This window comes from Aythya ferina (assembly GCF_964211825.1).
Source record: "Aythya ferina genome assembly, chromosome: 3".
NCBI lineage: Eukaryota > Metazoa > Chordata > Aves > Anseriformes > Anatidae > Aythya > Aythya ferina.
The window spans coordinates 105,331,589-105,403,677 of record NC_140298.1 but is presented as its reverse complement, the minus strand read 5'-3'; the positions used below and the strand labels follow the sequence as shown (position 1 = coordinate 105,403,677).

Sequence of the window (72,089 nt, the reverse complement as noted above, 5' to 3'; positions counted from 1 at the left end):
CTGGAGTCACAGCTGAGCTACTTTGGTGGGTGGAAGAAAGATCAAATATTAACCTTAAATTTTTCCACCAAACACTAAACTGGAATAGGCTGTGTTTTTCCACCAAACAGAAATGTTTGTCAACAATATTTTCTTCTTTTTTTGTGTGTTGGAAAAAAATAAATAAAAGAAAAGCAATATACATAATTTGATAAAATGTAGACTGTAAGGTGGAGTTATCCAGTTACCCACATGTAAGACAAGTGCCTATCCTATCTGTATGGTCAATGGTGAGAACTGGAAGTTGTGAAGTTCATCTCATCTCATCTCATCTCATCTCATCTCATCTCATCTCATCTCATCTCATCTCATCTCATCTCATCTCATCTCATCTCATCTCATCTCATCTCATCTCATCTGTAGTAAAGGTATTTTACAGATTAGATCAACAGCATGCCAGAAATTCTTCTTTCTCTTCATTCTCTGCAAAGGAGATCCGGATCCCCAGGTCAGATGTCTATACCGCAGACACATGAAGTTCAACATGAGTTCAATGCTACCATTTTATTGTTAGTTCAGTTGATAGAGTTAATCAAGACTCTTTATATCACTGTGCCTTTTTAAGTTTTACCATTGCTTACATATCTCTTGTTTTTGCATTCTTCACTTGTGATTTACCCCTGCCTCAGAATGTCCTTTTCTAGTTTTGTTCTATTATTAGTAAGTCTAGCTGCATTAGTAACAAAAATTCTTAGAAATACTTTTTTTTTTTTTTACTTGCATGAGTAGACAAAAATATTTACACAAAACTTCTGTGGCAATTTGTAAAAGATGTAAATAAGGGAATATCTTGAAAGAAACAGAAAACCATTTAACATTTAACTGTAAAAATGGATGAAACCATGATAAATATACATATACATATGAAAAAAAACCAACCAACCAACCAAACAAAAAAAAACACAGAACCAATTAATTTCATAATGATCTGCTGAACAGTCTGTCCCCCTTCTTACTATAAGTGGAAACAGATTCCTACTGTTCTACAATTGCAGCAACACGGTAGCAATTTTTTCAGTCTCTTCTCTATCTAAGGGCTGATTGGCTTTTCAAGCTGTGCCCAGTCATTGATCCCAGCTCTGAAACATGCCAAAAAATATAAATTCCTGGTCAAAACATTTCTTTTGACGAGTAACTTATTCACTTCAAGGGAAATTATTTTCAAGCACCATGTTCCGAAGAAGAGTACCCCAAACGTGATCAGACTTCGGAATAGGAATGAAACTTTTCTACCTGAAAGGTTCATTGGTTTATGCACAGTTATACCAACTGTAACAGTTTGTTACAATGTTCCACCTACCTAACACTGTTTTGAAAAACAGTTTTTGAATTGCTTTGGGGGATGAATCAAGAAAGTTTGTCCAGTGCTATTATTGCAAGCCAATTTAGACCTTGCTTGTTTTCCTGGGGAGGAACACATCCTAAAAGCAATGGTTGTGCTCAAATCCATGCAGAAACAGGGAACTATTCCTAAACTAGGATAAGAGATTGTAGAAACCTGTCATTCAACAACTTACAGATCCAGCCTGGCTGTTCTGGATGCTGCTTCAGGAGGCCTATATGTACATGATTTCTACACATTTACAACAGGTAATTCCATAAATGCAGTCAAACATTTAATATGTTAAATTATTGACACAGTTTGGGAATACGTTGCAAGTCAGAATGTTTTTTCCCCTCAGCTGGACAGAGGCCTTCTTCATTGATAAGCCTGTTTTCCATAGACTTCAAAGTGTGAATAGATAATGAAACACTTCTTGTGGAGATATCTTATGGATGGAGACGATTTTGCTAAGTTCTTTTGGTGCACAGTCCCACAACAGAAATTTTTTAAACCTTGAAAAATTTTTGTTAGATGTAATGATATTGCTATGCTAGCAGAAGACAAATGAACCATATTCAAGTAGCAGTACATTCATTACACTATACTTTTACACTAGATGAGCCATGTAACTTCAAGAGAAGATATTCTCATTTCTCTGATATGGTTTATTGTGATTATACATTTGGCTATGTCAATTTCAAGAATTTTCAAGCCATCAGAAGGTATAATTGAGGATGATACGTATTACTCAAAAGTGCTACATATAAAACATCAAGCAATACAGAAAGTCCAAGGGTCAGTTGCTGAGATATTACTGGTATTGGTGGGAAGCTTCCTGGACTCAGATCCAAAGTCAGAACAGCGCTTGCTTAGTGCTGCTAAACAAGCTGCTAAACTTTCAAAGAGCATTCTGTGTCCTAACAAAGATCATCAGCTGCACTGAAAATCACTCCTCCTTAGAAAAGAACTAAAGATTTTCTTTAATCCCATACTCCCCTATATTTCATTTTCATATAATTATAGATAACAGGTTGAAACAGACTGTAAAGATCATCTAGTTCCAAACCCCCTGCCATGGGCAGGAATGCCACCCAGATGATCAGGTTGCCTGGGGCCTCATCCAACCTGGTCTTGAACACGTCCAGGGCTGAGGCATCTACAGCTTCTCTGGGCAACCTGTTCCAGTGAGCAGTTTTTTTTGAAGATAGGATTTTTATCTTCAGAGTAGCTTTACCTTCTTTGTTGTTATTTGTTTTTTGTTTCGTTTTTCCTCATTTTGTCAGTATGAACAAAAAAACACTTTTTTTTTTTTTTTTTCTGTGCATATATATTTTTATAATACTTATGCTTTGTTTGTATTTCTACATTTCTAATTTATTGTATATTTTAATTTCTAATGTGAGGTACAAATGAGCTGACTTTTATCATTTGTATCATTTTCTATTACTTTCTCAACTCCATGATACAGATTTGTTGTTGATCATTCTCTGTTTCTACTCCGTTAGACTCTTAGTTTGTTCCAAGTATATTTATGATGTTCATTAATCCAGGTTAACAGCACAGTCAATGAATTCATTATATTCTACAAGTGTCATAAATTTAATAATAATAAATAATAGCTGAAGCTAGTATTCTATTTGAAATACATCTAGGACTAGATGACTAACAGAGTAACTGTAAGTTACTCTCTAACAGATGGACCTTTTTTGAGGTCCTTATGCCTTCCCTCTAATAAAAGAATCTATGCTTAAATTAATACCTTTAACAAGAATCTTAGTTTTTTTGGCCAAGACACAGCTACTTGTCATGCATTCACTCAGTGGCAGTATCCCTTTGAAGTTCTCCCTGCTACTCCAAGGCTGGAAGTTTTACTTCCTAAGAATTGCAGGATCAAACACAAAATGGCTGCATTCATTAAAGAATCAAAAGTGCCCAATCCTAAGTATTTAAAAGGACCTCTGCTGCACATATTGACATCGAAGAACAAAACAGGGAAATCGATGAACAACAATTGAGCAATATAAATGCAGGGCAAACAAATCTGAAATTCTATCTGCAGGTCTCAGTTTCGCAACCCTTTTGACTGCAATGATGTTGCACAAGTATAATGCAAGGCAGAACACAGTCTTCTGCAGTGAATAATCAAGAGCCAAGAAGTGCCTTCTGATCCATGTGTAATGACAGTTTTTGCTAGCCTCCACAATCATCAAAGGCACTGTGTGAAGATCTTTATAACTGTTGTGTTTTTAAGGGTGGGATTCACTGCAATCATTTTAGGAAACACTGTTTCTGACAACATCTTCTAAAGGGATCTTTATTGCAATACTTCTGGTTATAAAATTATTTTAGGAATTCAGGAAGCATCATGACATCCTGCTCCACTATATAGGGGAAAACAGATAAAGTCAGATCGACTCCCTAGAAATCAATATCACAGCAGCCAAAAATTTGGTCCAGGGTGTTATAATGCCTGGAAAAGACACAAAAATTTTCCACTTTTCTGCATTAAGGATGAATCATTTTTCTTTGTTTTAGCAGCAAAGCTAAAACAAAGAATAGAGAAGGTGTATGCCAGAGGCAAGGAGGAGAAGGAGGACTCGAATCATTTTGAATTGTTGAAGAGCTAACTTTAATATGAAAAAAATATTTCAACAATCTGCAAATGAATGAGCCATAGAGGAGGGAAAGCCATACTTTTTGTATTAAATCAGTCCATTCATTTAACAGTTGGATGTGTTGATAGCTGAATTGCCATCTGCCATATAACCAGATGTTTTCCATCCATGTTTTAATGAATCTTATTTTTCTAATCAACTTTGTACAGAGTAAAAATCTGCTTTTATGAAGCTCTACATTTTCTTTACACTGCACTACTTTGGCCTGTCAAAATTACAGATTATCTTATCAAATTAAAGTGTTTATGTGACTGGATTTCCTTTTATGGTATGAAATACACCCTCACTTAAGAAACGATTCTTTCCCATCCTTTTAAAAATGACATAGTGAAAATGACATAGTGAAACTACAGACTTTCCTAAAGCAAGGCTGTGGCAATCCATCTGCAATTTGAGGTAGAGAATGCAGATATTGAAATAATTACCTCCTGCTATTACCCAGGGGCTCTCAAGTAATTACCTGTTTCCATTACCATTTTATTTGATTCACTAATTACCTTCAGAAAATCTGGTTGGATGTCCACTACCTGAAAGGACTACATCCAAATTAACAGATTTCTCTAAAGTTACCAGCATGAAATTATAATGTAATCTGATGCATATGAATAGTAAAGCAGTAAAAACTTCTGTGTGAGTTCTTTATCTTTGATTTGTCGAAAGCCACAGAAAGTTGTATGCATTTACAAGAAGGAAAGAGAAGAGACGTTTGTCCTCACATGGTTGTTGATCATGCAAGAAGTTTTTTGTGGAAGTACATCTATTTCATTTTGGTCTGATTCATCACACAGAGGGTTACATGCCCACACTGGTACAGAATTTATTGAAGGACTGACCTCTGTGATGTTTGATAGTTTCTATTTTATTATATACTAGATGTACTATAATTTGGTATATAATGACATTGATTGATTGATTGATAGGAATTATCTAAATCTGCTACTCCCCTAATTTGTGGTTTCATCAAAACACATAAATTTCAGTTGATGTGTAATATCTAAATGTGCATAATGTACTTTCAGGAAGTCTATGCTAGTAATACAAATAACCAAAAGAAATTTTGTAATGTATTAGATTGTAAAGTAGATTTATTCACAAGTTTAATAATGATAATATGCTGCAAGAGTAAAGCATCTACCTTATTAACAGGCAATAGAAACATGACATCATCATCATCATCATCATCATCATCATCATCATTATTATTATTATTATTATTAATGTCCCATTATTATTAATAATAATAATAATAATAATAATAATAATAATAATAATAATAATAATAATAATAATGTCCCAAAGAAGAGAAGCTAGTTTTTCACCATGTTTTTATTTCACCATGGAAATATTTTCCACAAGAAAGCTCAATGTAGTCCATCTTTTCCACAAGAAAGCTCAATGTAGTCCATCTGTTACTTTTGTATGGGCTTGGTGTGTTTTTTGTTTTTGTTTTCTTTTCCTGTTTTTTTTTTTTTGTTTGTTTGTTTGTTTGTTTTTGTTTATTATTATTATTATTATTTTTATCTTGTAATAACTGTATACCTACTTGCACTTCCTCCTGCACATCCTCCTTTTTTTTTGCCTGTGGGTGGAGTCTCCCAATGCTTACCCTCCAGCACATATTTATTATACATATTTATACACAGTTATTCATACATAGGTAAAATACTGGGCCTCATGAAGAGTGTCAGCAGCTTCATATTCTGTAGAACATTCTTGGTGTGAGCACCTCAGGACACTCCCTTTGGGAAAAGTTAACCACTTGGGGTTCACCAAAAAAAAAAAAAATGTTGAGCAAATATATGCAAAAAGAAAACCTGATTTGAAGTATGCAAAACATTGGAAAACCCAGTGACTTTGGTGAAAGTTGATGGTGATACTGTCACAAACACATAGAAGATCAACATAAATATAAAAAAGGTCAGAAAGTTCATTACAATGTTCCTGAAAGTACTTTTTTTTTTCCTTTTTTTTTTTTTTTTTTTTTTTTTTTTCCCCAGACTACCCAAATGAAACTTAAATTTAAGAAAAACAGGTTGAAGCAATTACATGGGATATGACACTTTTCAGTGATGTGGAAGAATTCCCTCAGTTAGGATGCCTCCTGATTTAGATCATGGTTTTTAATTTGAAGCTTCCATCTCTTTTTCAGCTAAATGCGATATGGTCAGTACTATAGACTATGTGGGAACTGGACTCTTCTCCCTTCTTAAGTAATTCAGTATTCATCAGAATAGAGAAAGAGCACTTTAAGTTACGTTATCAAGTAGTGGTCATGTCATTTGGTGAAGGAGAAACAAAGACTACCTTAAGATTTAGTTCTAAATAAATATTTAGGCTAAACAGAAAGCTTTAGATACAAGAATGAGAACTTGAGTTTTGAAAAAATCCTTAAAGCAGTGAAATAGAGGAGTTACTGACAAAGTCTGAAATCCAGGTCAAATCCCATTGCCTGAATTAGAGGATAACCAGGGCTTTTTCTCCTGGATGAATACCATAACCCTATAATGTAAGTAATATGTCATCTACTCTTTGATCTTGTAAACACTGCCCATGTAAATCTATTTACAAGAAGTTTAATCCTTGATCATAAAACAAAACATATCGTTTTGCTCAAAAAAAAATAACAACAACAACAAAAACCTTTTAAAGTTGAAAATAGCTGTTTGAATGACTAAAGAGATAGGAAGATTTCTGATTGATTTCCTACCCTCATTTCTATTTTATTTTTTAATTCAAACTCCAGAATGATCCAAAAGCTCATTCCAATAAAAGCAGTCAGCAAAACCAACCTAAAATTTAAGATGTGACTGTGTTGCTTCTATCTCTTCCCCATGTAACAATACTGTTCCATCTCCATTTTGATTCTTTTGTCTTCTTTTCATCTAGAGGACAGAAGAAGCCTCTTTTCTAGGGCAAAACTCTCACCCTTTTTCTAGGGCAAAACTCAACTCACCAGAGGTTTAAAAGGTGATAATGCTGTTTGAGACATTTGATTTCAGGGGAAGGTTTCCAGGGCCTCTGACTAGGTATCAGGGTTGTATTCATCGCAGAGGAAAGCATCAGAATGTAGACGGATGTTTTCCAGAGGCAAAGGAGTAAAGTCTGGGTCTAATAATGGCAATTACATTGCATGCTATGCTCCTGGTCTTCTAGAACAGGAAATACCACTTAGAGATAGAAGCTGTCATTTCCAGTATTCTGACATTTTTCTTTCTCCCCTTTGCATTGCTGCTTTGCTCATTACCATTTTGCATAATCTTAGTTTTTTTATGAAGAATCTCTAAAATTTAAAATTGAATTTAATGGCACATGCTCCACTTCTAATGTTTAAACTAAGCTCACTTACTAGTTATACACTAACTAGTGCATTATGAACAGTTTGGAAACTGGGAGATAATCTAACCTTATCAAAATGATGTAACAACCCCCCAAAAAAATGTAACTAATAGCACCTTATACCAGTAAAGCAAAATTTATGATGTCCTGGTCCTTGCATTTTCTTCAGGTATAAATTCAAGCAATGATATCAGAAAAGTATAATCTTATTCATATATGTTAGTAAAGATATCAACATAGCAGACCTACTTAGGGAGATTGGACATGATTACACTGAGTAATAGCATTCCATTCAAAAAGGACTCCTATGAAGGGTGCATGTAGTGTTAAAATTAAATTGTGTACCAGTGATGCTTCAAGTAAAAGAAAATTGAATTTACTATAGATGTATTTTTACTCCAGATCAAACTTCTACTCATCATAGGCCACTTTTGAATGACTCCCTTTAAATTTAAACAACTTATTTGACTGAAAAGAGGTTCATACATGTCTATATATATGGATAGATAGATATATTTCTCCATATGTTGTTAGAAAGTTTAGATACTTTTATTGAAGTAGGTGCCTAGGGAGGACAAAAGCACCAAAAATTTTGGTGTTAATCAAGCAAAAGGCAGAGCAATTCCTGCTGTATCAGAATAAAACTTTCTGCAGGAACATAAGTAAGTAGGTAAGGGTATTGTTAAAAAATGGGTAAATATTTGATAATAAAAATAAAATATTTCAGCTCTTTACCTTAAAAGAGTAGAGCTGTTCTGTGTAGTCATGTTTTCAGTCACACCTCACTCTGCCTTATCAACTCTGAGTTGAGGTAGAGCCATACATGTAAGTTTTAACACATTGTTATTGTATTCATACACATAAGTATTTCATTTTATTACAATAAAAATCATTAAATTGAAACAAACAAATAAACAACAACAACAAAAAAAACACTGTAATTTGCAAGCAGAAAAAAATCTTTATTTAAAAATTCATTTAATCTTTTTATATGCCAGTCTAATAGCTTTCTCCTACTGGCAGGTTTTTTCAAATGTAGCTCTTTCATCTCTCTCTGTGGTATGTCTTTACATGGTCAAGATGCTAGTTCCACATTTAATAAGTTGCTTCATTGTTTAGAAAACGAGTAGCTTTCTTTATGCAGTTATGGCAAGATGATCAGAATTGTCCCTTCCAGTAACAAAATCTATGAATGAGCATCTTGCTTCTTCCCAAGAACACCTTTTCCTCCTCAAACTTATGTTCCATGAAATTTCATGCAGGCTACAAAAACAAGAAGTTTCCTGTGCTATATGTGGGAAATACCTATTCACATCACAGAATCACTTTGTTTCCCCAGTGCCTGGTCTGCAATATAGTCTGTGGAGTTGCTGTGAACCTGTTCTGAACAAATAGATTAACATGGAAATGGGATAGTGTCATTTCCATTCTTCTGTCTAGAACAGGTGATTCAGCAAAGTCCTCCCTCTAAAAATTCTCTCTCTGATATACTTTAGATTTAAAATGGTAGATATATTGCCCCATTGTATGGTAGTAGTTACAAATCATAGAAACTCTCTTGGCTGAGATAGCTGGGGTTGTTCAGCCTGGAGAAGAGAAGGCTCTGGGGAGACATTGTAGAGGCCTTCCAGTACCTAAAGAGGACCTACAAGAAAGCTGGGGAGGGACTCTTTGTCAGGTAGTGTACTGATAGGACAAGGAACAATGGTCTTAAGTCCTGAACTAATGATCTAAAAGTCTTAAACTAAAAGAGAGAAGATTTAAATTTGATATGTGGAAGAAATTTTTTACTCTGAAGGTGGTGAGGCACTGGAACAGGAACAGGTTGCCCAGAGATGTTGTGGATGCCCCATCCCTGTAAGTGTTTAAGTGTTCAAGGCCAGGTTGAATGAGGATTTGGGCATCCTGGTTTGGTGGCAAGTGTCTCTGCCCATTGGGGGGGGAGGATGATTAGGTGACCTTTAAGGTCCCTTCTAAACAAAATCATTCTGTGCTTTTGTAATTCTGTGAAATCAGCAGGTTTGCCATTTGGTTCTTCACAACACTAGCAACACTAGAGAGACTTTTGAAGTTGCAAAACTGTGAGACCAAAAGAGCAAATGAGACGGATTTACCCTCCCATGGATACAAAGGAGCTAACACATGAGTGGGAAGTAGGTTTTGGAGCTTTCCAAATAGCTTGACCCAGATTTGGTTTGCATTCCTGAACATCTGCTACTGTTTAACATCTAAGTAGAACCCTACACCAAATCTAAGTGAGGAAAACCAAAGACGCAAAAGAGTCTCTTCATGCAGCCTTCCTGTATTTTTATCACTATTCACTATATGCATATATTTCATTAATATGTATCAGTCAAGCAAAAATCTAGGATCTAATTTTCTATTTTCTGATGGAAATCTTGAGACCTTTAATATAATTTGATGCTGATAGTTCATTTCCTTTGCATCAAGTTTTCCTATATTTTGCTATATTTGACAGTCCAAAATGAAGTGAATTATTAGTTTCAAATAATATTCCATCACTGATAATACAGACTAATAATACTGAAAACAGCTTTCTGCAAAAACAAGTAGAGATTAGCTGCAGATAGCACTGTCCATATTGTTTGATGTGATCTGCTGATTTTGCTATAGCTCTATAAGTATTCAGGGCACTAGGGCTGAAGCTGATAGAAAGTTTTAAAAAACTAATGCAAAACTCTGGTAGATATTTAGGGGTCTAAGTCTCCCTGTATGACTCTCAAAACACACATATGTTCTGATAGTCATCTGAAAAACAGTAAGTACCTCATTTCTTACCAGAAAGATTTCTTGACTCTGATTCTTTCCAGAACAGTGACTATCCCAGGAAGGCTGACTGCTTCTGACCCAGTTTCATATCTAATCTTTTTTTGTCCACCAGTGGCATTAAAGTCATCAAGAAATTTCTTGTATATAACAACGTCCACTTGAAAACATGGCTGGAGCTAGTGATTTGAAAATACCAAAGGAAGGAAGGAGAAATAACATAGCCATGCATTTTAAGTACTGGAATCCAGCACTGTTCACTGTAGTCATGAAGTAAGACAGCAGTGGGTAGCTTTTAGACATAAGGCCCACAATAAAAATATAATTATTATAACCTGTTTGAACTGTGATATAATTTCAATGTATAGTAGTTGGTGATCCAGGATTTTAGATAAAATGCTGTGAAAAAGCTAACTTTATTTCCAGTACATTTAATTGCATTGTACATGGACTTTTACCAAGAATGGTGTGATAATTAAATCTTATTTGAGATAGACTGTGAGATGTAAATTTTAGCCTAGTTTCTTACACTTGCAGAAAATTATATCCAGTGAGGCCACTAGTGATCTTTACTTACTGGAAATACATTTGAATGGAGTGAATGCAAGATGATTCTTCTCTTTAATGCTGACTGTTGGAAGAGATAACCACTTAGGACCCAGGCAGAATATGAGCAGTGACCTTAGAAGTAAATAAACTGACAATAACAACTTTATGAAGACTCTGGGTCTCCTGGTTCTGAGTGAGGTAGGTTGTACTGGTAGCTTTTTTCCAGTTCCAGGAAATTTCTCCATGATCTAAGAGCAGCTTTGGTAATGTAATGTGGTAAATGTTTTGTGAAGTTAGAAAGTTTGGGTTCAACCAAAGCATAGCAGCATCTGCCATATCGACATACTAGAATGGATATGGGTAAATTCTATTCCCCTTTTATGTTTTTCCTAAGTGTGTGGTCTATTTAATTGAGAGAGGAGATTTGACTTTATATTTTTCTATAAATACTGCAGATGTCACACAAGAGAGCCAATGGCACTGATAATGAAAATGACATATTGTGCTTTGGGATGGATATGTGAAACACCTAGCCTACTGGCAGAATGACACTCTCAAGTCTTAAAAGTTCATTCAATTGTTTCAGGCAATCTTCAGAGGACATATTGTTTTGTAACTAAGCAAACACAATTTTCCATTATTTCCCAGAGCCTTCAATAAATTTGAAAGGTATGCTTATTACTTTGACCTACTGACCTAGGATTGCCTGAAAGGAGAAGCCTGCTGATTCATGTCAATTTCTTATGGTTGTTGTATGACATGAAGAGAGCTCTTTTCCACTAAAAATTACAAATAAAAACAAATAAGCTTTGTTCTCAATGACCCTAAACAGAGAATCAGCAAAAGGTGAGGAATCCTTGGATCAATCTACTTAAATGTCTAAAAATAATTGGGAAAAAAAATAAATAAATAATTGTGACACATAATAGTTTGACTTAAAAAATAATTAAAAAAAAGGATTTATTTTGCCATAAGCATTAATAAAAATGTAAATAAATAAAATAAAACTCTTTTAAAACAATAGAATGCATCCTTTGTTTCATTTTCAGATAATTAAAAAAGTGGATTTTGTTGGCTCTATAAAACATAGCATCTTATTTTTACCAATATTATAGGAAATATTAACTCAGTAGAAACTATGTGTGTATGAATAAAAAAGCAGCTCTCTTGCTAATAATGTTTGCTAGTAAAAAGAGATCTTGGTATTTTTGCTGTGTTGAAGGAGACAGTACCACTTACTGGACAATACCAATTGATTAATGCTTGTTTTATAACAACTAGTAATTTGCATTCTATTTTGGTAATTTTTTGAAAAGTTAAATCCTCAAAGAGATTTCTAACAACTGAATTATAAATTAATTCTATTTAAATATTATTCTGACTTCAAGGGGCTTTACTGTAATTGCTTGTTTCAATTCACAATTACATCATCCTTAACTTTCTTCTCAATTTCTACATCAAAGCAATAGAAAAAAGCACATGCATTCTACTTTCATAAAATTCAGGGAAAGCAGCCTTTGTATATGCTAATATATGGAAAATATAGTGGGCCTTCAAGGCAGTCAATGAACATGATTAATTTTTATCCAGCTGGAATAAAACCATAGCATCTAGACACATTTTTTTCTGTCAATACAGCAAGGGTTCCTCATACTTGATTTTAAACATTTAATCAAAGTGCCTAAGTGCCAAGGTGCCTAAGCTGATCAAAGTGTACAGAGACTACAGCCAATGGAAACAGATTGGGGACTTTCTGTGTTTTAGTTGCATATCTATGTTGCCTGCATAGGAATACAAGAATGACTGAGTTACACTGAGAAAATTATGGATAGTACATCTAATTTAAATAATAGATTACATGTCCAATAATATATTGGAAAAAAATAGAAAATATTCAAGTCATCAGTGAGAACACTATATATTTTAGCTCAACCACATCAACCTTAATAGAAGTAATACTTTCTAGAGAAAATGGATGTTTGGATTGCTTTATTTTATACTTCCAGGTTTATTAGGGAGCAGAGGAGAGGGAGAATTTGGAGAATATAATTTGTCTTTGACAGGAATGATAGTGGTTCCAACAAGCATGTTTAAGAGAGAGGTCCATATGGAAAATGTTCTTTGTTATATTCATACTTTTTTTTTTTTTGTCTCCAAGAAAAATACCTTTGCAAACCCATTGAAGACTAATCAGTGAAAACATTCTTCTTCCACACTCTTCATTCTTTAACTGAATGTAATACACCTTTTTGTTGTTGCCGTTTAAGAAAAAAAAAAAAAAAAAAAAAAAAGAGAGAGAGAGAGAGAAATAAAAACTGTCATTAATAACATATTTTTTGAAAAACATGAATGGAAACTGAAGTGAAAAGATCCTTATCAGGATCGAGGCAGCAGCAGTTTTTAGTCTTGAAATCAAGCTTGGCTGAGTCAGTAAGTTAGAGCTCCTTCACAGATCATTGAGTTTGATGATGAAATTCATGTATAAAGCTTTACGACCTGCAAAATAAGTAGTCCAGACACTGCAAAAGCTGTCCTGTGTGTCAAGGATAAGCAGATGTGGAATACAGAGCTTAAAAACAAAACAAAAGAGCTTTCCTGTTCTTCCCACTGATACTTAGTGCCTGGTGTGGCTCAAGTAGACCTTCATGTTGACAAAGCCTTGCAAATATAATAATTTATTCAGGATTCTGTACCCTTGCACAGGTGTACAGGATATAGCCACCAAGAGGGAGTCCATTATTTACATTTTTATTCTCACTTTTTTCCTTTTTTTTTTTTTGGTCAAATGAAAATTAGAAGCAGGAAAGAAATATGTGCCTTTGTAGGACAAAAAAAGATATAGGTGTTACTATATTTTTCCCAGGGAAAAAAAAAATGAAAAAGACAGATTCTGGTATTTTAAAAAACAACTATGTGCATCAAGGAAAACATTTTAATTATTCAAGCTAAAACAATATTTTTTGTGATGAAAGTGAAATAGAGAGGTAACACTTTTCAAATGAAAGTGTTACTGCCTAATATTGGAAGAAGTGTTCTAATCATTTCTGTACCTTACAAAAGCACCCAGTGTGTTCCAAACTCCCACTGGAGTCTGTCTAAAATTGCAACACAGAGAATGCAGGAAGGAATATGCAAAATGTGGAACACAGCCAAATAAAGCTCAATTGCTTTACTCTTCACTTGCAGTACAAAAGAATCCAGTCAAAAAAATCTACCACATTCCTGCACAGAGTTGCACAGATATTAATAAATTGAGAAATATATTCTTATACAAAAATGAAAATCAAACAAATATGCTATGCGTTTCTAACTTAAGAGACCTCTGAATGATCCAAAACCTTGAAGCAGTATCATACATGCAAATCTAGAATTGTTTTGTAGAAGCACAAAAATAAAAGAGATCATAAATTTAGAATTATAATTATTATTTTGGAAATTCTGAACATATTTCTTATAAGGGTTAGCCCAGGAAAGAAATACTAACAGAAATGCTTTTTGTCTAACTTGGGCAGAGTTATTAATATGATCCAAAGTACATTGCTACAGATGCAAAAACTATCAAACAGTCTGGGAAAGTTTTTCTTTAAATATGGGTTCGCAGATGTTCAATCACTTGGCTCTTGCAAACAGAATAAATATGAATCCTATAGCATATATTCCCATTGGTCTTCTGTGACCCAGGTCAGTTTTTCCTTAAAGAAAACATAAAGCATTGATGCACTATTCCTTTCCTTTGCTATGAAATGTAATAAAATAATGGCAAAAACATTTGCTACTGTATATCCAACAGTAAATTCTTGGGTCTTCAGCAGCGTAAGATCACAGCTGAAAACTGCTTATAGAGTTTTCCTTTTTTCCTTTGTTTGCTTGTTTGTTTTCTTTTATTTTCTCCTACAAATTGCAATTATGAAAGCTTGCTAGTAATTCAAAGGGAAAGCACATCTCCATGCTGGAATAAAGCTATGAAAAGAAAGGTGTTTTTATAATGATGAGTACTCAGAAACATCTGCAAGATTATTTGTTGCCTGTTACACACTCAAAAAATAAGGCGTATTTATTCTAAAATAATTATTAGAATGGAACAAAAATCCAAGGTCAATGTCAGCATCATTCTGAGTTCACACTTGGTTGTCATCTTCAAATAGCTAGTCCTTGTTCATTCAGTGGTATCTGAAATACAATGTGTGTTTTTGTTTAGTTTTGTTTTTCATTTTTGCAGTATGAAAGAAACATGGTTCTTATGAAGGTTTTCAATGTTAGCTGGTGACATGTGACAAAAGAAGTTGTTTTTTTTTTTTTTTTTTTTTTTTTTTTACATAGTGTGTTATGCAAGGATAGTTATTCTAGAATAGCTCTTCTTTAGTAACACTACAGCTATTTAAATAGGGTAAAAGCCTCTAATTCTGTTCAGTTTCATCTGTTTTTCACAGTGAGAAGAAGGGTGAGCAACAATGCTTTTATAATCACACTTTACTTACATGTGAATTAACTTCTGCGTGTATAATGCACCATCATAGCAAAGCAATTTATAAATCCAAGTATCTAGTTTGGAAATTCAGGTGTTGATTTTGGATGAAATTGTTCTCTCTCCTGTCAGAAATCTAGGGGAATAACTATGAATTAATCCTGTTGTTAGAAATATAAATGTGTTTAATGATTCTCTCTGCTGCAAAGCAGACATGACTATATTTTAAGATGAGAAGCATATCTGGTTGAATAACTCAGAGTAACTCAAAAAGACAAAAGAGCAGGGAAATGCTTCTGTGCAGGTGAAATAACTCCCATTCTTCCCTTCAAAAATGTGGGGGATAGATTATTTTTATTCTAACCCAGTTTTACTGCAGATATACCTCTGCTGTATATTATAGAGTTGCATCAGTGGCAGGAAGACCATATGGTATGTTGTAGAAAATATGCTTTATGACAAAAAAGAATATCAGGTGCTTAGTTTTATTTCCTCATTTTGTTCACTGGCAAATGCATTAAAACAAAACAAAACAAAACAAAAAAAATCCTCTTTCTCTTTCCAGTGAATTATGGTATTACATAATATATCTATACATTGTTAGCATGTGAAAGAATCCTAGAGTACATGTTGATCTAGCTTCCTCATTTACACAGATATAAGGAAGGGGCAAAATCTGGAGTACCATTCTCCCATGAATAAAACACATTAAATTTATGTTAGGTCAATAGCATAGTATAAACTAGACTGCTTTTTTTCCTCCATATATTTGCTTGCCTTCCAGAGCAAGGGTGTGCCTTGTAAAACAAAGTTAAAATCCTAGGATTTTACTCAATAATAGTTGAAGATCTATTTAATAATTGAAAAATCAATATAATATCATTAAAAAATCTGCAAATTCTGCAACACTAATTACTTTCAATAAATGGAAAAAGAACACTATACTTCCCTCTCCTTGCTCTTTCTTTTTATTTTTTTATTTTATTTTTTTTTTATGAATACACCTTTCCCAACAATCTTAGTGCTTGTTTTTCCATGTTTTCTCTTTTTTAAGTAAAATTGCAGATAATTTGTCTTGTCAAAGTCAAAGCAAAATGAACAACAACAACAACAAACTATATAAGACACTTCACTATTCTGCAGAGTCAATATGAATACGTAGAAAGACATTAACTGTAGATGGAAATAAGCATGCAAGGAAATGAACTTCTTGTTTCATGATATTGAATCTATTTGAGTTTTATACAGAAAATTCTGCAATAGCTAAGCACAGAAGTCCACTAATGCTAGTTGATGTAGTTAATTGAAGGCCTTTAGCTGAGCTGTTCACTCAAATATGGAACCATATTTTCTTGCCTGTGTGACTCAATAACCTTATACTTACAACTTCAGTTTGCTCCCTTGATTGCAACTTGTATTTAATTGTCTTGTCTCAACTTAGAATGTACTTTCTTTAGGTCATTGTTTATGACCTTTTGCTTGCACAATGAGGTTTCTGTGTTCTAAAATAAAACCAAAAGATAATAATTAAGAGAATGTTAAGGTTAATATGAGAGAGAAACAGACTTATTTGAAATTCTCTTCTGTGCTGATTTATTTTTTGTCATATTATCATATATCATTATTCTATGGTGTCTTCTTCCTTCCATTGTCATTTCTAGTGGTTTTCCAAAGTAAGACTTATGGTCAATTTCTAGGTGTAATGGCTTTTTTGTGTTCAGTGACATTGAAACACCTCTCCAGAAGAATACCAGTTTCAGTGAAACTTTTAGTGCTCAGTATTTGTGAGGATTTTTTTTTATATAACACTGATGAAGATGAGCTCACCAACAATACAGAAGACATTCAAGTCCTGCTCATCTTGGTTTAAAGCAGGACTAGAAATATGATGTCTCACATTGTGGGTGATTACCCTAAATTATACTCTCCAAGCTATTCTGGAGTGAGTCAAAATTTCAGATTGGGGGGAGATGATGGAAAGAGAAGTAATAGTTTTCTTTTTCCACAGCATTGAAAGAACTTAGATATTGCAGTGTAATAGGGAAAGAAATCTTCACTTCTCTGAATCCAGACAATATTTGTATTAATTATGTGGGAACCAATATGAACTCAGGTATGAGGATAAAAAACAAAATTGCAGTAGGTATCTGGTCAGTGCTTTAATATGACCTTCAGATTGAATATAAGTCCTATGGGGAAAAAAAAAAATCACATAGGATGATCAGACATCTGTTCTTTTTATGTTTCCCAGTCTCCACAGGGAAAATAACCCTCTATTTCCTGTACATATTACAGACATTTGCTAGACAATAAAAGAATGTGAAGTACCATTCTGGGTTGTGGAAGACATTTATCCTAGCAGTGATAACCTTGTTCATTCTGCTTCCGTCATACTTTTCATCAATTCCCTTGCCAATATCCCTTCCTTCATCTTTGTCACTCCTGTAACACTCTTCTGTGCCTTCTCCAAACTCTCTTCTCTCCCAAAACACGACTTCTAATCTTCCTTACTGTGCCTGTCTTTGGCAACAATGACAAAAAATTCCTCAAGGAAATAAACTAGCATATTTTTGGCCTTCAATCCTTAAAGTTTGTGAACTCCAATTTTCTGAACCCCCCGTCTAACCAGCTGGCCATGTTTAAGCAATTTTAAAAACATGGCAGAAAACAATTTTCTGAAATTAGGTTGGTCATGTCCTTTCTCCCCCAAGAAAGATTCCAAGTTCCTATCTAAATACACATTAAGACAGTAGAGCTTCACCTTGAAGCAGCCATAAGGATAATCTTTAGATGAGCAAGACAAGGCATTTTCAGAAAGGGTAGAACTGTTTTAGGTGGGAAGGCTAAAAATATTCAATCTGATACATAGTTTCTGCTTCATAATGAGTTTTCAGAATATTAAGGAACACCAAACCACTCTTCACACAGTAAAGTTTTGTATAATATCATCTACCAGAACAGTTAATAGGTACTGATACATCATGAATCAAAGCCAAATGTGAACACAATGCATCCTCTTTAATGGGGTAAGTTCAGCTTGCACATTTTAACAGATCCAGATATGTAAGATTAAATCAAGACGTGCAGTATCTCTGTAAAAACAATCAAGATAAAACAATCTCAGAACAGTGTGACTGATCTGATTTTGCCCTTAGATCTGGGAGAATATCTTCAGAAAGACAGCTTAAAGAGGCTACATCACAATGAAATAATGAATGCTGTACATAAAAATGATCAGTCAAAGGTGATCTGTACCATTGCTTTTTGTGCAAGAGATATAGAAAGGAAGATAAAGAAAGATTGTAGAAAAATATTAGTAGTAACTATAAATTATTAATAAATACTTTTTCTAAAAATAATAAAAATAATAAATGATAATGATCATCATAATAATCATTATAATGTGACTACAAGTATAGAATTACATTTCGTTAAATTGTAGATTTTGATTAGAATATTTCATCTATCTGTATTGCATCTGTTACTTAGCAGGCCAGAGGTAATTACTATCGAGTTTCTCTTTACCCATTCAGGTATGCTACATTAGACATAGATAAAAATATGTAATATGAGTCATCCTGTCCTATTGTAAAGCAAATACTTATATTCTTTACAGTGGAACCTAATAAACTAATGAAACAGTCAGAACTACATTAGAGAAAAAAACTGCTAAAGAAATATTGTAATCTAACCTTGGGGCTGTCATTTGCTCAACAATCTTATATTCAGCTAAACAAGGTCTTAGTCATTTCCACCTGATGAAGGTTTCGCATGGTGACATATTAGGGAGAAAAGCAGAGTCCTATAAACAGAAAAATAAAATTCCATAAAAATGCATATTTCTGTTAAGTTTCCTTTTACTTTTTTTCTGAACCACTGGAAGAAAAATACAAACTGGAATCTCAATAGAATTATATGTCTTGGCATCAGAAAAATGAAAGCTAAATTGACAGGCAGGTAAATACTGAAGGCAAAACTTTATGGAAAATATATACTTTCCCAGCAGTTCAGGAGTCATAAGGCAATCATAACCACTACTGACATGAATAAGAATGCTGCCTATTTACGTCTAATCTGAAGTGCCTGGGGAGAATGAGGGAGAAGGAGCTGGAATTTTAAGAAGTATCAGCAAAAATCAAGACTTCAAAACAGTGCTGAACCCACACTGAACCTATTTGTCAATTTGAAAAATTCCATGAGCCAGAAATGTTAGATGGGAAACAAGTGACCCTAGCTGCTTTTAACAGCACTGAATATGAAATAACTGTATCGTGTAACCAAGCAAGAAGTGCATTATGAGTCTGAAACTTACAGCTGTGTTCAGCATTCTTGTAAAAATAGCTGGACAATATCACACATGCCAAATAAAATTATTGTTTCTCATCTCATATGTGAAGTCTAGATGAAAAGAGATAACAGGGATAGGTTGCATTTAAAAATGCAAGAGGGCATGGACTAGCATTTTATCTCCAATTTTATCCTATGGATAGCAACACTAGGGAGAAGGAAAAAGATGAAGAATCATAAATGATTTTTACTACCAAATGTATGTAATTTTACATTCCCTTTCTTCTGAAGATTGCCATTTATGAATTTTAAGCCTGATTCCACATCACTTTATTCTTGGATAGTAATAGATATTAGTATAAAACTATATATAAATGTATTATTATGATTTTTGGACAATAATTTATATTGGTTTTGTGTAACTGCTGACTACTTCGTGACTTCCAAAAAGTCAATGTAGACCAGTGACAAATAAACAACATTATGCTCTCTTAATTCTTTTGTTGCCTTTCCCTGTCCTAAGTGAGAAGTTACCATGAATAACGTCCATGTCTGCTAAACACCTTAGCATTTATTATGGGAAACCTCTGCTTCAGCAATAAAACCATTTTCCTTGGATCTAGGAGCCTTCTCCCTGATGCACAGAATATCTTCCTAATTTTTCTTTATGAAACCCTTTTTATTAACTTTACTTTTTTATTTTATTATTTTATTTTTATGTATTGCATTATATTTTATTTTGTTTTATATTGTTTTATTTTATTTATTATAATTTACTATAATTTATATTTTTACTTATTTATTTTTTATTATATTTTGAACTTTACTTTTTTTTATTAACTTTGCTTCTTTTCCTGTACATTCCCTACATGATTATCTTAAGATTCACACATGAGTTCAATATATATATTTTTTTCCTTTACAGAATCACAGAATAGTTAAGATTGGAAAGGACCTCTGGAAGTCACCTGGTCCAGCCCCGTGCTCAAGCAGGGCAACTCAGAGTGCTCAGGACCATGGCCAGGCAGCTTTTGAAGATCTCCAAGGATGGAATCTTTGCAACTTCTCTGAGCAACCTGTGTCAGTGCTCCATCACCTTTACAGTAAAGGAAGTGCTTTCTGGTGTTCAGACAGAACCTCCTGTGTCCCAGTTTATGCCCATTGCCTCTTGTCCTGTCATTGGGCACCATATATGAGTTACGTCTTGTTGACTGAATACTCACAACAGGATTTATGCATTTGCTCAGCAAATGGGGGTAACATTGTCACATTTCAGCCTTCACATCTGTCCTTGGTTAAGTTGGGTGAATTTGGTTTTGATGAGCACATGTAGGCAGGTACTGCAGCTTAGTTGAGCTGCCTGTTCTTGAGATGGCAATTTGCCCATGTAAGTAATTTATACCATTCAGGAGCTCAATCTAATTTCAAGCTTCTCTTGTTACTCTGGTAGAATAAGGAAACCAATGTCCAGTTGAGAATCAGACTCTTCTTAATAATAGATGCATCTGTTATCATTTGTTAACTATATGACCTAAGCATTATAGTGAGCCTTTCTTATTCTACTGCTTTTGAGGTGGCTTGTTTCCTTTTCCTTGTAGAACAGTGCCTGCAATTACCCTGTAAGTGCTTTACACCAAGGAGTTGCTCATGCAGTTTTATTTGCTGTGTAATAGCTATTGAGATGGATTTGTTCTTCCTTGGCCAAAGTTATCCAAGTCACTCTATAAATATTGGAAAATAAACATGTCATTCTCTGTGTTTCCTTGTTTGTTCTGGACTATTGTAACAGTTATCCAGGATGCTGTCTTGACTGATGTTGAAAAAAAAATTAACAAATCTTGTAGGCTTTATGGAATATTTACATGGTACCTAAATTTTCTTGTCATTTAATATACTTGGAATGAAGGATTTGTCTATTCTCAACCCACTGTCTTTCCCTCAATTGTGTGTGTGTGTGTTTGTGTATGTTTTATTTATGTGTGTGTGTTTTTTTTTAAGCTTTCTTACATGAGCAATGAGCCTCTGATATCTAAACCACAGAGGAGATATTTGGTTTATGCATATTCATAGGTGATTAAAGGAAATTATACTTGTTTATTTTGCCCATCTGAACTGTAATATTATCCATATTGATTCCTGCCTCGGAAAATGCTGCTTAAAACTCATATGAAAAAGGGCAGGAATTCCCTGTAGAACTCTTCATGGTTAATTCTATTTTGAAATAAATCTTATGCACAAAAGGCCAGTTTTATTTGATGCCATAAGAATACAGATTCATACTTGCTATTATTTTACTGAAATGATTTTGTAATGCAAATTGAGCAGCTTTAGTATTCAGTTACTTTTGTGCTAATATAAATGGTAGGATTAACATAGTCATACTATAGCTTCAGCAGTTGGTATTGTAAAAATTCAGCCAATTTCAACAGCTGCAGTTAAATGGTATACTGTGGCCCAAATACTGAGACTGAGGTACTGGTAACAGAAATGCTTCTTTTGGACACAATTGTGATAATTAGAATACTGCATAATTTCTGAGCCACTGTCATGAATAAACAACAAAATAAAAAATAGTATAAACATACAGAAGATATAAGCCTTTCTTTGCTTTACAGAAAGTAACTGTGTTTTCACTGCATTAGTGAGTCATATAGAAGTGACCACAGGCAAAGAGATTACTGTACATAATCAGATGCCCACAGTACTTCAGGTACCTGAGCTATTTTGGCATCACCTTGTGATGAAGAAATGTATAGTGGAATATAAATCAGCTAAAAGCTCAATCCCATTCTGAACAGGTACTTATATACTGCATAAGCACAAAATACTCCACCACATGGATAATCCACAGGTTATGCTATTTTATTATTTAATTTTATTTATTTTCATGTTTAATGGTGGGGAAGAAGCAAGAGAGAAGTAGAAATGGACTTTTATTTGAACACATTCTTTCTAAACAAAGACTACAGATCATCTCAGCTAAAAAGGTCAAGAAGTATCCCGAGTTAATGTGATAGCTACTGAGACTGCCCTTTATCACATTCTGAGGCTGTCTGAGAAAAGACCATGGTTGAAAAAAAATAAAAATAATAATATTAAAAATAAAAATAAAAATTATTAAAATAAATCCCTTATTGTCCCATTTGCAAAAGTCTGACTATATTGGGGCTGGACAAAAACAATAAGTGAACAGATGTTCATGATAAAAATAGACCCTGTGCAGTCTTTACTTAGTTATGGTATCCCCTGTTAGTGGCTGGATCTCTATCCTTTTCCTTCTACTGATACAGTTGCATGCTCTTTAATGAAATAGTAGTCTTAGAAAACAAGTTTTATGGATGCATGATGAAGCTGAGAGGGAAATAGTACCCACCCTTTTAACTTTGACAGTCCTATAGCATTTGGGTATAGCTTTTAGAACCTGTTTTAACCTGAGACAATGCCTCAATTAAAGAGCTAACAGAGCCAGATCATAATGACATTGGCTAAGGATCAAACTATGACTCCTCCTATGCCACTGCCCTAGTGTGTGGCATTTGGAATGTCTTTGGAATGCCCATGGGTCTGCTTTGAGGATCCCCAATTCTTATGGGAAAATGCAAAATTACATATTGTTTTCTGTGTTTCTACAACGTTTTTCACTCATCTTCCACCACCCCCAACTGAATATGCACACAACTCAAAAGAGCTTTTGTAGTTCAAAGCAAGAAAAATCTCCATCATGTAATTCAATTGTTGTCTGTACATTACAAGAAATTTAAATTCATTTTAAAAACTTGATCAGGAATAGCTGCATATTGTAGTTTGTACCCACATGGCTGGTCTTGCTGTTTTAATGAGTTACTGAACACCATTGCCATCTAATTTCACAAAGTGTAAACTCTTTTTGTTTTAATTTTATATGAAATTTTGACAAGATTAAAATACAAAGAATAACATTATCTTTTCCATCATATTTTCTACATGACTATGATGATATGGAAATGGTTATGAATCTGCAAATTCATAGAAACTTAATCTGATTCCCTATTACTATGTTTAAATGATTTATTCAACTTAAACTATTTAATTAGACAGCCTTTGCCTTTTTTTTTTGTTTGTTTGATATATAAAATCTTTTGTGAAATATGGTCCCTAAAGCTGTCACTTTCTGTGGTGCCAGCTCATTTTAGTTTGTCTATGAGCAATCGGAAAATTTTGCATATGCATGATATACACTGCCAAGTAATTTAAATGTAATCAAAGTTCTGGTGAAGTTACTGGAATAACATAAGCAACTAAAGCATTGACTGATGAGGCAATAACAATAACAGAAGCTGGATATATGGTTATCTCACAACACTGATGGCACCAAAAATGAAAAGTGTGAACCAAATTCTATATATGCACCATGCTGGACTTTCTCCATTTATCTAAAGAAGCCAGTGAGCTGAGGTTTTGTCTGCTTTGCATTATTGAAAGGAAACTGATGTGTCATCTTATTTTGTTGCAAAGTTAGAGGAACTCTATCATGGAACAGAAACCTTTGTCCTTTTTAATGATGAATGTACAGTACAGTTTTCTTCTTTCCAGGGAGGTCATCAGGTCTGTGGCCAATCATTATCACTGCTTCCTATCATCAGAGACTAATACATAAAAGTCATGAGGCAGCTGCCAGTTCAACAGTTGAGTTAACACCAGTCTGCTTTCACACTTTGAATGCATAACTGAGTTGCTTCACTGGCTCTGTCAGATGGACAACTATAGCTAGTGGCTCTTGTTATTACATGGGAAACAGCATACACCTGTCAAATTGTTGATCTGGACCAAATTAGTGCCTTCATCACAGCTATCCAACAGCTTCCAAAACTAAATTGCAGGAAATACCTCAGTTTTTACTTCTGTGGAGGAAAATTACCCAATATCTGCTTAATTTCAGAGCCAGTGCTGAAGGATGCTAAAGAAATATGTCTATTTGCTTAGAAGCTTTTGCCACAATGCTTCATTCCCTTTAGTTTCCCTGGAGACAATATGACATGAAACAAAGTTGTGGATCAGTCAGGTCACTGTAAGAACAATTTTGCTGCATATCCATGAAACACAGACACCAATAAGAAGCCCGACACTGGAAGGTTTAACATCTTGCTGGTTGTCCTCAACAGTAGGATCAAAATAAGATCAAAATAAGATCGAAATAGGATCAAAATAAGATCAGCATACACTGGTACTTGAGAAGACCCTCTACTTCAGTCTGGTTCCAATTTTACAGCTCTTTTGGTAGGAGTTTACAAGGGTGGAAACACAGGAATTGCAAACAATGTTGACGAAGAAAAAACAATACATACAGTGGTTGTAGGCTTCGATGCCTTAGGTGACATGGCAAGATTACAGTGACAGACTTGGTCTATCAATAAGACAGCTCATTATAATAACTCAGTCAAAATTTGTTATAGCTGACATTCAGTCTTCACATTAGGCTCCCACACTTTGGGATTTATCTCCTCAGCAGGTGGCAGTTGGATAAAATCACAAACTCTCTCCCACTGTGTTCCTTCTTTGACAGTGTACTTAACAATAGTTATGACCTCTACTGTGAGATTTATGTGTTGACCATGACAAAAGGATTATAACCAATGACATTAGCTTCTGATACTTCCTTTTGATAATTTCCTAAACTGGCAATGCTTGCAAGTCCTCTTGATTTATTGTCCATGTTCCTGAGACACTGCACCAGTCTGCTACATTACAGAACCACAGAATCACAGAATTTCTAGGTTGGAAGAGACCTCAAGATCATCGAGTCCAACCTCTGACCTAACACTAACAGTCCCCACTAAACCATATCCCTAAGCTCTACATCTAAACGTCTTTTGAAGACTTCCAGGGATGGTGACTCCACCACTTCCCTGGGCAGCCTGTTCCAATGCCTAACAACCCTTTCAGTAAAGAAGTTCTTCCTAACATCTAACCTAAAACTCCCCTGGCGCAACTTAAGCCCATTCCCCCTCGTCCTGTCACCAGGCACGTGGGAGAACAGACCAACCCCCACCTCGCTACAGCCTCCCTTGAGGTACCTATAGAGAGCGATAAGGTCGCCCCTGAGCCTCCTCTTCTCCAGGCTGAACAAGCCCAGCTCCCTCAGCCGCTCCTCGTAGGACTTGTTCTCCAGGCCCCTCACCAGCTTCGTCGCCCTTCTCTGGACTCGCTCAAGCACCTCGATGTCCTTCTTGTAGCGAGGGGCCCAAAACTGAACACAGTACTCGAGGTGCAGCCTCACCAGAGCTGAGTACAGGGGGACGATCACCTCCCTAGCCCTGCTGGTCACACTGTTTCTGATACAAGCCAGGATGCCGTTGGCCTTCTTGGCCACCTGAGCACACTGCTGGCTCATATTCAGCCTACTATCCACCATCACTCCCAGGTCCTTCTCTGCCTGGCAGCTCTCCAACCATTCCTATCCCAGCCTGTAGCTCTGCTTGGGGTTATTGCGCCCCAGGTGCAGGACCTGGCACTTGGCCTTGTTGACCTCAGCCCATCAGTGCAGCCTATCCAGATCCTCCTGCAGAGCTTTCCTACCCTCAAGCAGATCGACACACGCACCTAACTTGGTGTCATCTGCGAACTTACTGAGGGTGCACTCAATGCCCTCGTCCAGATCAAACATACTTCTTTTAGTAAACATACTTCTTAAAGAAGTGGAATGCTTACTGCCCACAGGTAAAAGAAAGAGCCCATTTTACTGGATCATGCCAAAAAGGGAAGATTTCATGAAGCAACTTTTATCTGCTAACAGAGATCAGGAGTCTGTTGCAGTGCTGCTGCACATCTTCAACCCACGTAGTTATCTTCCTTGGAGTAGTTCTGTCTGACATGCTTTTTAGGATGACAAAAATATGTATGTTTTTATTCTGTAACTTGGGAATTGTGTAGATCATCTGTGTGTTCTTGTACATTCCTCTGGGACTCATAAAAGTTGGTATGGGGGTGTGATACAAGTGAGTGTTCTGTATCCTAGAGCTTAGCTTTACACCTGGAACAGTGCAATCATTCAGCAGCACCTCTCCTCTCCCATATCTGAGATTGGCTCTTCCTTAAAGCATACAAAAATGTCTTTTTCTCTGAAGTAAAGGAAATGATGCTTCAAGTAGCTCTAGACTAAATTTTTCAAAGTTTAATGTATTATTTATAACGAAAAAGAGATTTATTCAAAGCAGTGCAGAAACCAAGGCCATAAGCAGCCTGAATGCTTTACATATGTAACTTCACCAGATAGGTGCTTAGCTCCGGCACGACAAAAGAAAAAGCTGAGACGAGTGATCTAAACTCCCTGTGTAATCAGTGCAGAAAACGAAGCCCTCCTGAGCAATGCAGAGAATGTTAGGCTTTGGGCTGCACAGTGAATCTAAGCTTCTCTGAAGTTAGCCAGTATCTCTGCTCTGTGTACTAGGAATTGTGTAGAGCCTAAGGATAGGAAACACCAGGTACAGAGATGTGCTAGAAGAGGAAGTTAGTGGGAATTTCCATTCATACACTCTTCAGGACACTAAACCCACTGGGGAAGATAAGCACTTTCAGACAGAACATGAGGCTGCTGCAATGGACGTTCTGTGAAATTCAACTAGTACTCTTCCCCCTCTTCCACCTGTCTTCTTCTGTTTCTGTAGCTAACAAAAATACATCTGACATGGCCACCCCAACATTGCTTACATACAAAGTAGGGCCCAGTTCCTCAGCCCTTTACAGTGACAACTCTGAAGCACAGCACAAGCAGTAGCTTTGCCCTTAATTTCCTAAATTCATGTAAAGTCCCTGGATTTCCACAGCCCTCCAACCTGTTCCTACATTTCAATGAGAATCTGAAGGAAATACACGGTTTTAGATTTAGTTATTCATGCTTTCCAGGCCATTTCAGGAATGGGAAAGATGAAGTAAGGTTCTCTGCAATTCATATGAGCCTATTTAACTGTCTATCTGTCATTGCTAAATGCATTGCACTTTGTCTGAATATTCACTATATTTTGTATAATTTAGAAGTATGAAAATTGGATTCAAGTAGCAAGAATGCTTTCAGGGAAGAGCTTGCGGTGTGGACTGCAGATCACTTTAGAGCCTGTTACATTGCTCAGAAATTACCACTGAGCCCAGGATGTTCCCCCAACATTACCCTCATAAATCCATATACTATATTCCTATCTCAAGCCTTAAATTTGGGTTGTTTCCATTAGTATTTTTACATACAAAATAACATAATTAGCCTACTTCCTAATATAAAATGACAACTTCCGTTCTGAATTAAATTTCAAATTGAAATTGCAGGTAGTATACATACAGTTGACCTTGATTAAGTTTATAACAAGGTTTAGAAATCTTGGATTTTGATCAAATGTATCCTATAAGATTTTGATTTTATTCTGGTACACAATATCATCTGACTATTTCCCAGTTTTGAGTCACCCATTCAGCAGAAAAGGAGTAGCACTTAATACAAAGATGCTAAATTATTGAGAGATTTGATTTATAACCAAACTGTTGATTTACAGCATGGTGAAGGATCTGAGTCTGAATTTCTTATCTGGATTATTCTCTCATGTAGGGAAGTTGAGAGCAATTAATATAATTCTTATAGGGACATTTTAAATCTCAGTCTAGCTCTGAATTTTGTAACGATAAGAGTGGATTTTTGTATGGAAGTGTTTTAACTGGGTGTTTGTATCTGGCTTCCTCTTGTGAAGTGTACATGGCTACTTAGATAGGAGTCATATTGGTCTCAATGGGATCAGTCTTATGCTTGGGGCAACAAGAAACGGTGCTACTCCTGAATGAATGGTGAAGGGATCATGTGCCTCTCAGGAAGATCATTTCTTCAGGGAGCTGCTCTGCCTTACAGGGCTAGTCAAGGAGATTAATCTAAGCCATCTCTATCATGCACTTCTAGTGTTTTGCAGTGAATAAAGACTTTAGCACTAGCCAGCAACATCAAATGGAAGCCTTTTAATATCTCTCATCTGCTTCACAGACAAGAATGAGCCTCACAAAATGTGGTCCATTGCATATGCATCTGCCTCTTTTATCAATAATTACATTATATACATCTAGGTTTCACAGATTTCTAGCACAAATGGGTAACTGGAACAAGATGATGGCATTACCGTCCAAATAAATGATTCTTGTGGGGAAAAGTGTTATAAATGGCAATCAGCATATTGCACCTGCAAGCAAAGAGCATATTACCTGCTGTCCAATGCCAGTAGTAATTGCAATTTTAGTAAGAGACTGGGGAATTCAATGGACAGCACTCATTCATGTGACTGAATAAAATTTTGAGCTATAGAAATATAAGTGTGTTTGCACTCTGGTCTTGGAGTCTGTGTTATCCATTTGTTCAAGCAAAATAGGAAAAATGATTATCCTTTCATCAGGAATACTAGAGCTGTAAAAATTTCCATTGATTATTCCAGAAATTACCCAAGAACTTGAAGCATTTGCTCACCACAACCTGTAATTTTGCTGACGGGCTACAGCAAGGCTCTCAGAGCCAAAAGGGTTCAGCTGAGGTGACACAGTAAATGTAGAGACATGCTGCACTGAAGCTGCATAGAATTTCAACTCACATCGTTAGCTTCAAGGATAATAACTGAACTCCAGGGCAAACTTTCCTTATAGAGAACTAATGAGTTTTTGCAATACCTCAGAACATCGTGTACCTGCTCTTGAGCTCCGAGTTAAACAAGCAGGAGAGAAAGTATCTGTCATTGCTACTGTCTTCTCCCAGTTCTATGGTTCTACGCTACTTTATGCTAAGTTGTTTTACCTCCAAATGTCTATTCAGAGTTATGGATGAAATAGTTCCTCTTCACAGATCTAAAAAAGAACAAATTGGTTGAGATATTGTAAAGAATGTTTTATATTCTATAGATTCTTACTAGTTCATTTCAAATCCATTATATTTGTGATAAGAATGGGAAAAAATAATAGAACAATTTACTATCAAGCTACAGTTTTATCAGAATCACAAATTTGAATAACAACATCCAACTTTTGTAAAAATTCATTAAAATATTTTGTATTTAATTTGAATTTATCTTTTTTTTTTTGCTTACCATTGTGAATTACATATCATAGCTAACTATTAAAGTCAGCCAGCTGCATCATAATTAAAACAAAGCACAGTACACGGAAATGAGATTACATTATGAAAACACAACATTTTGACAAAATGAAAGAAAACTGTATTAGTGATTGAACAAAAATTAATTCCTCCTCTCTAGGAAACATCAACAATTTGGCATTTTTTAAAAAGAAAACCTAATTACATATTTAATTACAAATTCATGTACAATGTCTCAATACTTTCAATACTGAACCAAACCTTATATAACCTGATCTGTAGTTTCCCAACTTTGCTTGGGTGAAAATATACGCTGCACATTCCTATTGCCACAGTTTTCAGTTGGTATTTTTCACATACAGATTAAATGCATAGAGAAAGCTGCCTCATGACTACAGCACCCATGCAAGCAAGGCTTTCTTGCTTGCCCTGATATGTTTAGTAGGTGTTTTGCCTCCACAGGATGCTGTCCCATGTCTTTTAATCCAGGGATGTGGAGCTATTAACACCCCTACAAAGAGAGTCTCTTTCTCCAGACCCACAACAATGTGAGACCTGTTTAAATCTCCCAGCTGTAGTTAATGATATGCACCTCAGCACTGTAGTAAGTCACCACACCCTGTTTCTCAGGCCTCCTGCAGACCTCTGTTTCCCCTGCTGCAGGCAAGATCCACATCTCCCTCTGGCACACACCTGAGAGTCCTGTAAAGCTCAGGCAGTATAAACAGAGACTGCACAAACCGCCAAAGCCTGTCTTTGGAGCACCTAATTCACTATAATGTAAAGGACATGTCCAAGACTTCCCCTTGAAAATCTCATCCAGACTGTTCTGAAAATAGTCCTAAGCACCCTGGACAACTGTTAAATGTACAGTGCTGAAGTCATTTGCTCCACACAGTGATGCCTAGTGTCCATTCCTGTTGGCTCAGGGTGTCTTGTGTGCACATGGCTTCTCTGGATCAGAACAGACCTTTGACCAAGGCCTTCTGTGCATCTCAAGTTGCACGTCTGGATACAGTTCAGTAACTTAAACAGTCCCAAAGTCCATTCCTTAACCCCGAGGGATAACCAAATCTCTCATTTTTAAAGCTTTTCTGCTATAAAACACTGTGAGATCATCCAGACTAGGTACTGGGAATTGAGCCTGAATAGCACTACCTGGCCTAAATGAAATTGTGAAGTTTACTAATTCTGCTACTTTAACAGTGTAGATTATATCTGGATATGTGGATGATATCTCTATTATTGACTTTACTAGCACAAAATTAAATCTGTAGCCCTGAGACAGAACTACTAATTTGTTTTCTTACATTTAATTTCAAAATGCCTACAACAATGTGAGGGCTGTGTCACAACTAACCAGAGTGGGTTTTGTATACTGTGATAACATCCTGGGATGGGGCTAAAGAATGTGTGAAGTTGGCCACAGATATGTTGTGGTCCTGAAGGAATACTGATGTGCTGGAGGGGTGAAAGTGTTTGAAGGAGCAAACCTGGTGTTTAGGTGGTTTGGGCTACCCATCAGAAGCAACTTATGGACAAAAACATTGCTGAAACCACATGCATGTTTCATCATAGAGCTAATATTCCATTCACTGCACAAAGAGAATCAAAGTGAACTCATGCACAATGAGGGTCTCCATAGCCCAAAACTCTACCTAGGAGCAAAAGGAGAGACAAATAGTTTTCCAGTACTCACCTTGGCACAGCTCACTCAGTGCAGTTCCAGGCTAAATTATAATAAAAAGTTTAAAGAATCTGTGTCTTTGCCACAGTGGACAATGGGGATCTTTGTTTCCACTCAGAGCTTTAGAATGGTGACAGTGACATTAAAGTCACATTCATCCACACAGTGGTTTTGTGTGACCCTGTATGTACACTTCTGCCATTCCTCATAAAACCATTCCTAGATTACGCAAGTCTGGAGAAATGCTGATTAAGCTCTACAGTAAATCTGAGCCTGAAACATGGGTAATTAACCACTGCTGCAGCTGCCAATAACTGCAGGGCAAGAGCTTCTTTTAATTTTCCTTCAAAAGCTTAAGGAAGTTATGTTTGATTGTGAAGCTTCAGCCAACAAGAGAAGAAAATAGGATCTTGTATTTCCTTGCCTTTGAAATAACAAGGAAAATTACCAGCACCTCCTTTGTGAAACAACTCTAAATCAGGATTCAAAATATGAAGAACAAATAAGCATGCTTTACATATATGTGTTAGAATAAGAAACAATATTTTGAAGACAAGAAGTAAGAAGTCATCAGTTGAGAGAAGACAGGGTTGGCTCTGAGGAGGAATTCCAACTTTGGTTTAGGCAAAGAGCTACTGGGGGACCTTGGGAAAGTCACATCTCCAAAAAGTGCCTCAGTTTCTCCATTATAGATTATTCTGAAAGCTAACAAAAACAATTACATAAAAGAATTATACAATATACATAAATATATAATATTCTGTTAGTGACTCAGCTACATTATTCTCTACATGTATCTGTTATTAAGTACAATAACAGAGGAAGACAGCAAGATTTCTTCAGGTTATGCTGTATTTGTGCCTGCAAGAGACATACTCTCAACAGATAACCATCCCTTTCCACCTCCTTTCCTGCCATGTGACCAGAATCAAGAGGTAATTAAAAATACATAACTAAATAAAAATAAATATCTTGCAATGAGAGGAGGTGATAAAGTAACAAAAGGGGACAGATTTTTCAAAGGATGGTATAGATAACAGTCCTTCTAGATTTTTCATATATAAAGAGAATTTCGTTTACTTTCTAGAATTCAAAAAATGGCAACAGGTATTATTTCAGATTTTTGTAACACTATCTCCAGATTTCTAGAAAGTCTGAAAGGCTTATCTGAATACCTTTATAGGGAAAACATATGGATGGAGACTGAAAGCACTGACAATATATTCTCCTTCCTCTGTTGAATGAATTTATGTGATAACTTCCTATATTGAATAGTTTATAAACAGAGATTTGATCTCTTCTCATAAAAAAAAAAAAAAAAAAAAAACAATAATTTTCAGTAACTTTTTCAAATTTCAGTAGTCCTTCCAATTTATTGTCTTAAATTCTCCATTTAAAATGTTGTATATTTACTGTATATATTATATATATATAAAAATACATATATGGAGTAAGGTAGAGTTTCAAGAGTGATATACCCTACTCAGTATCAGATTTAAAACTAAAGCATGTTGAAGAACACTAAACAGTTTCTTCTTATGCAAAATCCTCAGTTATAATTACATTCAGTTATGTTAAAAATGTGTATACTGGGGGGCTGAGTAGATCATGACTTGCTCATGAAGGGACTCTAAGTTGTCATTTCATACTCAGTCCTGGTGGTTAAATAACTGAAAGATGTTAATTGTTCAATATCCCACATGAAATGAAATGCGTGGTCTCAGATCACTGGAGAAGTGTTTAACATTACAAGAACACCAACTCACTTGGCACTAACTGGAAACTTTATTGTCAGCCTCAGCATTTATGCAAATGCAAGGATGCATCACACTGACCGAACAACTATTAGGATGATGATGGCATGTACACAAAGAGACCCCGAAAAAGCAATAAGCGGACAAGAATTAAATTGCTACTGTTTATTTTATATCTAGTTCATGAATTAATAAAAGGTTTAGTAGGGCTGGAAATCCACCATCTTTGACTAAAGCTTAATTCACTTCAGAAAGAAAATCACATTTAGGAAGAAAAAAAAAAAAAAAAAGAATTCAAAATGTTTAGGGAGATTCACCCCTGGGATTTGTCACAGAATTCAAAGATGAAAATTCCTTTGCATTGACAAGAGAATTCACCTGAGAAATTAGACCTTATAGATTGCATTTATCCTGTCTAACTTTAGCTATATAAAATGCTGTGAACCAGTTATAAACTAATTATTTATGATCTTTCTATAATCAACACAGGAAAAGAACCAAACCACTCTACCTAACCTTAACACATTTGTCTCTTTGTCAGCTACAGAAAGAGCCTAAATGGTTATTTTCTGTAGGTTATAACTAAGTGTTGGACTAGCCACATAAGTTTCATTGGCTAATCTTAGTAATTGATACTATAGTTTCTTTTCATGAAATGCCATTCTTCCTTATATGGCCTTTGCTCACATTCCCTTTCATAGGATACTGGAATTGTCCTGTAGCAGTACCCACTGGAGAACAATGAGCCTTATTGTGCCCATACCTGCAGTGACCCTGAGCATCTTAGTAATCAGACTATGAAAGCAAGAAAGACTGCCACTATGGTACTGACAGGGGAAAAATATGAAGCAGATCTGGGAGAAAAATCAGCTTTTCTATTTATCTAGATAAGAGGGAAAAGCTTGTAAGTTCTACTTTACGTGTAAACTGTATTTTCTTAGACTCTGTGAATATAAACATCCAAAGTCCGCTTCAGATATCTCCAGACACATGACAATATCTTTAATTGTTTAGTCATGGCACTTCCCCCTCCTAGGGTGAAATGAATTTTAGAATCATAGAATCATAGAATCATAGAATATCCTGAGTTGGAAGGGACCCTTAAGGATCATCAAGTCCAACTCTTGACACCGCACAGGTCTACCCAAAAGTTCAGACCATGTGCCTAAGTTCACAGTCCAATCTCTTCTTAAATTCAGACAGGCTCGGTGCAGTGACCACTTCCCTGGGGAGCCTGTTCCAGTGTGCAACCACCCTCTCTGTGAAGAACCCCCTCCTGACGTCCAGCCTAAATTTCCCCTGCCTCAGCTTAACCCCGTTCCCGCGGGGGTTAGAGAGGCTCTGGCCAACAGTGAATACACAGAAAAAAGTGGGAAAAAAAACAAGTCTTATAAACTGCCCAACTCTCCATCTATCCTCAGCTCCAGCAGTGATCAGTTTAAATATTTCCTGAGCCAGACATTGCATCTGGGTTACTTATAGATTCATTCCCCTGAATTTCTCTAAACCCTGTTTAAATCCATTTATATTTTTGGCATCCACAGCATCTAGTGGAAATGACCTCACAGTGTGGTTATGCAACAATATGGAAAAGCATTTCCTTCTGTTGTTTATTTTAAAGTTGCTACCTGAGAACTTTATTGTGTGTGTGTTGTTATGAGCTTCTGTACTGAAAGGAATCCTATAGGTCTTCCCAGTTCCCCATAATATTCATAAACTTATGAAATCTCACTTTCCTTTAAGTTACCCTTTCCAAACAGAAGAGGTGCATTCAGTTCAGTCTCCTTACACATGGAAAGAATTCTCCATCTCTATCAACCTCTTTGCCTTCCTGTGCTTTTTTTATTAATACTATAGTTTTGTATTATTGGTAGGTTTGTTTTTGTTTTGTTTTGTTTTGCAAAAACAGCTAATACTTACATTTTTGGTCCTATTTTTACATAACACAACACAAAAGCTTTACATGACTATGCTTGTCTTCAGCCAAAGCATTTACTGACTCAGAGACTGAATCCTCAGGAACTATATATGACATAACATAAAATAAAATCTATTTCTCCATATTTCATGTTGATGCAGTTGTACCTTATTGAGGATTTAACCAATGGCTATCTTTTTAAGTTTCTTACATTGCCAGAATTGTCTGACAGTTTTATAGCTTGAGATAATCATTCTTCTCACACTCATGGCATTTCAATATTTTCTGAAACTGCATTGCTTCAGCCAGTTTTGTTTAGGTGTTTAGGCATAAATACAGGAACAGCAACACATGTTTATGCTAATATTTAACTTGTTTAAAATGCACACAGAATCTCTGGTCTATTTTTTTATTGTTTGTTTGTTTAGACAAATCATCATTTTTTACATCATTATTCTACCAAAGTCTTATATGTAGCCAACATCAACTATCTCATCTACCTCTATCACTTCATGTGGCACCTGTCATATTTAAAAATGAATTAGTAGATTTGGGAAAAGGAAAAAAAAATAGATTCAGATTATTTTAAAATGAATATTTCTCTAGAAGGTATATTTCTATAAGCAAATATGTGCTGGCAAATGGTCTAGATATGGTATTTGTATCATTTACCAGAAAGGTTCTGGTAACATAAACAAAAACTTGATCAAACACACACTCCAAAGTTTTAAGGCTGACCTCAGATGCTCTTTTTATCAACAGATGGGTCTATCTGACTCACACTTATTCTATGCGCTTGGGAAGCATCATGCCTTAGCAAGCCTGAGACCCTGAGGAACTGTATAAACCAGTCTGTGAGCTGGAATAAGTTTCTTTTTCTGTTTGTTGTAGATGAAAGCAGAAAGTTCATGTGTTTTCAGGGAATGTTGCTGACAGCATTTCAGGCAATGAAAAAGTGACAAGGAGTTCAGGAAACTTCTTTTTCAACATCTGATTTCTCAGGTTCTGAGTTTATAGGATGTGTCTTGTGCATCTTTTAGTGTCACTAAATATTTTTGTTAGTGATTTTTTTTTTCTCTTCTTTATGAATTTAGTAAACACAAGTGATTAAATCATCAGGTCAAGGAAGGGAGATTAAGTACCTTAATACTAGCTTTTTGGTAATTTTTGGACACTATTTCTTGTATCAGAACTATGTAATCTGGCATAATTTCTCATGAAGTGACCAAAAGTAAATAAAATGTAGTAGAATAAAATAAAAAGAAAAACAAGAAAAAAAAAGAAAAAAAAAATAAAAAAACAGTTCCATGCAATTATGATGTTCTTATTCACAAGGTAAATTTATTTGAAGACCTTTTATTTTATCACCCTCAGTTGTAAGAAGAGATCTCAATACCAATTCAACCTAGATCATGTAACTCCTGTCTAATTGTCATTCTAGAGATCAGGAGTCTTGGTAGTTATCCTTGACTGCAGAATAAAAGTGTGGATTAGTAGCTAGAGATTTATTGTGAAAAGCATATTCAATCTGAGGCCATATGGATGATTTGTTAAGAATATAACTTATTGCATGAGGTCTTGGGTTCTGTTCCTGAGGCAATCCATGACCTTTCCTTTAACTTATTTATAAAATATGATAGCAGTTCATACTTGAATGTTCCTAGCTAAGAAGGCAAGCATGGATTTATTTAGTATAAGTGGCTAAGTGCATGAAAACAAAAGGCAAAGTCTGTAGATCTGACTAATATAAATCCATGGTCTCCTTTTTTGTAGCTTAAGGAGTTTTCTCCTCATGAAGAAGGGAGTAGGTAGTACTGCCTTTCTTCTTTCCTGCTGCAGAGAGTTAGGATTCCCTAATAAATATTGTATTGCTCTGGTGACAGCCCAACAAACTCACATAGTACTCTACAGCCTAGCCCAAATCAACCAAGCAAAAAAGCCATCTAAAAGCAGTTCGGTGTCTGCTACCCTCAGGAGGTATCACTCATTCAAGAGCTTTCACTTTCCTATGTGGCTTGGTCCTCTCAAGTCTCATAGCACATTTAAATAAAGAGGGAGTCACCCTGAACAAGGCAGAATTGTTTTTCTGTCCTACACTGTTTCTTTTCCTTCTGGAAAAAAATGCCAAGCCATAATATAGACAAGCTTTAACTATATAAAAGTGATAGATGTCTGAGTCTTGAAGAACAGTTGAAGAGGATATGGACAAGATGAAGAGTCCAGAATTTGTCTTCCAAGATAGTGATATAAAATAAAATAATAAAATAAAATAATAAAAAATATAATCTGTCACTTTTAAGTACCTTAACTTGTTCACTTGTTCTTAAATGTCTAATGAAATAGATGAAATAGTTCTCTTCAAATAGAAGCCTACTTTTTTTTTTTTTTTTTTACATTTAATAAAGAAAAATAGCTCAGGAAACAGATTCATTTTGCTTGTTTTTAAACAGTCTTCCTTGCATATATAAGTAATTCAGGGATTTTCCTTACAAAAATTTCTTCATTAGGCATCTAAAATTGTAGCTACAAGTTAGCAGAAAAATGCAATGTATTGCATGCAATTACAACAGCTTGGGAGGAGAAGAGGGATTATTTTACTGTATTAACCTGCCATTTTGCAAAACAGGAGAGAAAGCAAATATTATTAAACTGTTAAGTCCTATGGTTTTGTTTCTGTGTTGTTCTTTCATTTGTTTATTTTAACAAAAAGTAGATTTATAACACCTGTTTAACTGAAAACATCTTCCATAACTTTACCTGTGTTATCTCAGGTATCTCCATCATATGGTACATCCAGTCCAAGAAAAGTCAAACAACAGAGAGTGGATTATTTTGTTTACTATAGACAGAATCACCCCCATCAGGACAGGTGAAATGAAGATGATATGCTTTAGGATAAGTTCACATTGACTGCATTATTTTTATCTGTTAACAAACAGTAACATTTTTTTAATTATTTAACATTTTCTTTTAATATTTTTTTCTTCTTTCTCTTAGTAAATACAGGAATTTTGAAAGTTTACTTTTTATTTCAGAGTATGTTTGACCTTCCATAAAGCAAGTACAGTTTAGACTAAATTATGTACAATGAAGGCTAAGATTTTAATGTGTTTCTGAATCATTAATTGTGTTGATAACGATGAATCGAGTAGGCTACAAAATTTGCTTTCTTAAATGAAAGCTATACTCATTGCATCATGAAGCAAGTTCTATTGTTTGTTAAATGTTATTATATATTTATATAAATCCTGGTAGGATTTAAATGTGGAAGTTCAAAAGGTAGAGTGATTATAGACTACTTAATGATTCTAAACTTCAAGATTATTTTATTCTTTGTCATGAAATTAAGACAGATGGATTTGATACAGAACAATTTTAGTAATAATAAATTGGCAGAAAGTAGGTCTGTTTACAGAATAGTTTTTAGATCTTCTTTCTGTTTCTGAAGAGATGGATTGACGCTATGTGACTTTCTGTGTGTGTTTTAGAAAAGCTGGAACTCGGGAGAGTTGCCTTTTTCAACTCTCAAAATATCTCTGCTTCTTCACTTAGTAAGGAATATTCATAGATATGAATTATGTTCTCATCACAGCTGAGAAGTGCATCTTGCTTAACACTAATTTTACATTCTCTTTGTTTCAACTTGCCTACCTCTAGCTCCTGTTAGTGTCATTAGTTGTTGCTTTTTTCATCATGATAAATCTGAACAAGCCTTCTGAATCAGAACTTTATACAGCATTCCCATATTTTAAAACTCCAGTTAATTAATTAAAATTCTTTTTCAGAGAGAAAACAAAATTGACCTTCTTGATCCTCTCTGCATGGGACAGAAAGCTGGAGCCATCATTTGTTGGGCTGAAATTAACATTTAGAACCTGAAGAAAAATAATCCTTCATAATCAGTGGAAAAGTTCTCATTCACTACAAAGGTTTTTGAATCAAGTATAAAATATGCATTTGAATGATAAAAGTTAATAAGTTTGCTTTCAGACAGAATAGATCTGCATTAGTTTCAATGAAATAGTTTGAACGAGTGGCTGTTAAACCTCAACAGGGTTGTATGTGAGCTGGTTAATGCAGAATTTGTCCCTTGTTTGGTAAACCCTGCTCTATCTTCACTTTCCAGTTTTCAAGAAGCAGAATTAAATCCCCTCTGAACAGCTCCCTTCAACTTTGCTTAAATACAACTTTGTGTAGCTCCTACTGAAGTCCATAAAGAGACTACATCTGGCATACAAACAACCTACTGCTCCCTATTTTTCCCCATTGTGAGCTGCTTTTCAAAGAATAGTCTCTATCAGGTGCTCAGTTAAACATTTGTTTTTCTTCAGCCTAACCTTGATCCAACCAATGCAATGTTCCAGTGTTGAATTTGCAAAGAGAGGCTGCTTTTGTTTTCTGAAGGCAAGCTTTAGGCTGAGGAAAAATATTCTGAGGAGCCAATAAGAAAGATTGAGTCTAAAGGTCCATTTAAATTAATGATTCATCTTCATTCACACTACAGCAAAGCAGTGTAGAAGTTAAAGATGGACATATCTTAGATGGCTGCTTTATTTTCTAAGCAGTATTACTGCTACTGTATAACTAAAGGCAGTAGAGTAAGGGTAAAGCTGCAGACATAAATTTTCAGCAGCAGCTAGTCTTTCTCCATATTTTCCTCACACTCCTAGCATTTTTTTCCTCTGAAAATAGGAATATCATTCCCAGCTTGTAAATATTTTTGAAATCTCTCAAGTTTCATGGACTACTGCAGAGGTGTTCAGCAAGCTAAGGAGATTCTCAGAGAAAACAGGGTTATAAAGCTCCTGACTCTATGGACTTTGTTTTGATTTTGTAAATAGTGTCAAAAGGGAACCAAAATGAAGACACAAATTGGTGACCCCAAAATTTTGTCACCTAAGCAAACATCATATTAAGCATTTTAACCATTTTTATTTGTTCACCTACTTGTGCAACTATTGATATTATTGGAAAAACAGTATCCAATCAAAAAAAGAAAATCAAGAAATTGTGAATTCTGATTCACTTTGGACAAGCCAAACCAAACACAATATTTAATATTTAACACAATTTAATATTTAACACAATTTTCTCTGGTGAGAAAAAAACAAACAAACAAACAAACAAACAAACAAAAAAAAACACCAAACATATATACAACATTTTCTAGAATATGCTAATTTTTGTAGAAACTGCATTTTCTTGGAAAAAATATTCTCTGGAAAGTTCCAGGTATTGTTGAGACCTGGACACAATGGCAAATTTCTTGCTGTAAGCAGTCTACAGAGAGCAACACCCACTAAAAGAGTGCTTTACTATTTCAGTCCTGTTCCCACAGCCCCTTTGAAACCACAGCCACCTGCAAACCCAGCAGAGTGAACCCAAGTACAGACACTGTACCAAAAACCATAAAAGCAAGCACCTGTCCATCAGCCGTTATGTTTCACTGTTGCAGATCTGCAACAATCATGTACTTAATCCTTTTTTATCCCCCCAACAGCCTAATAGGCTATCCTTTTAAAATGAAAATTATGCTTACTAAAACCAGACTTTCTGTTTGAGGAGACTAAAGATGAAATCTCTAAAAAAAAAAACACGTAGGAGATTTCTTCTTCAATGTAGATACTATTATGTTCATCGCAGAAACCAGGAGATATTTCTTAAAAAACAAAAACAAAAACAAAACAAAACAAAAAACAAAACAAACAACAACAAAAAAAGCTTAGCTTTTCATTCTAAAAATGAAAAGCTTAGCTTTTCATTCTAAAATAGCAAAAGGTGACACCTTTACAGGTAACAGACTCTGGACATGAAATGCGGTGGGCACTGAAGAACAGCAAAATTTGCCTCCAAAGGAGGATTTGTACTTTTCATTTCCCTTATACTGAATCTTTTCTGTGCATTTCATTATATAAAAGTAGAAAAGGTTACCACTTGCAGGCAAATCTATAAATGAAGTGAAATGAATAAAAATGTCATTCATTCATTGCTTAAGATTCACCTAACAAACAGATTTACCTTAACCTCTTTTATGCCTCTCGTGAATAGAAATTTGTCCCAGAATCAGTTCTACCAAAAAGAGCACTTCACTTACCCTTTGACTATTCACTATAATCTCTCAAAGGAATAGGGTCTCATTCAATGTCATGGTAAAATATCCTTTGCCTGGAGAAATCTGTTCCAGCTACAGAATAACCAAGCCCAATAAATTTGATTTTTTCCTATCAAGCTGATCAAAATAAAGTTTGCAGGTGACAAAATACATTTCAATAATGAATGTCCACAGGCTTCAAGATGATATGAAATTAGGATGTGGAAAGGCAAGAAAATGGAGAAGTTTTGCTGAAGTAATTTATCTCCCACTGCTACTTTCATTTCTTACATAGCAAGTACAGTTGTGATTCTGATGCCTATGTGAAACTGATACCATCTATGACTCAAAAGCTCTAATGAATGACTCACCAATGCTGAGAATAGCTACCAAAGGGTCACTCTGGGACTGGAAGGTTCCTTTCAGGAAACAGAGAGTGTATCAGTTCCTGCCTCACAGTAAAGTACTCTCAACTGCTAAAAGGAATTTAAAATATATATATGGTTTACATAAAATAAATGAAATATTGCTATAAAATTTTAACAGTACATACACACAAAAAACAAACATAAGAAAAATACAACAAAAACAAAACTGTAAACTAGTAAGCTTTTGACCAAACTGTTACAGAATTTCTAGAAAAATAAGAGCTGTGATTTTAGATTTTGTTTGTACAATTTCATTTCACTGACAGTCTTAATTTAGTTTAGACCTATTGTGAATTTTATCATTTATATCTTACTACTCACTGAAATATTGTCTTTTACAGCAAGCAGAACAGCTTTGGGCTTCTGCACATTTATTTATATAATTTATACATACATTAACATGATTTTTAGCATAGCTCATCTAATCAAAATGTAGAGACAAGTGGATGCCACAGGCTGTGAACTTGGAAATCAGTGAGGAAGAAGTTAAAATGCTTTGTGAAAAAGACAGTGACACTGACAGAATACAGATTGAATACATTTTCTCTGGAGATGCTCAGAATCAGATAACAGAGGAAACAAAGTTCTGAGTGTGGCAGATCCAGGGGTAAGCAGGAAAGACCAACTGCTGCAAGAAATTCAGTAAAGGGCAAGCACTGGGGAGAAGAGGTGTGACACATTAATTCTGGAAGACCTGGAGGTGAAACAAAAGAGAGGACTAAAAGGAAAACAACACAGTGAAGTCACAGGCATCTATTGCCTAGAGGTCACAGAAAAGACAAATGGGCATCTGATGAAATCTGGTGTGATATATTAGGCTATGCTTTGATTATAAGACAAAAGTGAGCATTGTATGTAGGTCTTTCTTGGTAAAGGTTTTTGGAATGTGAGGGATCTATCTGTGCTGGATGGGACTAGAGGTCACATGAAGCCATGAGAGTGAATGAGTAGGAGTCGAAGAGATTAACAATCACCTTAATGGAAGTTGACACCACAAAAGATTAGGCAGAAAAAATATATTATCTCACCACAGCATGGATACAGATTCTCTGAAATAGTAGATCTTTTCCATCTCAAACATACTGTGTAGGGCTTGGTATCTCTGTATTACTCAGAACTGATACCACATCTCTGATAGTTTCTTATTACTATTGCAGCTGTGCACCTAAAGCACCTTGCTGTAATACATAATAAAGAAAAGTCTTGGCTTTAGCCTTCAACAAATACTAATGTGTTCTTTCATTCATTGTAAGTCTGTGGCTGTAGCAGGCTGTGATCTCTGATCTCTGACGGTAAGCAAGCTACTCTGACTAGAAGGTCTGAAAAGGCAATGACAGTGTAATAGAATGTTATGATTACATTTTGAACATTTCCACAGTGAGCAGAAGGCTCCTGACTCAGATATTTTTATCTTCTGTTTAAAGAGCAATAAAAAATAATAAGAATAAATCAACAAGTTTGGGTAGAAATAACTCAATACCTGTGCTATATTTCCTTATGTTTTAATTTTTGCTTGGATTTAATTTGCTGAAAAACAGTAGAAATAATTTGGTAGTTCTGAAAAAGAGACCAACATTACCTCAAACTAAGTGGATGCTCATCCTGTATTGCTGGAAATGGGTTTTTGCTCCCTGTGTATCAGCGATAAGAATGAATGAATAAACCAAGAAAGACAGTTTGAATGTGACCTTTGAAGGAATGTGGGAGACAGAGGAAAATTCTGCATAAGAGACCATTCTAAGACATAATAGCTTCTCAATCAATGTAGAAGAGGACTGGGCATTTGGAAATTTGTGCAAAGCCTGTAATCATGTGCCCATATTGAAACAGATCCACAGCACACCTAGGAATGCTTGGGCCTTGTGTACCTTGCTCATACACAGAGACTTGTGTTTTGTCTATCAAACCTGACAGTGCCTGTTTATCAGGAAAGCTACAATAACCTTTCATTTACTTCATCACAGACCTCATTCTTCAAATGCATTCACTAGCATTTGTAAAGCACTTTGGAAGCCTTTTCTGGCTGGCACAATATAAGCTCAAAGTGTTATTAAATCATTGAGCATAAAATGTCCTTTACCTCATTATATTTTATAGTGGTAACTTTTTATTATCATCTGATGGCAGTAAAACATGACACAGATCATCTACCATGCTGGGGAAAGGTCTTGACTGAAGTTGATTAGAGTTTTGTCTGAACGATAAGTGAATAAAAAATGAGTAAAGGACTTTAGAATTTGGTTTCTTAATAAGGCATTAGGAAAATAACATATATATGAAAAACAAAAATGGCATACGTCTAATATACAGGTTACTAATGCTTTATGTTTGACTGACTCTTTTTAATGGGGATACTAGCTCTCCTAAATTTGAAATAATGCTGCCATTTTTTCATGTGTTTATTGCTATTACTAACCATGATTTGAGCATTTTCTATATGCCTCCCTCATGCTGTCTTTTTTATGACACAACCATAATTATACTTAACAATATAGTGATTATCTTTTCCAAGAATAATGAGGATGATGAGTATTATTTGCCCAGTGAATTGAAAATAAGTGAAAGTGATGAAAGGATTCTGCAAAGAATAAGTCTTCTTCATGAGAGTGAGAACATCTCCTTGTACTTTTCACCATTTTTGTCATTAAGCTCTCAAGAATTAATATATTAATTTCACATGTGAAGCAATAGCTCTGGTGGACTTAAAGAACACAGCAAATATTGAAAAAATAATGAGACAAGAACTCCATGATATAACTATCACATGCTGAGCAGGAAATCAGTGAACTGGGCATCTCTTCCAAAGATCTTCTCTACCAAATGGTAAATGTAAGGCAAGATAAAGAGGTTTCCTCCTACACTCTATATTTCCTCTTTTGATAGAAGTTCTTTCTTTTTTTTTTTTTTTTCCTTTTTTCCTTTTTTCCTTTTTCATTTTTTCCTTTTTTCTTTCTTCCTTCCTTCTTCCCTCCCTTCCTTCTTTCCTTTCTTTCCTTCTTTTCCAACCTTGATGTAAGTAAATTTTGCTTACTCTGTGTTAATGTCATATCACTTAATTTTCTTCTCAGCCTTTTGTTCTCACATCACTCTATACAAGGCCCAAAGACTTCCCTTACATTTTAGAAAGAAAGAAAGAAAGAAAGAAAGAAAGAAAGAAAGAAAGAAAGAAAGAAAGAAAGAAAGAAAGAAAGAAAGAAAGAAAGAAAAAGAAAGAAGGAAGGAAGGAAGGAAGGAAGGAAGGAAGGAAGGAAGGAAGGAAGGAAGGAAGGAAGGAAGGAAGGAAGGAAGGAAGGAAAGAAAGAAAGAAAGAAAGAAAGAAAGAAAGAAAGAAAGAAAGAAAGAACGAACGAACTTGAAGCCAGCATCACCACAGTCAACTGTTCTCACTGAAAATTCAAACCAGATAGAAATCCCCTATGTCAGAGCAAAGAAAACAAAAAAGGCCATGGGAAGCAGACAGAGAGAAGTCAGTGCAGGGGTGGGAGAAATTGATGCAGAAAAGGACACAATGAAAGTGTATGAAGATGCTTCATGTTGCAGAGGAGGCTGAAGGGAGCTGCAGAGTACTACCTGAGGACAGGAGATTCTTGCTTCTGGTCTTTTCCAGAGGTAAGAGTTACAGCAGCTTAAACAGTGTGCATGTGGCAGGCACTGCACAAACAGCCCTATCCAAGACCATGCACACTGCTCTTTTAACCAAGGGCCCCCGGTGTCAGCCCAGCAATCAGATGCTGTAGTACACGAGGTTAAGCACCCATGCTGGCTGAACAGTGGGGCTCCAAAATTACACTATGAGACAAGCTCGCCTTCTGTTTCAAAATGATACTTGTGACAACAAATCTGTTAAACTCCTCCGCTGACATGTTTTACTTTCCCAGGACAAGAACACTGTGAAGGTTGCTTGTTGGCTCAGCTTCAATTCCCATGACAGATTTCAGGCAGTGACCAAACCTACCTGCCTGAAACCAAGCCTGTAAACCAAGCTGCTTTACAGGAAGCAGCTTGGAGATTCAAACTAGCTTCATCTACAGGAACTTAATGATAAATTGACCAGTGATACATAAGGAAAGAATCTGTCTTTTGTATTTATAAGAGACTATTCACTTCCAAGCCAAAGCTGAAAAGACATGCATCCTTTAGGGAAGGAAGTGTTATTTACAAACTAGAAACCTGCTTCCAAGGAAAATGGACTTGCTCTGGAAGATACAGAGTTTTACTGATTGTATTTCTTCCAGGTACACCTTACAGCCATATCCAGAGAAAGAAGACGGATCTGGTCACTGGTAATAGGTAACAAAGCTTTTCATGGTACAGCTGTTTTGAATACAGTAGGGGGATAAAAGAGGACATTTATGAAATGGTGTCTTGCTGGTGAACTGTACTGGACTTTACTTACTGAGTTACTTGAGTCCCTAAGTTCTTCATAAAAAAAAACACATTTGGTGCTAATGGGCAGCTTTCTCATCTCTCCAAGAAAACAGAAAGTTAACTGGGTAAAGAGACAAAACAATCTTGCACAATCTAATGTCAAGGTCAAAGGAGGCAATTCTACAATATTCACACTGTTCCTATTCACACAATAAAGGGTGAATTGCATTAGTCAGATAAGTCAATAATGCACTTGTGACCAGCAGCAGATTTAAGATCTTCATTCCCCCTCACCCTGAAAGACCTCCTGGCTGCTCTTGTGAAAGTCTAGACCAAAAGAACCACTTATTCTCCAGTCTGACCAGGGCTTAAGGATATCCAACCTGTGAGAGCCGAGGAGGCACACTTCCTCCTGCAGATAAAAACAGTAGACCTGCAAGAAGGTGGAAGAAAGGAACAGAATTTGTACTGAAAATTTCCCCTGCTCTACTCTACACTGCCAAGTGCACTCACTTCTTTATCTCTGAAATCTTAGTCTATCCTCCCCCACACCATCCAACCCCAGGGCAACATTAATTCAAGTAATGAAGGATGAAAAAAATACCTAAATCCATCTTTTTTTTTTCTTTTTTTTTCTTTTTTTTCTCTGCTTACCAAGCTGAAAGTAAGCACATCCCCAGATCCAGCTGCTCAATGGCAATGCAGGAGCTAAACATTATTAGTATGATGGAGTCAGAGTGCATTACATTGAACAATTTACTGCTTTATTTCTATGAAAAAAATAAATCAATTGAATTTGCATGGCTTCAGTCTTTTCATGTGTTTTGTTGTTGTTGTTTTAGGCATTAATTGATAAGGACATGAAGGCAATCTTCTCCAATATCTGATTTTCCAGCACAAAATCATACTTTCATGCATCAGCACATAACAGCTCAATTGCTGTCCAGTTTACCAGTATGAATCTATTGGCAGGGACATAGCACTGCCAGATCATGCTTCAGCACTCCGGAACCCCCTTCTCAAAGGTGCTTAGGCTGACAGCTTGTATTTCAGGCTCATCTCTCTGCTGTATGGCATGGGATGGTTAAGATGAGGGTAGTTACTGAACAACTTAGTAGTCTAGTGGTGGTTAAACTTTTCTGTTATATAACATTAATCCTTTTTGTACATCTGCTATGCTCTTCCCACTTTCCTTTTTTTATTATTATTATTTTTCTCCCATCAAAAAGAACAAAAGAAAAAACTAAGGGAAAAAATAAAGCAATTTAAAAGACACTTACATCACCTTAAGTGTTTTGACTAAAAAAAAAAAAAAAAAAAAGGATGACATTTCACTTGGTTTTCTGTTTGGTTTTTTGTTTGTTTGTTTGTTTGTTTTGTTTTTAATATTAACAATGTTTTAGAGGAAAAAATAATTTGATTTTCAAGAAACATTTCATATTAAACATAATAAATATCCACTTCCAGGTATGTCAAAACAGGATAGTTTTTCTTTGGCCCCTAAAGCACTTTCTTGTAACCTGGCAGTTGAAAAGAAACATCTTAGCAATTTCAAACTGAAATTAATTCCTAATTTTATACTGAGAAAGTTTTATAACAAAACTCAATGGAGTAATTAAAAGAGAAAAAAAAATCTTATTGGGGTTCTAAGGTAACTTTATTTATCTCTGATTTTTATGCAGGTGGCATCTCTATTGGGCAATGAAAGATCCCATACCTGCAATGCATATGAATAGATATTAAAAGAAAATAAAATTTTTAAAAAAAAGGAGGGTGGGGGGAAAGTAGCAGAACAGCAATTATGATAATCTACCCATGGCATCAACTTATTTTTATACTACTTCAAATACTAAACTAGGATAATAAAAATGATCCTTCAAATACTAAAATAAGACAATAAAAATGACACTCTTCTACTCCTCTGGAGTCTGGACTCTGTGATTCAGAGGATGGAAACAGTCTCAGACATGAGCACTGCAGTCAGTGTTTAACCAGCTCCACTGAGTCGAGCTCCATGGTACAAAGCAGCATCCTCATTGGGAACTGGTAACTTTGCTGCCCATAGGTCCTACGCTGCAGTTATCTTTTACTTCAGGATAAAAGGTTCCAGTTTTTTTAAGCTAACATTATACTGAAACTTCTTTTTCACTTTGGAAGAGTCAAATTCTTCTACGTGGATCCAGACGTGCACAGAGCAACTGCATGGGCAACGCTGCCCCACAAAGAAATTGAGTGTCCTCCTGATGGAAATCTAGTTAGCAAAAGCCTGAGTTATCCAGCTAACTATCCTGCTTTTATATAAGGAGAATGATGAGGTTCATCCACAGGTAGGTCAGGATATGGGAATTTATTTGACGTTACCTACAGTATATCTTCCTGTATAGATTACTTTGTCTGGGAAATTGTTAGAAAGTTATCTTTCTGCAATGCCCTCTATAAAATGGGACCTGAGCAGAATATGTAGCTCCACGGGGAGTTAGACTGAAACAAAATTTGTGGTACGTTTCTACACACGAAGCCAGCTTTCTGCTAGAATATGTCTGGCTATAGTTACCAGTATGATGACATATCATACTGGTTTATCTGACCCAAGAACATGAATGTCAATGTTGAAAATGCAATGCTAGTATTCCAGAAACCAGCTAACCAATTTTGTCATTGCTATAGAGAAAAGGAAAGGTGTTGATAGATCTACCTTACAACAAGATGCACCAAGGCTGCCAGGACAAGTCATTCACACCATTTGCCCATCACCAGAAGCTGTTGAATGAAGAAAACTGATGAGAAACAGGAAATTATCTGAGAATCAAATGGCCAAAACTCAACAGTTGTACACCTGATTGTGCATAACTGTATTATAGCTTAGATCATAGTTAATTTTGGCATAAAGAGGATACAGACAATAAGTATTGATTGTGCGGTAGGAGGGGGCACAGGATAGTTCACTTCAGCTTGTGCTTTTTCTTTCTACTGTCGTGCCATGGGTTATGGCACTTGAGTCAAGCCACCATTTGTTCCTATAATGCTTTCCTTATATCCATGCACACACCACTGCTAAATGAAGGTGCTGACCTACCTCACAGGGATTTTGGAAAAACAAAAACAAAAACAAAGTTAGACATTTATCTTAGACTTAGTTCATACTGATGGAGGGGAAGGCAAATACACACTGTAATAGGTATACAAAATGGGAAACAGATAACAAAATGCATCTTTTTTTTTGAGTAAAATTTGTGTAAAATGTTAAATTCTGCCTTTGCACAAAATAAAGATTACTCTTGTAACAAATAGTGTTTAGAACAATAACTCACGTCATGTAAGTCCAGATGCTTAGTAGACATAATTTATTTATTGCAGATAATTTCAACTCTCTGACACTGATATTTTTGCATAAAGTCAAAGATTTGATGACTGGTTTTTATTCCTTTTTTTTTCCCTGCCTTTGTTCCATGACCCTAAGGAGTTTATGCTTCCCTCACCCATAAATTTGGCATAATAATATTTGTCTTGCCTGAAATTACCTCCAGGATACAAGATGCTCTTGCTTACATCCTTTGCCATTTAAATCACTATCAGTTTGCACGTGTCAAGCCTAACTCCCCCTCCCCCGAAAAAAAAAAATATATATAATAATAATATTTTGTGAGGGGCATTGAAACACCCCTGTCTAATTTGAGTGCCAGGCAAGGATTGTATTAACAGACATCTAATGCCATCTATAGCTGACAGAGTGGCAGGTTTTTTCTGTTCATTGTGAGCACAGTCCCCACTGGGATCAATTTACTTTTTCATTCACACCACACAAAAGAATGTGTCGATAGTGCTAGTGATGACGTCAGTGCAGTCAGCTGCAGAGAGCCATGGAGAGTGCAAGTGCTGCAAATGAGAATAGCCATCGATAACATGCTCCTCAGATGAAATCCTTTCTGCTGGAAACCAGTGGACACATTTATTAAAGCCTTGCCTTAAAATACAGCCCACGACAATTCAAAACAGACAAATAAACCAGAGCAGGAAATATAAAATGGTGATTTTATCCTGAAATAATTTAAAGAATGTTGAACATCAGAAAATCTATTATTTCTAAGGAATATTTCTTCTCTGTATTAGTGATAAAATACATACCAATTTTGCTGCATAATTCACTACCTAGGGAAAAAAGTAATTCTTCCAGGGGGACATATTGAGCTCTCTGTCTCACCTGGAGATCAGTGCAGTCTCTGATAGTAACTTAAGAGCAAAATCTAGTTTGTTGCTTTCAGAAAAAAAAAAAAAAAAAGAAAGAAAAAAATACTTTTTTTTTTTTCCTGAGTACTCAGCTGCATATTTTAAGTGGTGTTTATAAAACCTTTTGTTGTGCAACATTTCTGAAATCTATTTAATACAGCAAAGGAGAAACCATTATGGCTGTGATAATGAACTTGTCACAACTCACTACGTTTTTTCATGTATTTAGATGCTACTTTGGAGCAGGTAACTAATTCTTTGCTTCAGGCAACACATGTATTAGGTTTATCTTAATAATTGATATTTTATCTAAATTTAAAGATTGTTAAGGCTGTTCTGCCGAAGCAAATCTTAGACTGCATAAGCAATTCCTTTCCACTTTACTCGTAATGGTAAGGTGCTTTAAGGGAGAGAAGCATTTGAACAGGCTGATGAGCTGTGAGTTAGGCATAGGAAGGTGTCTGCAATTGGAATCTCTCAGTTAACTTTAATGCCCTGTAAGTCAAAGGCTAAAAAGTACAAAACCAGAGCAGAAAGCTGCACATAGCCTGTAATGGGAGTGTTACAGCAGCACACATAAGCTTATCAGACTAGCTATAATTTAGCTAGCTCAGCATTAATGGAAATGAAGTCACGGTGCTTGCATAGACAATCAGACACCCAGCATCTCAGGTGGCCTCACCCAGCCTACACCAAAGCTGGTAACCCTGCAGCTTCCCTGTAAGGACACTCAGGCTGCCTACACCATGCTGCTGACATCGTGCTGGCTGAGTGAAGTGCAGAAACAACCTTAGGGAATGTTGTCTTTCATGTAGCTATGAAACAGAACACGCTTTCTCTGCTATCTTCCCTCTCGTGTATCATGAGAGGACCAGCTCTCAGAGCATAACTATGTCTCTGTATTTATTTGAGTCTTTGTCTCAGTGCTGACATTTTCTATGAGCAAGCTAATTTGAACCAACTGGGAGGGGCAGCAATGAAGAAAACGAAGCCAAAACCACATTGGTTGGAAGAAGACTAAGGAAATAAGTAATTATTTTCTTTAATAGGGAACTACTGGAATGACTACAAGACCATTAAAGTGCATAAAAGGCACTTTATTGACATCATTAAGGTTTGGTTCAGGAACAAACTGAGTTAAGTCTGATCCAACAATCTCTAAAATGAATGGAAAAATCCTCATCACTTTCAGCTGAGGCTAAATCAATCTGCAGACTAAACCGCCTGGGCTAATTTAGAGTTTGGGGAAAAATAATGAAGACTAGCCAAGAGAGGCTGGTAGACTATTGGCTTGCCTTAGGCTCATTTGCTTCTTGGTCTAATGCTTTCTCTGCAGTATCTTTAAGGACTTCAAGAGAGTCCAGATTTTTCAGTCAGAGGTTAACCAGATCCTCAGGTTCTTTCAGGAAAACCCTAAAGCTGAGGGGGTGGGGGACAGGAGTTAAATGCTCAGCATGAAGCAGCTCCTCACATAGGATTGCTGACCTATGTACAGTGGCTAGAAGTTCAAATATGGCCTTTCTTCTGTGTACACTTACACACAAACTGCCTGGAATATAACTGTAAAGAACTTTTTTTTTTTTTTTTTTTTTAGTCAGTGGAACTGGGAATGTCAGCAGAGGCTTTACCTGGTCTAACACTGTAACTTTTCTGTTTCAAGTCTGGTCACAGAAGAGGGAGATAGATCACAACCCTGTGGTTTTGCTGGGGCAGACAGGCTGCACTGCAAGGATATTCCTATTACAGAGGCAGGTTGCTGCCTTCTACTTGAGAAGGAGGTTTTATATTTATTGTCTTATAGAATCAGGGTATTGTGAATTACCACCCAACAGGGACTTTTTAACAATTCAGTTATATTTTGCACCATCTAGTTTCATTGGGTTATTCATACAGTGAAAATAATACTAATTTTTATATTGATAAATATGTATGTACCTTTGTAATATATGTGTAAGCACACCAGGGAGGGAGGTCTATATACACTTAATTTAGAGGCTGTTCTTACTGAAGAGCAAACGTGGAGGTGATTACTTGGGCACTCCATGTTGCCTGAATCCATATCTGGAGTTGTTTTTTTTTTTCTTTCTGAATAAGAATCTGAGAGAGATAAATATATACGTATGTTGTATGTGTATGCTATGAACATATGCAATGCATATATATTATGGAAGGCATACAGCTTATATTACGGATAGACCATATGAGAGAAAAACATTTCACTTAGCTTTCTGACAGGCTGTAACACATTTTGGTTAGCATGCATATTCAAAGTATCAATAATAACTGATTGCATTAAGTCAGCCAGTCAAAGCTCAAGAGCAGCTGGACAGTGTAAAAACTCAGTGTCCTCGCAGGATGATAAGGGCTTTGGCTGTAACAGCATAGTCCTGAGACCTGAATGCTTCTTAGGTTCAAGGCTGTGCAAAGGGAGCACAGGTTGGGGCTGGCCAGCAGCTCTGAGGAGTCGGTGGCTGTAGCACCAGTTTCCTGGAAAACAAATACAGAAGGACAAGGGAGAACAGAGGTGGCAGTAAAATCAATGGGCTGTGTTAGTAGAGTGTGTGATAATGGAAACAGAGCATCCGAATTCAGCTGCAGTGAATCAAAAATCCAGCCTTTATGTAAGATAAATGTAGTGTGTTGGTGAGGCACTCCTTTGAGCTTCTGTCAGCCCCCCCAGGCAATGCTGAATCCATTCTTATTAGCTAGTGATTTTGCAGCTCTGCCAGCAGTTCATTTTATTTTAATAACACCTGGATTTCTACATCTCAGAATCCCTGAACAGCAGCAAGCACCTTGCTGTTTCCTCACTGCCCAGTCTTTCAAATGCTCTTAGGGGAGATCTGTTTTTCACACTTGATACCCTCTGAAAGGAAGAATGAATCCAGCTGACTTTTTTTTCTTTTCCTGACAAAAGTAATACTATCAGCCTTAGTGTAGATTCCCTCCTCTATCTTGGATCCCTTGCTGCTACAGTAAGTCCAGTGACATGCTTGGAAAATTTCTTGTCTCCTCTAGGCTTTGATAGTATACAAATATTAAGTAATATTATGTCATGAAAGTGATAACTCTACAGAGTTACAAAGAAAAAAAAAAAAAAAGTTGTGTACCACCCCTATTCTACTATGAAAAACACAATGAATAAGAATCTCATACTGCTTTTACTGACACAGGAGTAGTCCAAATGACTTTCTGGCCAGAGACTGAACCTGCAAAGACTAGGTAAAATTATTGTAATTTAAACATGTGAGTCTCTGATTTCCAGGAGCAATCAGGTGCTTAAACACTTAAATAGCTGCTGTTTCATCTGCAGCTAATTACACGCTTAGAGAAAGACCCTGGTAAGGAAGGCTAAAGGCTGGATCCTACTTTGTACTTGCTCCCAGAAAGGATTTCTTAAATGCAAACAAAAGAGGACTTCAAAGCAAAAGTTCATGAAGCAAATTATTTATATATATATACACTACATATATATAGGACCTGGCTTATCAATATCCCAAAGCATTTTGTATTCTTTATTTGATGCTAAGACTCAAGATTTCTCGGTGTTATCAAAATTAAAAACTGTACCTCAGGACTTAGATTTGAAACAGGACAAGCTGATAGGAGTTGGTTTTCTATGCGATGCTAGCAAGAAAAAAGATGGAAAAGAGTGATACAAATCAAACTGCAGTCACCTAGATCTTTGCCTAGTGATTTCAGAAGAAAAGTTCTCTTAACTGCTGACCATAATTCGTTGCTTACTGCAAACACTGATGTTTCTTATGAGAAGGGAAATTCAGTCACATGCCAGCTGCTAAGTTATGGTAGCTACATGTTTTCCCACTCACATTAAATATAAAATCCAACATGTATCTGTACTGCAAGTGGCAGTAAATGGACAAAGCTGCATGTAATTTGTCAAACATTAGCTCTAAGAGATGTGCCAGGGCTTTGCAATAAGGTTGCAGCAGTAATGCTGGATCCATGCCCTTCCCCTGGGCTTGTCTACTACAGTCAACAGGGTATTCCTATGTCATTGATTTTTAAGTTACTGTTGGGTTTTACCCCAATTTTTTTGTGGAAGCTGAATATTTTTAAACAAAAGCATGCAGAGACATTTAGAAAACTAATGAACAAGGAAAGGAAGATTTTTGGTGTGTTTTCTTTGTTGTTGGTGGTGGTGGTGGTTGTTGTTTGGTTGGTTGGTGTTTTCCCCACAAAATGGGGATATAAGAAATTTTGGTACTAAAAGCAGATGAGACTATTGCTTCTAGAGAGAAAATGTATTCCCTCTCTCTTTTGGGCATCAGTTGGTTGAAATCAAAGGGTATTATTTCATTGACTCTATTTCTGCTACACCTGGCCCTGTTTACTACTCAGGAACAGGCATGGTTTAAAAAATGGGGGAAGAAAGAAAGATTAAACTTTTTTTATTCTCAATCCAACCACCCTTTGTAGCAATCAGAATTCCCCTCCCTTATACCTCCCTTACAATGAGGTATGAAATGACCATTGTCCATGTTACCATTTTAGATATTATTGGTCTTAACAGTTAATATCATATGAAACTATTCTTCTTCCCCTCATACTACTTCTTGAAATTGTCAAAAGTTGTTAGCAGCTGTCATGAGGTGGGTAACATTCACTTCATATTTTGAACCTTATGCCTAACCACAAAAACGTGAATATCAATATTTTTCAGATGACAGCTGAAATTCTGGAATACAGTTACACAGATGCATAATTATAACTAAGCACAGCAGAAACAGTAGTTCACTTTGCAAATATTGTTATTTGTAGGGTAAGCATCTGCCAGACATTTATCAAGAAGGGGAAAGTCAGGAATGATAAGGAGATTTTAAACTCTTCCATCACTTAACCGTAGGTGCAGCATATTTTTTTCTGAGATTTCTGGACATCTGACTTACTGAGGCAAATGACCACTGTATATTTGGATGAAGTTCTTGATGTTCTCCCCTCACTAGACCTAAATGATGTGCTGGAGCCTGGAATCATGCCTTTTCTGCAGACCTCACAACCAATACTGCATCCTTATGACATACATGGAGACTGCACTGCATTCGCAGCATATCTGCTGTCATATTTTTTGTATGAAACTTCCATTTGATTCAGAGATCCCTAAACAAAGGGTAAAAAAAATAAATAAAAATGTGAAGCTGGGTTCAAAACCCAGTAATACACTAACTAGGTGAAGGTTGAGCAACTAGAAATTGTTGTATGTTAACTATATCCCATTCTAGAGGCATTTGACATTGGCATTGGCAGGAAAGGATTACTGTGGCAGCAAATGCTCTTTGTATTATTAGGAAATACATGTTAGTATAGACAGTGCCTACAGCTTTATTCCTTAAGAAGGAGCAAAAGAACCTTCAACATTTCTGGTAGTAGAAAAGAACTGAAATTCAATTAGAAGAACTATAGATGGGATTTTGTACATAGTTGTTGAAATCCTTTAAAAGATGATAAAACTGGACTAGCCAGTGGACTCAGACTGAAGTGATTACACTGGAGAGAAGAAAGAAAAAGGATAGAGATGCTGAACACTATGTCTGTGGCACAATGAGCATGACCAAAGTAGAATAGATTCAAACTACTTATTATTAAAAATTATAATTTTTATGTACCTGATAATTCAGGTACAAATATTATAGTTTTATACTGAAATTACAATTTAATGAAACTACTTCATGTTTTATACAAGTAAATATCACTAATTAATATAGACTGTACATTAATTTCCTGTGTAATTACTTAATATCAATCTCATACCTAGAATGTGCATTTTTAGACTCGGATACACTAACTATATTGTAATTATATACTGTAATGACTTTAAAATTATATACTTAGTTACAACGTGTGCCTATAATAAATTCCATAATTAAAATGCTTTAAGTATAGGATTGAATTTCTCACATAAGAACTCCAGACTTCAGTACCTAATGCAGATAATCTGAAAAGCCAAGAGCAGTAAATATGGTGTGCACTAAATTTCTAAAATGGGTTCTCTAATTTGGTCACTCATTTAGATTATATTTATTCACTTAGTGACTAGCCTAATTTTTCAAAAATATCAAAAATCAGCAATTCTTTTTCACTTCATCTAGCAAACCAGGCTACAAAATATAACAGATATTTATTGTACAGAAATAATAAATTACATTATAGATTAAGTGTCAGTGCACTGTAAATGTTAAGCAAAGCATAAAATTGAGATCCAGAGGTCAACTTTGTTGATATCCTCCATATTACAAATTTATGAAACTCAATTTGAAAGTGTGTATCCTTATTTCTTCAGCCTTGCTTGAAGTAGCCAGCTTGGTTTTCACTGTTCTGTTCTGTAAAATGTTGTGAGAGTACTTTGTTTTATTTCATTAAAAAAAAAAATAAATAAAATAAATCAAAGTCCCATACGGTCTATAACAAAACGGTAGCCCAAAAACCTTTCAATTTAGAAATTCTCTTTCTTCAGCATTCATAAATTCTAATCACTGCCTGAAATTGGAACTTGCAAGATTACAACCTATAGGCAGTATAATGTGATGTGCCAGGAAGGGAAGGAAGAATAACATTTAGGACTTTCAGAATCAGAAAGCAGAAAGGTAGTTGATATTTTCCAGACAAGCCCTTATTTAAGCCAAAGTCTCTTGTTTCAAATCCTTCATACACTAACAACATTCAGTAGACACTGGGACAAAAATGGACTTGTCCTTAAATCTGCCCATTAACAATTACCTGGGATTTTTATTTCAAACCATCTGTGTGCAAAATCTTCCACAGTCATTAACCTTAAATGTCTAAGTTCAAAAACATTCATGTGCAACTTCTTACACAAAAGCTCATCTCACTTCTATATACAACTGCCAGATGTGCACACTTACATACCTGATGTGCATTTTCAGAAATGTCCATGTTAACTTCTATATTCAAACACTGCAGAGAGGTCAGCTCAGTCAGAAACACAGTGGAAACTCATACACAAATATATTCACAGGACATTCCCTTCTTCAAAATTTTCAAAGGACAAAGTTAAAATCTGGCAAAAATATACTTTTTTTTTTTTTTTTTTTTTTTAACTCAGTTGATTATAGCTTGCAAAACAGATACAAAATTCTGTGTTTGTACTTTTGTACTTGCTTGAAAATCCAATATGATCTTTTTAATAAGACAGGAGATTTCACTTGACCTGTCTTAGAATTAGCTGAACAGTTCATTGACCTCCCTCATTTTTCTCCCTTGCCTATGAGTGACTCATTCAAACATAGCTATCTAACTTTCAGATGTCTCACAAAGGACAAATAAATTCTACAGTTCATCTCTTTAATGCAAATAGATGTATTCAAATGGTATTTTTCTTGGCTGACCAAATTAGCCCATTATCAAACAACACAAAGTCTACACAGTTTATCATCTACAGGTATTTTAACAGACAAGTTAATATCGATAGTTAAGGAAGAGGTGTCTTGGTTTTACATGCCAAGTACCAAAACATACAAGAATATGGAGCTTTAATAGACATCATGATATAAAGCTATTTCTAGCCTTGCTGGATCTGTGAAGGTGCTGTAATATACACCAGAAGTCTATCAGCAGGCATAGTATACATTTTTTTATTATTTATTTTATTGGAAAGATAAATAAGCCAGTTTTGAGGATCAAAAACTACCACTTAATTGCCGGATGCTTTGGATACTACTTGTAGAGGCTTCTGGACTGCAAACAGTTAAATTCATCATTGTCTTTATCCATCAGAATAGCTACATGTAATAGTTTTACTCTAGTAGATTAAGCTTCATGCGTAAGTAATAGCAGGATGGGGACCTTTTACATTTTGTTTCTTGGTCTAGAAACTGCCTGTTCAATTCACATAGAACTGAGTCAGCAGTCAATGAAATGAGTATTTAAATTCTGCTGCCACTGAAAGCTTGGCAGGCCCAGGGATGCCGATAACAGAGTTCCAGTCCAAGCACTCTGGCCAAATCTACTGTTTTTCAGCCTGTGCTATCTGTTGTTTCCAGTTCTCTACTTAGTGACACTGCATCCGACTGGTTAACAATCTGTATTGCATTTACCCTCACAGAATGCCTTAGTGGTTGGACAAATGCTTACATTCTCCTTTAAAGAGGGAGAACAAAGGCAGATGAATTACAGAATGCAGGTATCTAAAGTCTGCTTCTCTAATCTGTCACATAGAAAAATATACACAACAGGACCTAAGGAGATCTGAGGTTACTTAAACTATGCTGCTGTCCCAGGGCAGCATCATTCATGACTCTGCCACTGACACATGATATTTCTTTAACCCATTTCTCAAAAAACTCCTTTAATTAAAATTCCACAGTCTGCTGACAATTCCACTGCATCACTATACCCTATATAGAAAGCTTTCCTAAGCTTTTTCCTTAGCTTGACATAAGTCTTTCTGCAACTTTAATCCATAACATAACCAATATAGGAATGCAGAACAGTTTATTGTCTTATTCTTTGTAGCAGCCATTTTTAAAGTCTCTCTTACAACTTCTTCTGAGTAGACATTTTGCCACTTCTTTGTACATCATATTTTTTAATCCTTGGACATTATTGGTGATACCCTCCCAGTTGTGGCAGATGGTCCACCTCCCAAGCTGGTTAACTAGATTTTCCTTTTCAGTTTAAACAGGTGAGTATTCCATGTATTTTAATGAGTTCCTTACATACCTAAGCTAATCAGGTATTGACGTGCTCCACTATATCATATCAGAGGGATCAGATTATTGCAAAGTTACATCCTGAATGAGAAAATGAAATCAGAATTTACAGCAGAACTCAGAAAGAGCAAGAGAATTAAGAACTGTATAACCAGGTACAAAAACATTTGTTAACTTCTTATACAACATTAGTAACAGCTCAGTATATCAACTTCTGAAGTAAAACACTAAAATATTCTGCACCTCTATTGCTCTGCAGTTACTGTAAAACCTGTAAGTACTCATTCAACAGCGATTCCCTATAAAAAAAAAAAAAAACTCAGCAGTGTTGGAGTGTTGGAGAGGCTTGAATGTTCCATGAAAAATGCATTGCCTCTTAATTTTAAACAGAGCTGCCCTCAACTACTTATTAGATATATTGACTAGAGATCACTAGAGAAGACTGTCTCTGCTACTAAGAAAGAATTGTATTACAATATTGCATATATAGCATCTGTTTCAGTAGGTATAATTTAAAAGTCAAGGAAAAATCTAAGGCTTTTGTGACTGGTATTTTCAGAGGGCAAAGATTCTACCAGCAGTGCTTCCCAAAACCCAGCTCACATGCATAATTCAGGACCTGTTCTTGATAATGTCTCTTACCAGCACAGGAAAATTGTTGCATGTATTGTAACACGGAGTAATCACAGCTGTAGAACTGTAACTGTTCCCAAGGCTATCTTACTGGTCCCAGGTACTTCTCTAGAAGAAGCAGGTGTATTATTTAAACATGTGATTGACTGCCTTTCTTTGAGTGGTCTGAGTAGCCATTCATACAGTCAGGATTGAGATCAGGCAAAAAAGGGAAAAAAAAGGAAAGAAAGGAAGAAAGGAAGAAAGAAAGGAAAAAAAAAAAAAAAAAGCTACAAAGAATTCTGAAGAATAATAGAAAGGAAAGGAAAGGTCAGTTTTAACAAATCTGTCGAGATGGAAAACAGGTCAGCACAACTTTGAATTGCTTCCAGGGGTGAGGACATAGAAAAGGGCAATATAGAAGAATCTATTCTAACCACAGAAAGGAGGACCCCAACCAAGTTGTTTTTAAATGGAGATATGTTTTCCTACACAATAATGATTGAGGGCATATAGCTACATGGCAAAAGTTAGAGTTTTGAGCATTGTCCTTGGCCTTCAGCATTTCTTTCTTGACATTTCTATCTGTCTTCTTCTACATTGTTATCAAGAGTGGGCTGTAGGAACATGTGGTTTTAAAATTGCTTTCTTCCATTATTTTGGGAAATTCTTAGACCAAAGTGTACATGCAAAATACATTACAGGTATAATAATTAAAATAAAATGAAGATATGTATAGGCAGAAATAGCAAAGGCAGTAAGTTTTGTGGAACTTCAGCAGGGTGTACTTTTTTGTAAATGACCAAACCTAAAGCAAGATATGCAGAGATATATAAAGCCACACAATGTTATGTTCAGATTCTCAGTTGGTATAAAATATTTCAGTTTCATCATTGTTCATGCATATACATCATTGTACATACACCAGCTGAGACTCTGACACATTGGTCATATCTAACCACAGATTTATTAAAGCGGATAGCAGATGCTGCAGGGGAATAGTATATCTCTCATCTAACTAGGTTCCTAATGACATCTAACAAATATACAGATGCCAGAACAGTTTAGAAAAACTGCTCCGAACTGTTATCCATTGTTTATTTCTAGGACTTATCTCAAACTCAAGCTTTCATTTAGGTTCAGAAGGCAATTGAAATAGTCAAAATCTTGCTGTGGTTAAGAAGCAGATGAGATCTTTGGCTTTAAAAATGAGACTCTGAAAAGTCAAAAATTGATATTTGACAAATTCAAGTGAAACCCCACCTACAGCTCCCGAACCACTCTTTTCTGTATTCACTAGACCCATCTGTTTGATTTTCCTTGCTATATCTCAGAGTTGCTGAAGGATGATAAAGTATGACTTTTTGTCTCCTTTTTTTTTTTTTTTCAAAAATCTATTGTTTTCCCTTTCCTTAACTTCAAGATTTTTTTCAATTTTGAAATAGAGCAAGCATGAAATAAGAGGCATGACGTCAATCCAAAATCCAGCATTTCCTATCTCATTGCCATAACCAATCAAATTACATTGTGCTTTGCATGTTAGTAACTAGGTCTACATAGGTATACTTTCAAAAGATCTTAAGTTTTGTCCCAGTATGGGGTTAAAGTACAAAATACTTGACGCACATTTTGCAATTCATTACACATTTCATTACTGTACATTATGCCCGCCTAGATACTAGTCAGTATTTTACTGCTAAGTTAAATTATTTTACTACTCAGTTACCTCCATCTCTGCCACCACAATGGATTACCAGCATGTCTTCCTGATGATCTTAGCAGTAAAGGAGACTAAGGTAGTCGCTACATGAAGACCGTCTGAATTTAAGAAGCATTTGGACTGTGTACTTAGTCACATGGTCTAAAATTTTGGGTAGACCTGTGTGGTGCCAGGAGTTGGACTCAATGATCCTTATGGGTCCCATCCAACTCAGGATATTCTATGATTCTGTGATTCTAAATATATACAGAATATTTTAAAATAATAGGCACATAAGGAAAAAAAAATATTGTTTAAAAATTATTTAGTAAAAAATCTTTTGGGAAATATTAAGTTGTTGATGTGAAATTGTTATTTTCAATCTAGAGGTTGAAGTCTAACCTCCTGCCCTGAGCTGGACTCAGGCTGAGGAAATATGGGGAGAAACAAAACATTATTCTTTAACATCTCAATACTATTGCTTAAGAACAATGGAACAATAGTAGCTATTTGCTAAGCTACTTTTTTTTTTTTTTTTTTTTTTTTTCTTTCAGGATTCTATGATCTGTAATTTAAACTGCTTTTCCCCTGCCCCAATGTCCCCGCTACATCTTCATACAAGGAGAATGTCTACTGCCCACATTAATAAATTAATTATTAAATAGGAGAAGGATATCAGGAATCTCCAGTGGAGTGTACGCATCTGGAGCACACACTCCCATATGCATACCCTGTCTTTGGCTGGTTTGATTCTAGGCCCCCACTTTTATCCCTCTGGAAGAGATATTGGGAGTTATGCAGAAGATTGGCCAGATTGGAAAGAAATTTCTCTAAAGATTTTTGATTCAGACTTTTGATTCTGAATTTCATTCAGGGGCATGGCACATTTTCGCATTACAACAGGGCTAGGTGGATAGCCACAACTTTGGTCTTGAATGGTGGCTCAGTGTTGCCATTTCAGTTTTAGGCAAGCTATTAACGGACGTTAATCATTTTATAGCATTTCTGAAAGCTTGAAAGGAGCTTAAGCAATCCATATATACAGAACTTGGTTCAATTGCTGTAGAACATCCTAATATGCTGAAGAAAAACAGTACGTCTACCCTAGAGTCTGTAGGTAGGGTACCTGTACAAAATGGGTAAAAGAGAAAAAGACACCTCAACCTGAAAGACATACTAAAAAAAATTAAAATCCTAGAGCTTATCAATGAAAGGTAGAAGCCACAGGGAATGTTTTTTAAGGACAAAAGTACAGTTCCTATTTCATTGTGGGGCATAAATCAAGAGGAGAGTGTAAAATCATTGTTACTACAGTAGTGTGAAAAGTAAATAAAGAGATTTAACAATCATGTACAAAATACGTAGCAATGCTGATAGTGATGTCTGGGAAACACTGGAGGGAATTTATTGGGCACAGGGAAAAGAAACAAATATCACTTTTTATGAAAATCTCCAACATTTTCAAAGAGAATGAATGAAAGTTATGTGTTTTCAAAAATTCAGCTGTTATTCAAAATAACTTCTAATGCAAAATTTTCACACTGACTCAAGATCATTGCAATGATCACAACAGGATTTTAGCTTTTTAATCCCATGCAGTGGGACTGCCAAGGCTGCAAAGAAAGATAAATCTGCCCTTACAGCAGAGCTATCATCCTGCTTGATTTTCTCTTTTGATAGGTTTATGTTTCATGCCAATCAATCCCATTCTACTGTGCAGCATAGTCACATTACCTTTATAACGTAATCTACTAGCAGCCTAAAAGCTTTGAAGTAAAACAGTGCCCTCTAACTACAACAGGAAAAAAATATGTGTGAGAGAATGGGAAAAGATTTTTAAGAAAAATATTTTTCTGTTGAGCAGATGATTTTAGCCATTCTGGTGATTACATTCTGATGATTTCCCTGGGGGAAACACATGTTCAATGTGCTCACCTTGGGGTTCCTGTTTCTCACTTAGTCGTTGCAACAGTAAAGTGAAATCTCTATGGGCAGATGTCTCTAAGGAGTGAGGTCTCATGGCCAGTGATTCACAAGAAAGTACATTCTTGTCCTCAAAAAAAAAGACAAACAACAGCAAAGTGTAAACTTAGTTCAAATGTTGAAGTAAACTCATATGCTAAGCCAATTCTCATATCAGTTAATAGAAATGTAAAATCAGACAGTTTATTTGTGTGCTGAAGCTGGTTTAGATTTACTTTATTTTAATTAAAATGAGAATTTTACTCTCTCTGTTGTTTTAGATTTTTTTTAATTTTTTTTTTTTAATAGCTGAATTTTGCCTACATACAGCAAAATTATGGATCTTTTTCCAACATTGTTCCTTTAATAAAAGCTTCACTAGCCCTTAGTACCTTAATCTTGCTACTAGCATCAGGATGGTCCTTTGGGGGTACACCTCACATATGCTGCAAATCAAGTTATCTCACTCAAATATAATACCGTAACAGCTTTGACTTCTAATAATCAGTGAACTGTAAAATCTCAGTGCAGGTTATCTCAAATGAAAATTCCAGAGACAAAACAGTTTGGAGGTTAATGGAATTATCCGAAGTCTCAGGCCGTGAGACAACAATATAACTTTATGCTGGATCTGCAATACTGTGTGGAATAGCCAATTTGATTTCTTTTTACTCCCCTTCCTCTCCCACTCTTACTATTTCCCTGGTTTCTATGAAATAATGTGGAGCTTTTGACAGATACTCTAAAAATGAATCCTGACAAGCCATATGCAATATAATATAGCCTCTTCCTTCATTTTTAAAACAATTCTCCTTCTGAGAACACTTACAAACATGTCCAGTCCCATTGCATTGCTCCAGCTGTGCTCAGCTACCTGAGTTAAATGGAACTCATCATATATCATAAATCTGAGTCACTGCATGGTCTTATGGTTCTGAGTTTATTTTAGAAAATAGAAAAGGAGAAAAGCAAGACAGGTTCAGAACAAAAGGGAGAGCAACCTCTTCTGTCCCCAGTTCAGCCACTGAAATACTACATAGCTTTGGGAAAGTTGGGCAAGTCAAAAGTTTCCTCAAGCATGCAGGTGGAGCACTCACACTGGGCTGAGTCTGTTAGAATCTGAAGGATTCATGAGAATGGGCATGATTTGGAAGCATACAGACAGGCTAAACCTGTGGCTAAAAATGGACTGGAAAGAAAGAAAAATTAGCATAGTTTAGGAAGGCAAAAGTTGAAATAAGGTTGCTAATTTTTCCTAAGAAATACATCTAGTAATCATTTTTGGTGGGGAAAAAAATACAGTAAAAATCTTCTATAATTAGAATAGCATCTGGTTTGGCAAGAAATATCCTGTGAAGGTGAGAATAAGTGTCTAGAGAACCAGAAATTCTTCTAGCATGGACCTACTGCCAGCAAAGGAATTTTCTACAATATCAGCATCTGATGCCCTCCTTCTTCTTCCCCTTCTTCCTCCACATCCGCTGCAGATGGTTTCAGTCCCCTTACGTGTGATAAATGACTGAGAATTTGTTTTGTATCTGAATTCTAAATAAAGAGGGCAGAAACAAGCTGTCAAATTCTACAGAAACCTTTCAAACCACAATTAAAATGACCATAAAAATGACCCGCTCATCATCTTAAATAACCAAAACCAGATAAGGTACAATTAAAAGCTACTGAAAGGACCAAGCCAGAAAGCACAGGACTCGGTATTACAAGGAATGATCCCACAGCACGGCCAGGAGCTGGGATTAAAGAACCATCATCTCTAACACAGCTGCAACAAACTGACACACTAAATTGTCATAAACAGCTGCCTTCATCTGCTGCTAGGACAGATAGACTGGTTCTTACCTCCTGGCTTAATGGGTCAATGTTGTCAGGGAGACAAATTTCAACTGGAATTGTAGCATCAGGACATTATGGGCACCTTAATGGACTGCAGAATAAGATGCCTTCTTTGGAAATAGAGTCTAAAGCCCTTGTTTTGTTAGGACCTGTAATACAGGTGAGAAGGTGAACACTAACAAGCGTCTTATTATTGTGTAGTGTGAGAAACTCTGACAGATAAAGCAAATAGCCAGCTTATTGTAGATAAAAATATATTGCTTTGAAGTGAATTTCAGTGATTTAGGCAAGTGGCACTGTGTGCAACAGCCATTTCTGACACTCCCTTTGTACCCCAAAACATAAGCACAATGTGTGTAAATGTAAAACTAAGATATGTATAACTTAGTTTTCCATGCTGTGCAGATTTGCATTTTTGAGGAGCAGCCTGTTTGTCCTTATGTCTATGCAATGCAACGGTATCTCAGATGTCTCTAAATGTCCTCCTCATTGTGGAACAGGAAGCGGCATAGCTGCAGCAACATGGCAGAACTAATCAGCCTGGGCACCATGCCCTGCTGATGCAGCTCTCCTCTTTCCAGGACCCCAGCTAGCATCTCTGCAAGGTACTAAGCGCACACTGCTGAAATTCAAATACTGTAGTCATGGGGACAGACAGAGAGCAGCCAAGAGATAACCTTCCCTCATAGGCTAGTAGGTCAGGTACATAAAGGAGAGGAGGCAAATTTATCTAATCTCATGCAATTATTACTTTTTCAATATGAAGCAAACTGTGCATGTGCTGCACCTGGAACCATCCCAAGTGATTTTATGAGGTTAGGATTATTGGGGCATGTGGATTCCATACCCTCAGTTACAGACACTACATCTAGACTGCTAAATTTAACAGTGTCAAGACCCTTTCTCTGGCTCTGAACCCAGCAGTGTGGCCCAGACATGCCCACGCTATGCTTCCAAAGAGGGCAGCTGCCTCCAGACAGCCTGCTGGAAACTGTCCCCACCCTGTGCTGGCCTATGGGAATTGTTTGGAAGAACACTAGTAGGCCCAGGCCAAAATTGTGCTGGGAAACATGCTATGAGTGTACAGACAGGGCCTGGGCCCCAGAATTAAGCTGCTAGCATTGGTACTTCAGTGAGAAATGTTATAAAGCACCTAGACTCTTTGAAGAGCAGCTATTGAAGACCACCTATATAGTAAACACTATAAATAAATAAATAAATGTTTACATTAATTGTCACAAAAACAGTGAAATCCAGAACCAAAATAATAAATGATAAATGATAAACCACTGGTGCCAATGCTGAGGTGAACTCTGTTCTCTCTGAAATGTGCTGAGTGAATCTTCTGTTCTTTTGAACTCTTAAGAGACAGGTAGTGCCTTTCAGACTTGAAATACTCAGACTGCATGAGCCAAGAATGACTCATGTTATCAAAGCCCTAGGAAAAAAGAAAACACAGGAGAATATAACAACAACCTGAATTTAGAACACTATCACATTTGGTCCCAATGAGAGAATTAAAGGAGATTGCTTACACCATAAAAATACTGTGATAAAATAAAATAAAATAAAATAAAATAAAATAAAATAAAATAAAATAAAATAAAATAATAAAAATTAAATTAAAAAGTTTATTTTCTCTTGTTTAATAAAGAATATATATATATATATATATTTTTTTTTTGAGTAGCAGCCTAATAGTATATATATTAGTATTAATAAAATCATTTTTAGACCAGCCATTTATTTTCCCTCAGACTGTATATGAAATTCTCAAACTAATTTTTGGACTACAGTTAAAACCTACCAACCTTCTCAGAATAGCATAACTATTTATTTCATGGATGTCATTTTGTTTCTGTATCCTAAGACATCCCAAACTAAACAGCACAACAACTCAGGTTTCTGTTTAACCCCATGGTCATTATAAGACAAGCATAATTAACATTAATATTTTAAGAAGACTCAGCATTCATTATTCTAGTGCATATGTTTAATACACCCAGAAGGTAGAATATAAACCCTGTTTTGGCCAAGCAAGTGGCTGTGCTTTGGTATGAGAGCAGCAAGAATCTCATGGAGAATAAGAGGTTGCTCACAGAAGCAGCACAGAGCATACTGATGTGCATTATTCTGCTTGCTTGCTACATGGGGAAGAAGAGGAGCACTGCTGGGAAGTGTGTGCTCTGACACATCAGAGAGCAATGAGGATTCTGGGCTCCTGGACAGCAAACAGATCCTTCCAAAGAGCCTTCTACCAATGCAAATATCTTTCACAACAGCTTTGACCCATGGGTGAGCCAATTTTTCCTCAGTTCAGTCTGGGGTACAACTATAAAATGGCTTGAAATGATCAAACCTTACCACACCCTTTATGGGCACATTCTGAACATTCTTGCACTCATCAAAGGTGTCTTACTCTTTTGACACAGAATTCTTCTCAAAATCTGAGTGCAAATTCAGCTGGGTGGCAGAAATGACTCTCTAACCTACTCGCTTGCAGTGAAGCCATAATGAGAAAGCCAGGTCATAAGGGACTCTGAGACAGAAGAAAAAGAAGCAAGGTTACCTCAGGATGTGTAAGATGGCAAAAAAAACACACACCTCTCTCTCTCTTTTTCTCTGTCACTCTCTCACACAGATGCATATCACATCACAGTGACAATAAGTTGTGGCACAAGCTGGAATATCAATAAATCCTTCATCAACCTGAGGCTGAAATACAGCCAGCTAAAATTTATTTTTAGACTACCTTGGACACCAGCCAGAATGAAACAGGCAAGAATAAGGCACTGCAATAAGTGCTGGTAATGCAAAGCTGTAGCTAGGAAAAGGGGACCTTAATCCATATGCTAGTGAAGGTGTCCCTTCCCTTTCTGAGAAGACTTTAATAAATAGAATAATCCTTATTCAGGTTATTGGTATTGCCTTATTTGGTCTTAGTCTGGATTGATTTCAGCTCACTTTATATCACTTTAAATATGCCAGACAACAAATACTTCTAGGGAATAAATGATACCCCTGCCAAAATGGGAATGGAATATAAACTGCTTTTTGAGACTATGATTATAATAAAACTGTTTCCCAAGGTTATATCCAGTCACAAAGTACGAGCCCTCTCCCCTTCTACTCACACACACACTTATGTTTGAAATAAGATTTCTTGACTGAAGAGAAGAGACAGAAGAAGAGATCCATCTGGCCCTACTCTTCTGGCTCTTCCCTTTCCTACTTATATGCTTCAGTTCGCCCTGGGGGTTGCTGTAAATTTCCTTAGGTATATCTTCCTGCCTCTCCTGGCAGTGCAGCTATGCAGCTTTGCTGTCAAGGTAACTCCATACCTCCAGAGAAATGCAAAATTTTCCCCATGGGGAGGGATGAGGAATGAAAGATGTGCTCAAAGACTGTTTACAGTACCCAGAAATGGCTATTGTGAAATTGGGCATTGGATTTACTATTCTTTTTCAAATATGAATGTCTATCTAGTCCAAGATCCTGTCTCTGGCAATAACAAGCACCAGATATTTAGATATTTAGGTATTTAGATATTTAGATATTAATACTAGATTAACATGGGATAATGAAAACATATCCTAATCTCTCCACATCTCTTTCACAGCATGATAGCTGAAATTTGGATGATACCCTTAAGGATAATTTTCTTTCCCAAAACTTTGTAGCACTAAGTTTTACTACTCTAAAAATTCTTGTTAGATTCATGGTTCTTCTTCACCACTTGTAAAATTCTTGGCCTTAAAATTATCCTGAGACAAGTTATTTTAATTGTTCATAGAAAAAAAATAAAAAAGAAAAAAGTAAAAAGAAAAAAGAAAAAAAAAAATTAATGCTAAATTTGAAAAGAAAAGAAAAGAAAAATTTGAAAATAATCTAATTTTGCTAACAAAGTAACATTACAGGGATATTACATTGCCATCTCCATGTGAAGAATAACTTCATATTAAAAAAAAAAAAAAAAAAAAAAACAATAAAAAAAAAACATTTCTCAAGGACTGAAGGACCAATACAGGTCATTAGTAGGAGAATGTAGAAATAAGGTAGGAAATGTCATGTCATTATTGCAAGTCAGGTAATGGTCACTAAAACCTGTGCATTTCAAAATACACCTATTTTAAGCAGCAAGACAAGCAAAGAGGACAAAGAAGATAATGGGCAGTGCAGGATGATAGCATGGACTGAGCTGAATGATTTTCATCTGGAATGCATTGATCTCAGAAAGCATTAGAGGACTCAAAGTCCATCCTCTTTACTCATCTGTGTGAGTCATCCTCATTAAATTCAAAGGATCTCAGAACATCTGTGCAACTGTAAATTGAATTTTAACACTCAAATGAGCAGTGACTCAATACAGCCTTCCATGCCTGATACTAAACTGGGCAAGTGAGGAATTGCCTAAACGCAACAAAGCAGTACAGAAATTTGAATTAGAAGTGTCAGTGTTAGTAGATGGAAGGCTGAAAAATTAATTTCCTCTAGATTATTAAAACATAGCTTTAAATGTTTTTCAAATATTATAATTATCCAAGCATTAGTATAGTTAATTTAATACAGGGAGTATTAAACTTTTTTCAAGGATACAAGTAAATAGACACTGCATGAGACATTCAACAGAAACAGACGGGAAATAATCTGAAAAGAACCTTAGTATTAATGAATGATGACCAGTGTTTTCAATAAACAGATGACATTAAATGAATAAGTTTTCATTTTAACAGTCATCATATTTCAGGGTTGATTCCTTGCTGAATGAAAGATGTCAGGTAAGACCCGAATGCAAAAGATATGGGTGCTTTTAAGTGTTAAAAGACATTAAACAATACATGTGGAAGTGCTAAGGAATCAGATTTGCAAAAGTATTTAGATCTAAACATTAAAAAAATGCCTCATTGGATCTTTATCAGGTGTGAAACAAAATACAGTTAAGCATCAAGAACCCTCTGAAAATCTCATGGGTCCTTGTCTGGTTCTTCTTTTCACCTAAAGACTGTTAAAATCTGAACAAATAGAGGTAGAAACCCACCCATTTTTGGTTATATGTAAATTTTAACTATTTTATAAAACATCATAAGCTGATAATTTCATAAAGGCCATTGTATATTCAAGTAATCTATTGTACATGTGTCTATAAATAAACAAGTCAGAAATAAGAATAATCATAGATATATTCAGGTTTGTTACTTAAAATAGATACAAAAAAAAAAAAAGCTTCTTTGTTGATTGCAAACAGTACTCACTACTTGAGCATGGCTGCTTGCTTCACCCATGGACAAGGTACACATTTTTGTAACTATCAAAGCTGGCTCCATGGCTATATATATATATATATGGCCCTACTATATATACATGTATGTATATATACACACATACATACAAGAAGACAAAAAGTGGCAGGGAGCTCTCTGAATGGTGGAATTTGGTTACTTACACTATTCAGTTGTTCAGCCTGTCCCATGCATGCCATGGCACTGCTTTCCTACACAGCTTCTGAGCTTAGTTTGAGTTCCAACCATGGACTATTCCCATTAGGTATTTTAGACAGAGCCACCCTATTGTATAAGGAAAATACTATGGACACAAACCTCTCTTTCCAATTGTTTGTGGTGCCAGAGAAATATTCTGGGCACTGTTGAATACTAGACACAGGTTATGTAACAGTGGGATTAAAAATTTGTGAATGGGTTAATTCCTGCCATACAATATTCCATATTACAAACTATATGAGCAGTCCAGAAAAGAGGGACTGGCACCCAGTCCTCTCTCTTTCCAGCAGCATGCTCCAACCAGAATCATGAGCCTTTACTACAATTTGTGCATTGCAGGGTGACCGTGCCCTGTCAAGCTAGTCACAGGATCAAGGAGAGGAGATCTAGATTTCAGTCACCCCCAACTGAAAGCTCCAATATATGACAAATATGTCATTTCTCACTTCTTCCTATGATAACTACAAGGCTCTTCCTCTGGATGCCATGTTTTACACAGCTAATCACTGCCTTACATGTGTTCAGGGCATTTCTGAGTGCAGGAGAACTTCCCAGGGCTGCGTCAAGCTGCCCTTCTGAATTGTCACTGAGCTTCAATTCTTCTTTGTACTTGGGCACCTGCTTTTCAGTGAAACACCATGTTAAGCCTTTACAGCCAGATGTAGGGTCTGGCTGTAATGCATCAACTTTTTGTTTGTAATATTCAGAAATCTCCCAATTTCTGGCTTAAATTTCCATATGGCTGTGTGTCATTGTGCCTCTGTTATCCTTTAACATCCCTACCTCCATCTGCACCCGTTAAGAAAGGACAGAGTGACCTTGCTCTAAGATACAGCCAAGGCAGGATTTCTGTACTTTCAATTATCCAAGGCCCACTCCTACATAGACCAAGAAAACCATCTCCATAATAGCCACTGTTATATAAAATATATTTTGTAGTGTTTCTTCATGTCTTCTCTCAAGTAAGACAGCATGCAAGAAAAACAGGCCATATAGATTATAGTAGACCTTCTAAGAACAAAAATCTTTTTCTTTTTTTTTTTTCTCACTAAAAATGTGAAAATCGTAGAAGTGACAAAATAATTATGAAGAACTAACAAAATTGTACCCTATTACAATCCACATTCAGTCATATCACTTGATTCTGACAGGAAATCGAACAAGATTGTCAGAACTCACACATGACTGAAATGATCCAGTTTTGTAGAAGAAAAGCTGTTTACTGTGAACAAGATGTTTTCTCCTTTTCTAACTCAGAAAACATGTAATTTGTTTCGGAAAGGGCACAGTTTTCTCTATGATCATAGATGCTCAAACTATAGCAATAAGAATATTTTCCTGACCATTTTTTGTGATACTACAAAGCCGTAAGATGACATAGACATTGCCTGCATAATGAAACTCTATTAGGAATATTTGAATGTATTCTGTAATTAAATAGTTTGAATTTTAACAGTGTATCATCATTTGCAGCTGCTAATGGCAACATTGGAAGATACAATTCTGTCCACAGACTAATTGAAAATTAGAATATTTGCCTCCAGCTACTGCATTAGGACAAATATTGCTTACTGTAAGAAAGTGCTCTATAGATAAATCATCATTAACTCTTTTAATTTGCATAATAGATTTTCAGACATTTTATCTCTTGTAAAGAAAGTTTTAGAATGGTGAGAGATTTGTTTTGTTAATGTTGGAATCATGGGAATAGAAATTTATCCATGTAGCATCAGTTTACCTTCAAATGCCCTCCAACAC

At 35.8% G+C, this 72,089-nt stretch overlaps 1 long non-coding RNA gene across 1 annotated transcript; it reads right to left on the bottom strand.

The window, feature by feature from the left end:
* Window positions 1-14,727: 14,727 nt before the first annotated feature.
* On the bottom strand, window positions 14,728-64,030 carry LOC311434815. Its single transcript, XR_014691745.1, has 5 exons — window positions 63,815-64,030; window positions 62,959-63,076; window positions 48,491-48,555; window positions 29,253-29,302; window positions 14,728-14,880 (listed from the first exon to the last, which is right to left on the bottom strand). It is a non-coding gene; the product is annotated as an uncharacterized lncRNA (long non-coding RNA).
* Window positions 64,031-72,089: the final 8,059 nt, after the last annotated feature.